At 46.6% G+C, this 61,141-nt stretch overlaps 1 pseudogene; it reads left to right on the forward strand.

Annotated features, from left to right (window-relative positions):
- Nucleotides 1–18,119: 18,119 nt before the first annotated feature.
- LOC133762083 (large ribosomal subunit protein eL29-like) lies at nt 18,120–55,665 on the forward strand (annotated as a pseudogene).
- Nucleotides 55,666–61,141: the final 5,476 nt, after the last annotated feature.

Genomic DNA, 61,141 nt, shown 5'->3' on the forward strand with positions numbered 1-61,141 from the left:
CAATTGCCAGATGCTGTGGAGCAGAGCAGCGGGTCCAGCTTCTGCAGATAAACGGACTGCCTGAAAGGAAATGAGCAGTGATTTCCCAGGGAGTCCCTTCTGCAGTGTCGTTATCATGTCAGCTTCTGACAGCACAGCGGTTTCAGTGGAAGATTCTGGAGCATCCCATCATTAAAATGATGTCAATGCATGCTACATTTCACATCTCACGTGCATGAAAACCCCACAGCGGGAAAACTCAGTCACTCAAACACTACCAAGATGCCTGAACCCTTATATGCACTTGGGTTGCAGTATCCCCCCATGATCCCACAGGCATTTGGGATGCAGAAGTGTCTTTGGCTTCAGCTTTGGACTCCCACGTTCATGTTTCTGTGATACTGTGCCTTTCATTCCCTCTTCATTCTTCTCCAGGCAACAGGCCTGGAGAAGGTGGTGCCTCTGAGCATGGTATATTCTATTAAAAAATCTTCCCTATGGCCTCTGCTATAAGCTTGGCACACATGACCTCATACTGTCCTCATGAGCAGCCCATGAGGTAGGTGCTAATATATATATATATATATATATATATATATATATATATATATATATATAATTGTAAGTGGGAGAACAGAAGCTCGAGGATATTGGGTGACAAACCATGGCCACACATCAGTGAAGAACTTGAACTGATACCTGTGCAACTGAAAAGTGCCTGCTCCTAACCATGATACCCTTAAAATCCCCACATCATGGTAGATGAACTGGAACCAACCATACGGGGCTAGAACCTATTTGCTGTCAGATGTAGGTAAGCTCAAGCCTACCTGTACGTTAGCCAGCTTCACAGTATCACCCAGATGATGACCAAAGGAAGGTCCCCTCAAACTTCTAGCCCAGTTACAGGAAGGCCATCTAGTAGCAGTGGGCTTGGACGCTGCAGGCTGCACGTCCACACCTGCCCACCTCTCATAGGGGCACCAGGGCAGTCAAAATCATGTGACTCCCAAAGCCAACAGCATCTGTTTGATCAATGAACCAAACAGAGTAGAACCAACTAAGCAAGCATAGGCTGTTCATCTGTCCTCTGTGTGTCAACATAGACTTCTCAGCATCCTAAGACTACAATGAGCAGCCCCAGCTGGCTGGGTCCTACCTGGGCTCTGCACTCCCATGTCACTGGCTCACATGTCCCTTCTCAGGGGCTGCCCAGGGTTGGGCACCTGTGCCTTCTGTCTTCAACTAGAAGAAAGAGAAGAAAACAGCATACAGTGACACCTTAAGACACCATCCTATCTAATCCTCACAGCAATGAAAGAGCCTATTATCATCCTCACTGAGGTGATGAGGAAACTGGGTCATAGTCAGGGGATCACTTACCCAAGATCTCTCACTGGACTGCGATGGAGCCAGAATCTGATCCTGGAGTCTATGCTCCAAAGTCTGAGCTCCCAGGCCCACACCCAATCTTCCCCATAGGCTTGCCAGAGAATACCACTCAGCTCAGAGGAATCTGCTTACCCTGCTGTAGACCTTAGTCCTCCAGGAAGTTTAGCTAGCCTGATTGGCTAATTTAGTGTCTGCACTAGTCAACAAGTGTTTTTTTAAGCACCTTCAAGGCACTGAGGGGAACCAAAAGGAAATAAGGGTTTATTACTCCCCTGTATGACAATGTGGGAGAAAGAAAGGTCCAAGGGAGACAAACTGGCACAAAACACAAAAGCACAGGCTGGTTCTGGCCCTGGGCAATGAAGCACAGGGCAGGCAACTGAGCCAGGCACTGGGGGATGTGGGAAGGCTGGCAGGGAGTAGGTGTGGACAGCCAGCAGTACTTGGATATACCGACAAGGCTAGGCAGGGCCACCGCTGCTCTCAGGGCTCAGTGAAGGCGGTGCCTCTCCTTCTGGGAGAAGAGATCAGAGAGGAAGCTGAGGGGGCAGAAAGACAGAGAGACAAAAGGCAAAGAGTGTAAAAATAAAAGAAAAAGGTTAAGGTGGAAGCAAAGAACAGCAAGGAAGGAAAGAGAAGAAAATAGAAAGTGAGGCCGGCGCCGCAGCTCAATAGGCTAATCCTCCACCTGCAGCGCCGGCACACCAGGTTCTAGTCCCGGTCGGGGCACTGGATTCTATCCTGGTTGCCCCTCTTCCAGGCCAGCTCTCTGCTATGGCCCGGGAAGGCAGTGGAGGATGGCCCAAGTCATTGGGCCCTGCACACACATGGGAGGCCAGGAGAAGCACCTGGCTCCTGGCTTCGGATCAGCACGGTGCGCCGGCCGCAGCGCGCCAGCCATTAGAGGGTGAACCAACAGCAAAGGAAGACCCTTCTCTCTGTCTCTCTCTCTGTCACTACCCACTCTGCCTGTCAAAAAAAAAAAAAAAAAAAGTGAGGGACACAGTGGAGAAAGAAAAGGCTGTCTCAAAAAAGGCACAGGGGACTCTACGGGAACTCTGGTCAGAAGACTGTGGGCTGGGCCCATGGCAGGAATAAAAGAGAATCTCCCTGGGAGCCTCTCTCCTAGTCTGCCCTTGCTGACTCTGCACTTGAAGCCAGAGGGCAGTCACAGAGGAGAATGTCTTGGGCAAGAGGTGGCGAGTGTGATCACTGCAGTGCCCAGCTGATGGCCTTCTCTGCAACCAGCTTCTAGAAGGTGGAGGCTGCCTGCTCATCAGTACCTTCCAGGCTAGGGTGGGGGCGGTGGGTAGGGCGCTGTGTACTGGGGCCTCCTGGGTGAGGCCCATGCAACAAGGCCAAGAGCACTCTGGTCACTCAGGAGATCTAGTGGGACTCCCAGAGGAAGCGAGCTCAGTTGTAGGATGCTCCTAGGCCAGTGTGGACAGAAGAGGAGCATGAGTCTGGGCTGACCCCACGGCTCCTTCCTCTCCAAGCTGTAGCTCCAAGGAGAGAATCCTGAAAACCTCCAACTCCACTCTCTTGATGCCCCTGGAAAAGTGCTGGCACAGAAGGGGAGCTCTAGATCCTGTTATGTGGAGGGCCAGCCTCTGCTGAAATAAGGGAAATCAAGACCTGAGACATGAATGGGAGGGATGAGGGATGGACAGCTTCATGGCTGACAGGATTCCAAAGTCCGTGGGCATGACTCCTAAGTTGGATTTAGGCTAGGCCTCCAGATTAAGTCTGACACGGAAGATATAAAAATGCAAATACATTTGTTTGAAACTTGCCTAAGCAAGTGGCCAAAATAAAGAGGGGGTACGGTAGAGCTATTTTCTTCAGTTGGTGGCATTTGTAGTTCTCCCCTTATCTCCATCTGAAGCAAATGCAGATGTCTAGGCCTCACTGCTTTGGAGATCATGAGATTTAGTGGTGAACACAGCCTGGGCACTGATCATTCAGAATAGAATATGGATCTAACAACCCTGTGCCCTTACTAGGGTGTGGCAGCTGAACCTCAGCCTGCTGGAATCTTGCTTTTACACATGCATGTCTACACACACACACATACACACACACATGTAACTCAAGCAAAAAAAATTTCCACAATGTGCTCCTTGCACAAATGTAGTTCCAGTCTAATTTAATGGGCCTTAGTGATTGTCTAAAATTAATGCTCCAAGCCAAAGTTCTTTAATCCTCTAGCTACAGTTTCTAGACACAGCTCCCCTGACCTTTTCAGATTCTTGCTATACAATTTTCCTCTTGTTCAAATAATTTGCAATTACCAGACAGCAACTCATTGCTGATAAAGGCTAAATTTAAAATACCAACTGTATCCAACTTCAAAGGGGGGCTTAAGATAAGCATGGTTACTAACAATAAGGGATCCAGAGGATGGGAGAAAAAAACCTGTGGGTTTAATGATATATTAGATTGTACCATCAAAGCTATAAAACAAATGCTGCAGTTCTCTGTGAGACAATCCATTACCTATCTGCTTCTAGGGTGGAAATTCAAATCCAGAGGACTGTACACAATACTAGTTTACTTTTAGAACCAGCTTGGCAGGCTGGTGTTGTGGCATAGTAGGCTAAGCATCCACCTGTGGTGCCGGCATCCCATATAGGTGCTGGTTCATTTCCTGTCCCTGATGCTCTTTTTCCATCCAGCTCTTTGCTTATAGCCTGGAAAAGCGCTAGAAGATGGGATAAGTCCTTGGGCCCCAGAAACAGCATGGGAGACCTGGAAGAGGCTTCTGGCTCCTGGCTTCAGATCAGCCCAACTCCGGCTGTTGCAGCCATTTGGGGAGTGAACCAGCAGATGGAAGAACTTTCTGTCTGTCTCTCCCTCTCTCTGTCTGTAACTCTGCCTCTCAAATAAATAAGTAAAAATCTTTAATAATTAAAAAATAAAGAACCAGCTTGGCAACTAGGTAACAGGCTAGTTGCAGAGAGCAGAAACCAGATCCCCAACCTGACATTTCTTCTTCCCTCTCCTGTCTTCCTCTCTCTTCACCTTCCTTCCCTCCTGCCTGCTTCTCTCTCAACATTTTTCACCCATCTTTGAGACATGCTTGACACTGTGGTAGAGATGTAAAATAAGAAAGATTACCACCATCCTCAGGAACTCACAACCCACTACAACGAGACACTCAGCATATTCAACCTCGGTGGAGGGCAGGGCCAGGCACTCCCGGAGCAACTGCTAGAGGGAACCCATCCCACAAGAGTTAAGATTCAGGGGCCACTGCCGTGGTACAGCGGGTTAAAGCCCTGGCCTGAAGCTCCGGCATCCCATGTGGGTACCGGTTCGAGACCCGGCTGCTCCTCTTCTGATCCAGCTCTCTGCTATGCCCTGGGAAAGTAGTAGAAGATGGCCCAAGTCCTTGGGCCCCTGTGCCCACATGGAAGACCCGGAAGAAGAAGCTCCTGGTTTCGGATCAGCACAGCTCTGGACGTTGTGGCCATCTGGGGAGTGAACTAGAGGATGGAAGACCTCTCTCTGTCTCTACCTCTCTCTGTGACTCTGTCTTTCAAATAAATAAAATAAATCTTTATAAAAATAAAAAAGAGTTAAGATCTAGCTCCAGCACACAGAAGAGCCTTAAGAAAGTGCCAGCCTGGGAGGACTCTGGAAGGGAAGGCCTGCTCTGAGTGCTCTGAGCAGAGGGACCCTGGGGCTAGGGAAGAACTGGGGAGCGGTGAGCAGGAGGCAGGGTTGCAACCAGGAGATGCCCAGGGCCCTCAGCCAACATTGGAGGCAAGACAGAAGGTGCGCCCAGACTAAGGCCATGGCCGACTTCCTTGCTATCCCTGCCAGGGCAGCCTCTCAGATAGTGCTAGGTACCAGGAAGCAACGGCCCTGTGCAGAAGGCGTGAGCAGGCTGCAGAAACTCTCCCCACAGCTCCGCTTTCACCTGAAGGGAGAGAGTATCTGGAATTCACCACTGCCATTCCATTCTTTACAGCCTAGCAGCCTGGCATCCTTATTAACATGCAGCGTTTCCTGGGAAGCTCTGCCCTCACGTTGAGAGGGTCCCGGTTGAAAAGCAGCTGAGGGCAGCTTCCTGTGAGGTGCCAGGGAGGGCAAAGACTCCTGGGAAGGGCTGCTGGAGGACAGCAGGGAAGGGGCAGAAAGAGGAGAGCAGGAGGGGAGCAAGAAATGTACGCTTTGAAGCCCAAATGAAAGAGACATTTTCCCCCCTTCTGTAATTTCAAGAGGAGTGGGTGGCACTATAGGCTGCCCCTTACCTCCACCTGGTGAGCAGCTCATTCTTTCATCCTGCAGACCGTCTGTAGGGAACACCCACTGTGTGCCAGGCTCTAGGCCAGGCTGGTGACTGGGGCATCTGGAGGGATCCCCTCCAATCTCCTGTCACTTTGTGCACTTGGAGCCTCTGGAGCTGGGGCCAGGGATCAAAGGTGCCACAGCAGTGGGCAGTGGTGCCCTGCAGAGAGGCTCCCTGAAGCTGGTCTTACCCGATGACCACGGCCAGAATACAGCAGAGGGGCAAGGACCACCATGGGATGCATCAGCACACAGCACCTCTCCAAGGCTTTCCTAAAACCCGGTGCCTGCAGGTTAAAAAATAAATAAATAAACCAACAGGTGAAGTGAACATTAGAGTAGCAACCTGCGGAGCCTCTTAATCTGTCACTTAAATCTAGGGCTTTTAGCTATAATTGAACGTCCTACTGTGACTATTATGAAGAGGGGGAGGAGGAGGTGTCAAAGTTGTGGTTTGGAGGGCGGAGGAAAATAAATTTTCCTTCAAAACTAGTCAACAACAATGCCTTTGTGTTAAAGGGACAGAGCGGAGGCCTTGTCACCGTGCAGGAAAACAATGCATCCAGGGCACTTACGGAGGCAGCTGAGTCACTGCCGAGGTGGTCATTATCCTGCGTGAGGCCAGAGGAACTGCTGTGAGGCCCGAAGACTGGAAAAGTACCACTGACTTTTTATAAATTGAAAGGCAGCTGCCTGGCAGACGACTATAAGCATATCATCCAAACTGCTCAACCTTACTAAGAGAATGAAGGAAAAGAAGGCATGGAGGGAGGCAGGAAGGAAGCAAGCAAAATTCTACATCAGATGGTAGCATGAAAAATTGCATTTACAAGCGCTGAGAAGATCACAAGATATGGTGATGATTTGGTGAGGAACAAATCCTTTCAGGCTAGTCATCAGGGGGCCTCTTGGGAGCTCAAGAGGGAACAGTGGCTCCTTGCCTTCTGGAACGAGAAAGGAACTTTAACGTGTTCTGTCCCTCTGGAGAGGCAATGTGATATAAATGCAGGAAGTGGTTATAGTCCCTGAATTACTATTATTATTGGACTGAATTGTCTTTGAGAGATTGTTCTCCTGACTAAGAGGGGGAAGCAGACTGAGGGACTGAATTGTTTCTCCAAATGTCTTCTTTTAAAAAATTGGGTTCCTGGGGTGTGAAGAGCCATACTGAGGGGTCCAAAGTTGACTCTCAGCAGGCAGACTCATTGCCTCCTAATCTTCACCAAGAACCGACTTGAACACTGGATGTGTGACCTTGCGGTTGCTCTCTTCACAAAGGATCAAACTGAATATTGTACTCTTCCCATCAAAGCTTTCCCTAAGAGCAACTGCATTTCTGTCCACCCAGGGTCTCTGCTTTTCCAGCAGTCAGAACAGATCCAGAAACCCTCTTTAAAGACTCATGATCTGGCCGGCTCACTAGGCTAATCCTCTGCCTGAGGCGCTGGCACACCGGGTTCTAGTCCCTGTCGGGGCGCCGGATTCTGTCCCGGTTGCCCCTCTTCCAGGCCAGCTCTCTGCTGTGGCCTGGGAGTGCAGTGGAGGATGGCCCAAGGCCTTGGGTCCTGTACCCGCATGGGAGACCAGGAGAAGCACCTGGCTCCTGGCTTTGGATCGGCGCAGTGCACCGGCCACAGCGGCCATTGGAGGGTGAACCAACGGCAAAAGGAGGACCTTTCTCTCTGTCTCTCTGTCTCTCACTGTTCACTCTGCCTGTCAAAAAAATAAAAATTAAAAAAAAAAGACTCATGATCACAACCAAGGCAAGAGGAGCACTAATTTCCTTCAGCCATCCTTTGAATGCATGTGGGTTGCTCAGAACACTCCCTTGAATTCATCATGCCAGAAACACAAGGGTCAGTGCCTTGTACACAATTTGCATCTTAATTCTTACCTACTATAAGGCCTCCTTGATCCCTTCATTGTCAAGGGATGAGGCATGCTGGAGGAGTGAATGTGCCATGTAATACAGGCTAACCCCTTAAAGCACTGAATCATAAAAAATAAATAAGCAGACTGGTTGTATCGCACAGTTGCCTTCTGAAATAAACAGAGGACATTTCATACTTGAGATTTTATGACCCAGGCCATCATCTTGAATGAGAATTATATTGTGTGATTGTAACTCACAGGTAGTAGGTAATAAAAGGTTAAAAGTAGTGGTGATTTCTGCCTCTCTGGCTGATGTCTTTAATGTAACCTGATTTCTGAAGCATTACATATTATTAAATACTTTCCTGTATGTCTGCTCCAGGTTTATCAGGGTTAATGAAGGAAGTGTTAAAAAGACACGGTTCGAGGTAAGAAGCTCCATTACAAAGATTAGAAAGAGTGCCAGTAATTAATTCCCAGCACAGTTGCGATGAAAGACCTGAATAAATGTTCTTCTGTGTAATCACGGTGGCAGCCAGGGTATGCAGAGGAAGCTTATCGGTCACGATTCTTTGGCGTCACCAATAGAAACCAACTAGGAGTAACTTAAGCCAGAAAAGATGTATTGGAAGCATTCTAAGTAGGTCCCAGCACCAAAGCAAGAGTTGAACAATCAGGCCCCAGGAAAGACTAAATGAGGGCTGCACCAATGAGCTCAGCGACAGAACTCATGACCCCCTCCCTAGAACACGGACATACCATGACTCTACTTCCAATGCCAGTCACTCTCAATGCCTGTGTGCCTCTGCTTGAGTCAGTTCCTGCGACAGAGATCACCTAATTGGCCCATTTGGGGTCAGGGATCTTATCCTTGTGGCCAAATGGATGAACTCCTGTAACAGAATCCACAAAACCCACAGAGAATGAAGAGGGGCATTTCTCCCAAATAAAGTCATTATTTGAGAAAAAAAAACAGCACAGGTCCTCGAGACTGCCATACTAACCCAAGCCCACACTTTATATTCCCTAAAGTGCTTCTAGTTCCACCTGAATGTTGCTTCTTATCTGGTTTGCCTCTGTCTGTTCTTCACTGAAAGACTATGGTAGGCAGAACATACCCCCTGAAATGTCCACGCCCTAATTCCTACAACCTGTGCATGAAGGGCTTTTTAAGATGTGATTAAGGTTATGGACTATAAAACAGAGAAATTAGCCTGTATTATACAGTGGGCCCAATACAATCGTATGAGTCAGAGAAATTCAGCAGAGGGAAAAGTTGGAGAAATTCTAATCAAGAAAGGAACTAGATCCTCTGTTGCTGAAAGGTAGGGGAGCACATGGAAAATATAAGAAGGAATTCAAACAGCCTCTAGGGGCAAGGATCGACCTCTAACTGACAGCCAGGAAGGAAACAAGGACCTCAGCCCTATATGCAACTTAACTTAGCCAACAACCTGAATGAGCCTAGAAGTAGGTTCATGCTCAGAGCTTCCAGAAAAAGACCAGGCCTTGTCCACATCCTACAGCATTACAAGACTTAAAGTGGAGGACCCAGTCATGCCACACTGTATCTGGACTTCTGACCTATGGAGCTAAGTTTAAGTCACTAAGTTTATAACTTCTTGCAGCAGCCACAGAAAACCAGCACAGGGGCCATGCAGAGGTCTCACCTGTTCTAGCATTTTTACTAGCATCGTATGATGTTCTTGGTGACCATGTGGGGAGATAGGCTCTCCGGCTCCATCAGCCTAGTCATAATTCCTTTTCTGCATCAGCAAAAACAACAAAATATTGGACACCTAAGGTACTCAATTTATAGCCATTATAATTTTTAATGCTCACCCCAACCCCCCCAAAAAGTCCTCACATCACTGCATCCTAGAACATGGAGATAATCATGCCTACTTCACTGGGCTTTTGAGTATTAAATAAGATACAGAGCAGTTACATAGCTCACCCAGATTCACTCAAATAGTAAGAGAAAGAACTGGGATTAAAACTTCATTCTGACAGACCCAAGCCCATGTCCTTTCTACTAAGCAACACTGCCTCAACATCACCACTACAGAAGTACCAAAAATAGTACGTAGCTAAACTGACATCCAGCACCACCACGGCCTTGGGATTTTCCTGTCAGACACACAGGGCAGTAGGAAGAGCATTGTACCAGGAATCTCCTGACGGAGCCTGGGTTGTGGCATAGCAGTAAAGCCACCTCCTGTGACACCAGCATTCCAAATGGGTATCAGTTCTTGCCCCCAGCTGCTTGACTTCCTATTCAGCTCCCTGCTATGGCCTGGGAAAAAGCAGTAGAAGGTGACCCAAGTGTCTGGGCTCCTGCCACCCATGTGAGAGACCAGATGAAGCTCTTGGCTCCTGACTTCCACCTGGACCAGTCCTGGCTGCTTCAGCCATCTAGGGAGTGAACTAGCAGATGGAAGATCTCTCTTTCTAACTCTCCCTCTCTCTCTGTAACTCTTTCAAATAAAGAAATCTGCTTTAAAAAGACTATTATAAAGATTAAATAAGACAATTCTTTAAAAATATGAAGGAAAGAAAAGGAAAAAAGTTGCAGCCAGTTCTCAATCGTCCTTGTTTTCTGTCTCAGCTAGGCTCTCTTGGGTCTGCCTCATGCATGCATAATTTGCTAGTCAGCCAGGAATAGGTAGGGAATTTATCTCAGTCCTTTTGTAGCACCATCTCGTTCCTTGTTTTGTTTTAAGATTTCTTTATTTATTTGAAAGGCAGAGCTAGAGAGCTGGGGGGGGGGGGGGAGTCTTGGGGTCTTCCATCCGCTGGTTCACTCCCCAGATGGCCAAAACGGCTGGAGCTGCGCCGATCTGAAGCCAGGAGCTTCTTCCGGGCCTCCCGTGCAAGTGCAGGGTCCCAAGGTCTTGGGCCATCCTCCACTGCTTTCCCAGGCCATAGCAGAGAGCTCTAGTGGAAGAGGAGCAGCCGGGACTCGAACCAGCGCCCTTATGGGAAGCCGGCACTGCAGGCGGTAGCCTTACCTGCTACACCACAGCAGCAGCTCCACCATCTCACTTCTGAGCTCTCAGACGTCCCTCCTCTCCATTAAATTTCTGGTTAGTCCATGGCTCACCCCAACTGAGAACACACGGTGGTCGGGCAAAGTGACAGGCTTTCTTCATTCTTTCCCAATTGAGTGTTCCATTTTCAGCCTGCAAAGCCGCCCCGGTACGCACGCGCACACACACACACACACCCCGAATGGAGTCGGCCCCTCTGGCAGCAGAGTTGCTCATGTTCGGGGCCAGCGCCCGCTTCTCAATCCACCATTCCGGCCTATGGGACTGGTAGGAGGGGACAGAAGCAGCTTCAGGCAAGAAGGCCGCAGACTCCTGGTGCTCTTACCCGAAGCTCCAGTTCTTCAAGAGTGGAACTTTGTTGTCTGCCTTTGGTCAATTTACAACACTTGGACATGATTTGCTGGACTTCCTTCTTCCGGTTTCCTACTTGTCCTGTGAGGATGAACCACTAACCCTGCCGGCAGCCCCCGCCGGAAGTCCCGCCCTCCGTCCGCCCACGAGACCGAAAGCCTCCCTGACTCCGGAACAGCCCCAGACAGGGGAACTCCTACTCTACTCATCTATTACGTTGTCCTGTTCCCTGGCCCAGACAGCTCTGAAACCATTTTTGTTTTAAGAGTTATTTTATTTATTTAAAATGTAGAGTTACAGAGAGAGATTTTTCTATGCTGGTTCACTCCCCCAGTGGCCACAACGGCCTGGCTGGGCCTGTTAAAGCCAGGAGCTTCTTCCAGGTCTCTCATATGAGTGCAGGGGCCCAAGCTCCTAGGTAGTCTTCTGCTTCTTTCCCAGGTGCATTAGCAGGGAGCTGGATCGGAAGTGGAGCAGCCAGGATTTGAACCATGGTCAATAAAGTATGCTGACGCTGCAGGCGGTGGCTTTACCCAGACACCACGATGCAGGTCCCTTCAAAACTGTTCTAAAGAGCCAGAGTTCTGGGGCCAGCACTGTGCCATAGCAGGTAAGGCTGCTGCCTGAACCAACGGCATCCCATATGGGCACCAGTTCAAGTCCCGGCTCCTCCATCTTCCGATCCAGCTCTCTGCTATGGCCTGGGAAAGCAGTGGAAGATGGCCCAAGTTCTTGTGCCCCTGCACCCATGTGGGAGACCGGAAGAAGCTCCTGGCTTTGGATCGGCCCCGCTCTGCCCGTTGTAGCCCTTTGGGGAGTGAACCAGGTTATGGAAAACCTTTCTCTCTCTCTCTGCCTCTCTATAACTCTGCCTTTCAAAATTAATTAATTAAAAAGAGAGAGAGGCAGAGGTCTTTGGCCTTCAGAACAATCTCCCAGAAACTTGGCTTGGCTTGTTTCCTAGCCCTTCCCCAGAATACACAAAATGGGTTTTGCAATTTAAATCTGTTTCTGTGATATGCATATTATCTAATATTAGAAAACATACAAGTCTGGCTGCAGGAGCTTCAGCACTATCACTCTTTTTCACCGCAGTTAATGAACCATAACTGCCCTTGAATACTTTGGCTTTCAGACTGTTGGGGCCAACATTCCAAAGTGGATATCAATTTATGGTTGCATTATGTGAAAGAACAAGAAAGAGCTTTGTTTGCTTTTTTGTTGTTGTTCAAGTCTCATTCTTTGAAGCTGACAGGCTAGCGCTGGACCGTTTTTGAGAGAGGGCCAAAATGATTTAACCTGCTGCACCTTTTTATTTTTGCGACATTTCCATCTTCTTTTTGGGGAACTCTCAGAAAGTCAAGAAAACCCACAGCCCCTCATGTCAATGTACATGAAAGTTACTCAGTGAGGTGGTGAAGTTATTGCTAGCTATTTATGAGTCTAAATTCCATCTGATCCTTGTCTGTACAATCTCTTTTCAAATGCATGTATGTCTTCACTGTAAAGCACGGGCAAGTTTACGGTAACTGGCATTATCATACTTTGATGTTGGATGTCAAGTCTGAAGCTATTATAACATTCTGAAAGGGGGGGAGGGTAATGAAATCTGTTACTATTAGAAACTAATCCTCATTCTCAGAAAGACTGGGTATTGCTGCTCCAGAGAAAGTGGACCTCTACCAAACAGCACCCCTTCCCTTTTTGGCCCAAGGAAGAGGAATTCTTACAGACAGTGTGTACCCCACCTCCCACCCCCTCACCACCTCTGGCATATGCAGAGCACATTGGCCAGCTGTCAGGTGTGGTACGCTTGTAGAATAAGGTAGACACTAGTCTGGGAATGCAAAGAGCCAACTTCTACTCTGAGGGCAGGCATTAACTTGCTTGAAAAGTTTAGGTCTTTCACTTAGTTTTCCGGGTCTCCATTTCTAAAACAAAATCACTTACTGATGTCAAAGACCCTTGCCTGCTCAGCCATTCTGTGACTCAATAAATAGGCACTCTCAGCTCCTTGCACACACACCTCAGAAAGGCCACATGTCTTCTACAGTTAATTGTATTTCCCAGCTAAGTGTTAATAGTCTCTTCACTCAGGCTGGCACCGTGGCTCACGTGGTTAATCCTCCTCCTGCAGCATCGGCATCCCATATGGGCGCCGGGTTCTAGTCCCGGCTGCTCCTCTTCCAGTCCAGCTCTCTGCTGTGGCCCGGGAGGAAAGTGGAGGATGGCCCAACTGCTTGGATGCCTGCACCTGCATGGGAGACCAGGAAGAAGCACCTGGCTCCTGGCCTTGGATCGGCGCAGCACCGGCCATAGCGGCCATTTAGGGAGTGAACCAACAGAAGGAAGACCTTTCTCTCTGTCTCTCTCCCTCACTATAACTCTGTCAAATAATAATAATTAAAAAAGTAGTCTCTTCACTTGGCTACTGCTGATACAAATGAAGTGAGGTTCAGGGTACAAGTGGCCGACAGCATCAGGGCTAAGGTGGGGGAACACACAGATCCTCACACCTGTCCTAATGGCCACCATTTACTGAGCCCTTCCACATGCCAGGAACAGATAAACACTTTTTTGTGTAGGAAATCATTTGATCTCCTCAGCAAGCTTTGAGGTATCATATTATTTATCCCCCTTTATGGGAAGGAGCCCCAAATCCTTCTGCGGCTGGCATCTGAACTGTCTTCACAGCTTCTAGTTCAGCTTCCTCTTACAGAGAAATGAAGTATTTATTTGTTCTTGGAATATAATTCATAAACATATAAGCCATCACCATGTGAGGCCCTGTCATGAAACACAGCAAGATTCAGGGAAGAAAATAAAAGGTTCATTTAGCTATTACCATTTAATATTTCCTTCTCTGAAGCAAATGTCAAATGTCTGTGTAATTATTCTTAACTCTCACTAGCAGCAGGAGAGAATTCAGTAATTCAAAGTTTCCCATTCCTTTTAGTTAATCTTAAGAGGAGAATACATAAAACAGCAGGGAAGGCTTAAACTGGACAAAGTTCTTGGCAGCTGAAAGCCTTCAATGATGAAAGAAATCATGACTTCTGCCACTGACTCAGTCAGCCCCATCTCTAATCCCTTTGATAACTTTCTCAACCAGAACCCAATCCAAAGAAAACTGTGCTCACCCTACATGCACTAAATTAGAACAAAAATAAGCAAATGATTATGCACAGGATTGGTAATGTTGTGAAGTCATCCTCTCTATATAATTCTTGAATACATAATACGTGTGTGGTTATAGACTTGGAAAGCAGCATGGCCAAACTAAGCAACCATAATTCTCAGCAATCCCACTCCTGAATGTCTATGCCTAGAAAATATAGCATCAAAAAAACAAAAAGAGGCCTATTTGAAAATGTCAATTTCAGCATTATCTATAATAGCAAAACACAAGAAACAACATAAACACAAACACACACAGTTTTTGCAATATTCACTGATTGCCTATTAGATGCCATGCAATGTTCACAGCCCCAAGATGAATATAATTCTCCTTGAGGAGTATGCTGAATATTGAGGCCTTTTTTGTTTTGTTTTGTTTTGGAATTTTTGTCTTTATTTTCAACACTCAGCATACACTCCTTTCTCCTGCATATCATAGGACTGCAAGACTGGGTCCCATACAGCATCAAGGATCTTGGATATGACTTTCACTCTGCCCAGGGGATGTGTTTGCAAGAGATTTGGAAGGCAGAAGGAAAGCAGAACCTGTTACTCTTCCTCCAGCAGCCATAGTGGGCACAGGGGCACATCAGATCCCAATGTTTGCAGAGACCAGCTAAAGCCTTGTGCCAGCCATCCACTTGGATGTTGTGGGGAGCTGGGATATCAACAACATTTGCTTGGAATTTTCTGACCCCTGCACTGAGCAGTAACTTCCAAACACTCTTTAAGCTAGTAGTCACCCTGAAAGCCAGAGAGATCTCTTCCACCTACTGATTTTTCTCCCACCTTCAGCCTTTTCAGTAGTTTCACAAACACCAAATTCCTTGTGTAAAATTCCTTTCTGATTAAAACCATATCTATTTTCCTTGATCCTTTTTGCTGACAGATAACAGTAGAAATATGATATAAGCCACATGTGTGAGTCAGCGGCATCATTGAAATTTTTATAGTAGCCATATTAAAAAAGTAAAAAGAAACAGATGAAATTTGTGTCAACAGTAGATTTATTTAACCTGATATATCCAGAATATTGCTATTTCAACAGGTAGTCAATATGAGAATATTAATTAGGTAATTTACTTTTTGTAACAGGTTTTCAAGATGAAGTATATAGTTTGTACATATAGCATGTCTCAATTCAGACAAGAACTTAATATCTGCAAGTGATTGGTGGCTCTTGTATTTCATAACATAAATCTATGCAGTAATACAATGGCAGATGACTGTGCTGCCATTTAAATGAACTTTTGGCCTTATTTCTGCTACTGTGGTTGGTTCATCTCTTCACTTGGTCCATGGGTATCTGTGAAATGAGACCTGGCTCTCACCCCAGTTGGATCAAAGACACCAACCTGTAGGCAGCCTTTCAGATGAAGAAGACTAGAATTTCTATAAGCATTCTCAGAACTACATGGAAATTCCGTCAGGCAAGAGGGGCAGGTTCAGTGTGGCTGGAAGAGATCTGCCTTGTGCCTGGGTGGCCTTAACTGTAGGACAGGAAGAAGGCAGCTCCCAAGGGTTGCAGCCTTATGCTGAGACATGGTCCTGAGCTCTTCCATCATGCCCACTGGGGAATGAATGGTCTGACAGAAGAGAATCAGCAAGACTTGTTTGGAGAGTTGCTAAGCTAGACACGTGGATCTAGAACAAGAGCTTCATTCCTAGGCATGTCAAACCACAGGAACAGAAGAAACCCTTCTCTGGCGATTATATCTTGCCAACAGTGGATCTGAATCAGAAAAAAAAAAAAAAGAATTAGACAAAGAGTAGCAGCTGCTAAAATCAGGTCAAGCCAAGATGGATGCAGAATGCAGGTAGACTGTAGGCTACAAAAGCAGGCATGAGAGCAACTGATACCCAGTAACCAGAAATAGGTAAGAAACCAGGGTAAGTGTAGAAGCAGCTGAGTATGCCAGCGCTATGGCTAGGATGCACTAATGCACATGGCTGCCCATCTTTGTGTCTACTGGCTGTCTTTTGTATCATTTTTTTTTTAAAGATTTATTCATTTATTTGAAAGTCAGAGTTACACAGAGAGAGAAGGAGAGGCAGAGGCACAGAAATAGAGAGAGGTCTTCCATCTGCTGGTTCACTCCCCAATTGGCCACAACAGCAGGAGCTGCGCCTATCCCAAACCAGGAGCCAGGAGCTTTTTCTGGGTCTCCCACATAGGTACAGGGGCCCAAGGACCTGGGCCATCTTCTACTGCTTTCCCAGGCCATAGCAGAGAGCTGGATTGGAAGTGGAGCAGCCAGGACTCGAACCAGCATCCACATGGGATGCTGGCACTACAGGTGGCAGCCTTACCTGCTATACCACAGCACCGGCCCCCTTTTGTATCATTTCCTGCTAACATAACTGCACACAGCGTCTGACACACAATAATGATAGCTAATAGCCTGTTCGTGAGTTTTTACCACGTGCCTAGTACCAAGTCAAGACCTTTACACACACAATCCTGACTTCATCCTCCCTGAGCTCTATGAGGCAAGTACTATGAGCCCCAGTTTTAAAAGTAGGCTGAGAGGCTAAACCCCTTCCCAGAAGCCATGTGCTCAGTGCACGTGGCCGCGGCGGATCACACTCAGAAATGCTTGTTCTGCAGTCCTGTGCTCGTGGCTGTGCTGCGCTGCTTCAGGAGAAGTTTGCTGACTTTCCTGGAACTGAGAAGGGAAAGCTGTGAAACACAGTGGGGCAAATTGCCAAAGCCCAACTTTGCCAAATTCACAGACACTGTGTGGGGTTGGGCCTGGGTGGGGGACAGTGGAAAGCAACAGGAATGGCACCATCAACAGGGCCAGTGGCATCCTCAACTGCCCCTGAGGTGACCACCCGAGCACACTGGGAGCTGCCCGCAGAGACCTAGGTTGGGTGTGGAGGTGCAGATGGCTGCCTTACCTCTGAGGAAAGAATCCTTCCCAGGTAGAAGGAGCAGTTGCCATGGCTACCACACATTCTTGGCCCAATCCTAGGGCAATGGCTTGAGTCCAAATCAGAGAGGTCTGGTTTTCAGGGAAAAAAAAAAAAGTGAAATAAAATTAAAAAGAATCACAGTTTCTTTCAGCCGCCACAGCCTTCCACAAAGGTGCAGTGTCTCCGCAGCTCGAAATCTAAACACAAGAACCGCAAATGCCCGGGGGCCACTGCGCAGTGCCTGCAGAAGATGAAGTACCCTTTCATAGCGGACAGCACCCCAGATGGGGCTTAGCACGGCTTCACCAAAGGATCTGCCAGAATCAATACAACCCGCCACTCCGACAGGATCCCCTTTCCTGCCGTGGGGCTCCAGCAGCAGTCTTCACTGGGGCACTCACAATGCTGGCTTTTTCCAAGCCGGTCAGCCCTCATTTTCCTAACCAAGCTGTGCCCTGGTGGCTTGGGGTGCTGCCTGTTCAGCTGCCCACAGCTCTGCCTGCAGCTCTGCGTGTTCCTGAAAGCCCCAGTTTAAACAGAAGCCGGTTGTAATTCCTCCCCACTGAAGACTTGCTTGTAAGAATTCAAGCCAAGTGTGAGGAGTCCTCAAGCGCCATACTGTCCCCTCAATGGAGCCTGTCCTGCTGCCCACACTGCCCTACGAAGCATACATCCATCCATGCACCAGCTACATACCTAGAAGGGCAACTCAAAGTCCCAGCACCAGAAAACTGATTGCAGGTGCTTACCTGCCCTCTCAGGTTGACCATGACCGCCATGCTGTTCCAGAAGACAACCACCAGCCAGGAATCATGCAAGCCTGGTCCTGCTTTTCTATCTTTTGCCTTGGCAATGAAGTGCCAACAAAATCACTCAGTGCCTAGAATGGTGGGGAAGAAAAATATCTGTCTAAATCCTAATGCTTCCTGGACGTCAAAAGGGGTCAAAAATATTGGAGCCAACTAATTAGAACTTGTTGACAATAGATTCCATAATCCTTTATTTGTGCATTTGCAGAAATTATTGAAGCATTAAACAGAATGCTAAAAATGTGAAAGAAAATGTTTATCCTGAGTTGCTTTGGGAGCTATGGGTTACAGTGCAGACTTGGCCAAGTCCAAGAGCCACATGACACACAACCAGTCCCCAAAATGGCACAGAAATGGCATCAAGAAACCCAATCACAAAAATATGAATTTCTTAAGGGAGTGGACCCCAAGTTCCTGAGGAACATGCATTTTGCCAAGAAGCACAAGAAGGACTTGAAGAAGAGGCAGGCCAACAACACCAAGGCTATGAGTACACGTGCTGAAGGCCCTTGTTGAGCCTAAGGAAGTCAAGCCCATGATCCCAAAGGGTGTCAGCCACAAGTCCGATAGACTTGCCTACATTGCCTACCCCAAGCTTGAGAAGCATGCTTGTGGGTTGTGCCTTCAATTGTCAAGGGTCTTAAGCTATTCCAGCCAAACACCAAGAGGCTAACACCAAGCCTCAAATCAAAGTCAAGGTCCAGACTCAATCCAAGGCTCAGGTCCAAGCCAAGGCCCAGGCCCAGGCTGCACCCACACTTGCAGCCTCAGTCTGGCTCAGGCTTTTAGGTGTCCATCCCCCCCCCAGGAAGGCTCTCTAGTAACAGCCTTTTCTGCCAACGCAAGGACAGGACTAGTGTGACTCCGGGGCTGCTGTCTGCATGGGGCTAGTGTCCTCCTATGCTGTTTGTACAAATAAACCTGATATAGGGTCTCTTAAAAGAGGAAGAAAGGAAGGAAGGAAGGAAGGAAGGAAGGAAGGAAGGAAGGAAGAGAAGGAAGGAAGGGACAGCACTGTGGCTTAGCAGGTAAAGCACCACCTGCAATGCTGGCATCCCATATGGGTGACGATTTGAGACCCAGCTGCTCCACTTCATATCCAGCTCTCTGCTATCGCCTGGGAAAGCAGGAGAAGATGAACCAAGTCCTTGGGCCTCTGCACCCATGTGGGTGACCCTTGGGATAGGCGCAGCTCCAGCTGTTGCGGCCTTCTGGGGAGTGAACCTGCAGATGGAAGACCTCTCTCTCTCTCTCTCTCTCTCTGCCTCTTCTCTCTGTGTGTGACTCTTTCAAATAAATAAATTAAAAATCTTAAAAAAAAAAAGAAGAAAATATTTAACCCACTCTTAGACCCCCATGGGGTAAACTGTTTTCACTTGTCTTCCTTCAACTGCTGTTTTCCAGGTAGTTCTTATTATTACATCTCATACAAAGTTTAGCAGACCACACGAGGACAGCAGGGAACTGGCTTTAATACCCCATTCTAAGGGTGAGGCAGCTGAAGCTGAAAAAGTCCCAGTGATCTACTCAAGTTTAGTGGCTCAGCTGCACTCTGACAGCAGGGCCAGAGCACATCTCTGTGAGCTTCCATCCAGGGCTCTCGCCAGCTTCTCCAGAATATCATAGGTACCTGCCAGACTCAACTCCTGGGCTGACCTGAGACCTGAGTGGATTAGGGAGATAGGCTTTCCTTTCATACACAGTGTCAGCAATTGTCTCGGGGAAGAGGAGCGGGGTGGCTGGAGCCTAGGGAAATGGGAAGACTTGCTTTTTATTACATATCCTCTTGTGCCTTCCAACAGCACATCATACGCATGAATCAACTGTTGAGAAAATAACCAATGCTTAATGTTAAAGACTTTCCTTTTACAAATCAATTTTCACCTATCCCCAAATTAATGGACTCGAAATGTATTTTGTGGTTATTGTGATTCTTAAGCCCACAATATGGGCTGTGAGCCCATATCATGAATGGGCCCACATCCAGACTCAAATGGAATGGACTGAGATGGAAGTTATAGACACAGGATTATGCCTCTACACCTGAAAAGTGCATAGTTCAGCGGATATAAAATAGCCAGCTCTCAATTCTCTGCATTAGCAAAGCAAAGTCATGGGGTCAGTAGTCTAAAATGTAAGTAAACATGAAAAGTTATATTTAATTTATATTCAGCTTTAGAATGTGTCTGTACATTTTGGAATATAGATCTGGTTTCCTTCATGAACCTCCAACACCACAAACTAAACCCCAAGGACTTGAATTTGGGGAAACTGTCCATATTTCCCCCTTTTATCTCTTACAATGTCTTTGGCTGCCAGAAATAAAAATTCTGATGGAAGCTGACTTAAGTAACAAGGCAATTGACTATCTCACAAAACCGAGAGCCTGCAGCTCAGGATCTGAGGGTGTGTTGACCCAGCAGCTCAGCAATGTCATCCAGGTCCCAGGTCCTTCTGTTCGTTTCATCTGCTGTCCTCAGGGAGGACTCCCCAAATGGCCACAACACCCAGATCTGGGCCAGGCCAAAGCCAGGAGCTTGAGACCTCATCCAGGTTCTCCACATAGGTGGCAGGGGCCAAGTAGTACTTGGGCCAACTTCTGCTGCTTTCCTTAGCGAATTAGTACAGAGCTAGATGGGAAGTAGACCAGCAGGGAATCAAACAGGTGCTTTACATGGGATGCTGGCATCACAGGTGGCAACTTAGCCCTCTCTACCACAATTCCGGCCCCTGATGCTCACGTTACTAAAAGGCAACTTAGACTGAGTAGCAGCTATGTTCAGTAAGCCATGAAAAGATTTTCCATAAGAGAACACAATAATCAGCCAGCCCCAAGTTCAAGGTGAATATGTCTATTAGGAGAGGTATCCTATTCCTTATCATCATTTTCAGAGATCCACCTGAGCCAAAGGTATTCTTCAAGGCTAATGATCAGTTGACATACGTAGGTGTCACTGATTCAAAGTGTTCTTGTGCTGAGAGGGCTGGGCAGGTCTTGACCTTGGCTACTGCACCTGCCCCAGGACACTCAGAAGAGGACACTCAGGGAGTGTTCTCATTACAGGCCCTCACTCCCACAGGAGAAGGGATGGATTGATGTCACTAACTTGCTGAGATAATAACCACCTCAGCTGCACAAAGCCCCAGCTGGAGGTTAAGAAGGGAATTGCCTACAAGCAATTTCCACCAAACAGCTAAGAAATAAAATATAGTGTCAGATGGGCCACGGAAAACCAGCGTGGGACTCTGTTCCTGGGTATTTTTTTTTTTTCTAGAAAGAAACAGAAGGTACAGCCACTGGCTACATTTATTTTTGGAGCTAAGAGAAGGGAAAAGAAGAAAAATAGAAAGAAAAAGATGTAGACATATGGATTAATCTGATTCAACCCTGGAGAAAAACATCCATCTCAGTATGTCAGGGTTAAGAAGAGCCACTGACACATGACCTGTGCCATCAGAACTGCACTGTTTGGTCTTGCTCTTTACCAGCAGAAAGGGCAAGAATTCTAGAATGGGATGATTCTAGAATCAAGAATTGAAAAAAGCAAATGCCTGTTTCATCTTACACAGCCACACAAGGCTCTTGAGCATCAGCGTCATATGAGTCACCCAGGGAGCTTTGTACACGTGCAGGCTGTGACTCAAGAGGTTGGGGGTGGGGCCCAAGAGTCTGCATTTCTAACAAGATCCCTGTGGATGCTGATGCTGCCACTCCAGGGATTAGAGTCTGACTAACTAGGTTGTAGGCCAGCTATGATTAAGCACGAGTGTTACTGAGTCAACGGTTGATATGGCCTTTAAGATGTGTGCCTTTTAAGATAGGAAAAAACCTTTAAAATCAGCTAACAGAGATTAATATCCACAGCATATATAGAACTCCTGTAACTCAACAACAACAAAAAAACCCAATATAAAAATGGGCAAAGGACTTGAGTAGACAATTCTTCAAAGAAGATGTACAGATGGCTAATAAGCACAGGAAAAGATGTTCAAAGTTACTGATCATTAGAGAGTACAAACCAAGACACAGTTACATGTCACTCCAAACCCATTTGGATGGCTATTATCAAAAACACAGAAATTAGCATGTATTAGATAGGGTGAGGAGAAATTAGAACCCTTGTGCATTGCTGATGGAAATTTAAAATGGTGCAACCACTACAGAAAACAGTATAGCAGGACCTCAAAAAATTAAACACAAAATTACTATCCTCCAGGAATTCCATGTCTAGGTATATATACAAAACAGAACTGAAAACAGGGACTCTCAGGGCCAGCGCTGTGGCTCAGTGGGTTAAAGCCCTGTCTGAAGCACCAGCATCCCATATGGGTGTCAGTTCTAGCCCCGGCTGCTCCTCTTCCGATCCAGCTCTCTGCTATGCCTGGGATAGCAGTAGAAGATGGGCCCCTGCACCTGCATAGGAGACCTGGAAGAAGTTCCTGGCTCCTGGCTTCAGATCAGCACAGCTCCAGCCATCGGGGGAGTGAACCAGCAGATGGAAGACCTCTCTCTGTCTCTACCTCTCTCAGTAACTCTGTCTTTCAAATAAATAAGTAAATCTTAAAAAAAGGGGGAGAGGGGTTCTGGCAGATTTTTGTGCACTAGAGTTCCAAGTAGCATTCATTCACAAAAGCCTAAAGGTATAAGTTACCCAAATGTTCACTGACAGATGATTAGATATACAAATGGATTAAATACATACAATGGAATATTATTTAGCCTTTAAAGGGGAATGTGATTCTGACACCTGCCACAGGCTGGATGAGCCTTGAAGACATTATAAGTGAAATAAGCTGACCACAAAAAGGCAACTACTACATGGTTCTGCCGACAGGAGGTACTTGGAACAGTCATATTTATGGAACAGAAGAGAGAAGGGTGGTTGCCAGGAGCAGGGGAGAAAGGAGAATGAGGCGTCATTGCTTCATCAAGTTTCAGTCTGGGAGGATGAATAAGTTCTCGAGATGGACTGCAGTTATGGTACTTAATCCCACGGAACTGCAAATGTAAAAAATCATTAAAGTGATTCATTTTATGTTATTTATATTCTTTAAAAAGATTTATTTATTTATTTATTTGAAAGGGAGAGTTACAAGGGAGAGAGAGGGAGAGACAAAGATCTTCCATCTGCTGGTTCACTTCCCAAATGGCCAGTCAGGAATCAGGAGCTTCCTCTGAGCCTCCTTGGGTGCAGGGTGTCCAAGAACTTGGGCCATCCTCTGCTGCTTTCCCAGGTGCATTAGCAGGGAGCTGGATTGGAAGTGTAGCAGCCAGGACTTGAACCAGTGCCCATATGGGATGCCAGCATTGTAGGAGGCGGCTTAACCTGCTATGCCACTGTGTCAGCCCCAGTTATATATTTTTTATCACAAGAAAAAAAGTCACCATGAACAGGAGTGTCAAATTGTTAAATCAGCAACAGGAGTCACTGTGTACTTACACCCCATGTGGGATCTGTCCCTAATGTGTCGTCTAAAGCGAAGTGATGCTATAACTAGTACTGAAACAGTGTTTTTATACTTTGCGTTTCTGTGTGGGCACAAACTGATGAGGTCTTTACTAATTATATACTGAAGTGATCTTCTGTACATAAAGAGAACTGGAAATGAAAAAAAAAAAAAACCTGGTGTTAAAATGGAAATAGCATAGAAAATTAATTAATTTGAAAAAAAATTATGTAGGTTCTCTGTCTTTAATGTGCTGTACATTGCTATTTAATGCTATAATTAGTAATCCAATGGTAGTTTTTTCACTTTATGTTGCTATATGGGCAAAATGTTGAAATCTTTACCTAATATATACTAAACTGATCTTCTGTATACAAAGAGAATTGAAAATGAATCTTTACATGAATGGAAGGGGAAAGGGAGCGGGAAAGGGGAGGGTTGCGGGCGGGAGGGAAGTTATGGGAGGGGGGAAGCCATTGTAACCCATAAGCTGTACTTTGGAAATTTATATTCATTAAATAAAAGTTTAATTAAAAAAAAAAAAGTCAGCCAACTTAACTCTCCAGTTTCAGACATGTAGAAGGGGAGACAAAGGATCCTGTGAGTGTCTGAGCAGAGAGGCACAGCTGGCTGATGAGGGAACCCAGGCAGCACCCTGAGCCTTGACTCCCAATGCCATGTTTTCTGACCTCAGAACCACGACACTGGTCCCTCTGGAAGGATGCACGGATGCAAAAGGGTGCAGTGAAAAGACTCAAGGAGCAGGCAGCAGGAAACAGGGATTCTTGTAGTTCTGCCAGACACAACTGTGACACTTTAGACAAATCCTTGACTTTCCTGGGATTAATCCTCTTGTCAGTGAAATGTAGAGCCTGACAACACTCTCATCAGTGAGATAAAGGGAATATCTCCCAAAATATTTTACTTGGAATTCTGCTCTCAGGAAGTTTTGCCTGTGGGCTGGTGTTGTGGTGTAGCAGGTTAAGCCACTACTTGCAAGGCTGGCATCCCATATCAGAGGGCTACTCTGCTTCTGAGCCAACTCCCTGCTCATGCACTGGGAAAAGCAGCAGATGATGGCCCAAATGCTTAGGCTCCTGACACCCATGTGGGAGACCAGGATGGAGTTTCTGGCTCCTGGCTTTTGCCTGGCCCAGCCACATCTGTTGTGGCCATTTGGGGAGTGAGCCAGCTGATAGAAGATTCTCTTTCTCTCTACGCCCCCCCCCCCCCTCTGCCTTTCAAGCAAAATAGCTTTTAAAAAGAAATACCCAGGGTGGAGGAGTAGCTGGTTTTGTAGTCATGTATTTGGGAAATACAAAAGGAACAGACTTAATGCCCCTTTTGGGTATTCTCAAAGCCCATTAGCACATTAAAGACTCTGGACGGTTCTACAGTAAAGAAATCTGTTCATGTTTCTTGATCCAGCCATCTTGCTTTGGGCTCCCAAAGCAGACACTGAGACAAGGATTTAGGTGGAAGGGAAGGAAACATGGTAAGTTTCTAGTTTTAGCATGGGAATAGCAAGACAAAAATTACCTATCCCAGCCTTCCCATTGGTTTTTGTTTCATAGGGAGCAGGCTGGCCAGGATGACAATTCCTGCCCTCTGGCGCGTTTGTCCCCGCCCTCTGACTGGCTGTTAGCTGTTATTCTGCTCCACCCAAACTGTGCACAGAAGACTCCACACTGGCAAGTTTCTTCAGGCATTCCTCCCTTGGAACCCCCTCCTGACTGCTGCACCAGGGGGTTCTCACTTAATAAATCTACTTTGCTCACTGTCCCTGTCCACATGGAAATAACTCTTCTACATAAGACAAGAACAGAGATTGCCTTCATTGTCCCCTAACACCATCAGCTGCAGTTTGTGGACTGCTCATGGTGGGCATCAGCCCCTGAAAGCTCCCATCATCCTGGAAGGACTGAACAGGTCTCCCTGGCTCCGGACTCCGGCTGCTGGAAGTCCGCCTCTTGTGCAGACGTGGTAAGGCCAAAGGGACATAGCAGGGCACTTGCAGTGTCTGCCACACCAGCATTTCCCAAACTTAGATGACCACAGAACACCTCCTCCTTATTGCAATGTTTTTAAAGATTTGCTTTATCTATTTGTAAGGGAGAAAGAGAAAGAGATATTCTAGCTGCTGGTTCACTCTCCAAATGACCACAACAACCAAGACTGGGTCAGGCTAAAGGCAGAGAAGCCTGGAACTCCAGCTAGGTCTCCTACGTGGGTGACAGGGATCCAAGCATTGAGCCATCGTCTGCCTTCCCAGATGCATTGGCTGGGAGCTAGTTTGGAAGCAAAGCAGCCAGAACTCAAACCCGCATTCCAATATGGGATGCAAGGGGCAACTTAACTTGCTGTGCCACAACACTGGCCCCTCCTCCTTATTTTTTAACCCTGAAAAATACTTTGCAGAACTTTGGGAAACTAGACAATCTCTACGGAGATTCCTCTTGGTATAATGTTTTAATTTCCTCTGATTTTGGTATTTAAAAATGACTTAGGATTCCTGTTCAAAGCTGAAATACCACTCTGTTTCTCAGCGTTGACCTCACCTGTCCCCATGTGCTGGCAAAGCGGATCGCCTGCAGGACTGGCAGAGGGATGGATTCTGCCCAGGCACAGCAGGGGGAGATTTCAGGGACCCACCCTCTGCTCCCATCACTCTTGTGACTCCTGTTTGTCTCCCAAAGGTGAATGTGCCACCTGGGAGGAGCTGGCACTCTCTTCTTCAAATACACACTTTCCTGTAAAAAGGAAAGTGCTTGTCTGGGTTCCCAAGTTTGCATATTTGACTTTTTTTTTCCCCAACAGCAAACTGGCCACCTGAAATATTTTCTTGTATTCAAAACAGGGAGCTCTTATCTGAGCCCACGGAAAATGTGAGACCAGCGATCACCCAAATGTAATATCACACTTGTTTGTGATGCAGAAAAGAATGAAGGGCAAATCCTTAAGCGAGAAACGTGGACAATCCCTCCAGACAAGCGGGCGTCTGTAAAGAAGTCACACGCGGACGAACAGTCAGCCCCATCCAACCCTGCCGTCAGCGTTCTCGCTGCGAGCCAGGCATTTTGAAGGCTGCCTTTGGTTGGAAAAAATTACATTGGCCTTGGTTCAAGCCTCCTCACTCTCTTTAGCTGACAAGTCTTAAAAAGAAATCAAGAACCAGAAAGAATTAAAGGTTTGCCTATTTTTCCTCGCAGTCAGAAGCGGTACTGCTTCTAGAATTCATCTTGAAGCCCCATTTTCAATCTCTTTCTCTCTGCACAAACATATCAATAATTGTCCCATTATACACACACCTGAAGTATATTTACAAAATGGGAGTATAAATTATCCTGCAAATCGTATTAACACTGTGAATAAATTTAAGGATGCTTGTAAGAGACAGCAAACCAGCCTATTTCTAAATACCAAATGCCAACGTGAAATCAATTCTAGTTGGTTCAGCCGGGAGCTTGGCACTGTGCTGAATGTGCAAGAGACAGCAGGCTGGACTTTACGTACACAACCACTGCTTTCATGGGCAGAAAACAGTCAGAAACAGCAATTTCATATGGTTCTTATACAAAAATGAGTCACATGGAGCCAATAAGTTAAGCCACTGCTCGCTACACTGGCATCCCATATCGAAGTGCTGGTTCGCGTCCTGGCTTTTCCACTTCCCATCCAACTCCTTGTTAATGTGCCTGAGAAGGCAGAGGAAGATGGCCCAAATGCTTGGGCTCCTGGCATCCACTTAGGAGACCCAAATGAAGTTCCTGGCTCCTGGCTTCATCCCAATTCAGTCCTAGCTGTTGTGACCATTTGGGAAGTGAACCGGCAGATGGAAAATTGACCTCTCTCTTTCTTCCTCTCTCTCTCTCATCCTCTCTCTAGGTCACTCTGCCTTTCAAATAAATAAATCTTTTTTAAAAATAAATCACACAAGACCTGGATTCCAGGAGTTTACAGGTCAAGAGGGGAGACTAGTATGAGAAGTCTTCAGAAAGTTCTTGGATAGTGGATTGTTACTAACAGAATAGGATTTGGCTCCCCCAACTCATGAGAACATTTAAACTCCGAAGTCTTGTATTCATGGTTAATAGATTAACGGTGGATGGATCACGGATGGAGGTTTGAGCCAACCATGGCACCTGAGAGCAGACCTTAGAGAAGTGATTGTTGCTGTGGTAGAGCCCATGATCAGATCATGACAACGTTATAAAGGAGAGACACCTGGACACAGAGACGAGTGCTCCTTGTATCTCTCTGCTTCCTGGCTCCTTATGTGCCCATCCTTCCTCCATCTTCTGGCCTCACCAATGCCGGAACCACTGGAGTTGCCAGGTCTTGGACTATGAGCCCTCAAGCTGTAAGCCAAAATAAACCTTCTTTCTTCCTAAGAGGTTTCTTTAAGGTGCTATGAAGTATCAGAAAGCTGACTAATACATGCACGTTATGAAAAATCAGCATGGATTTCCGAAACATTTTGTACCAAAATTCTATGTTTTCCACAAGCTATTTGAAGTAGCCTTGACTGTTAAACAAGCAAGACTTAAACAAGGACTGAGAAGGGTGCAAGCAAAGTGCCAACAGGGTAACCAGGGAAGAAGCTATAGAAAATAAAGATTTTGCTTTTTTAAAAAATTATGTATTTATTTGAGAGAGGTAGACAGAGTTTTCCTTCACTGGTTCACCTCTCAACTGCCTGCAATGAGTGGGGCTAGGAGGGCCCCAAAGCCAGGAGCCAGGAATGTAATCCAAGTCTCCTGTGTGGGTGGCAGGGACCCAGCTACAGAAGCCGTCATCATTGCCTCTCAAGGTCTGCATTAGCAGGAAGCCGGAACTGGGAGATAGAGTTGAGGATTGAACCCAGGTACTCCAGTGTGGGAGGGACACAGGCATCTGAGCCACTAGGCTTACTACCCACTCTGAGTTTTTGCTTTTTGCAAAATAAAATTAATAAAATATTACACAAGTATCTGACCAATGAAAAGTTTTCTCATTTTAAGGGTGGCTTTTTTTTTTATACTTTTGTTATTTATTTAAGAAAATGTGTTCCAGCAGTAAAAAAAAAAAAAAAGAAAAGAAAAGAAAGAAATCCTTTTGTTTGAAACAAAATGGATGCAACTGGAAACTATTATACTTAGTGAAATAAGCCAGTCCTGAAAAGACAAATACCATATGTTCTCCCTGATCTGTGGTAACCAATAGGGCACCTAAAAGGTAATCTATAGAAGTGAAATTGATACTTTGAGATACTATGATTTTGGTTGTTTTTTTTTTTTAAGATTTATTTATTTATTTGAAAGTCAGAGTTACACAGAGAGAGAAGAGGCAGAGAGAGAAAAAGAGAGAGAGAGAGGTCTTCCATCCGATGGTTCACTCTGCAATTGACCGCAACAGCTGGAGCTGTGCCAATCTAAGGCCAGGAGCCAGAGCTTCTTCTGGGTCTCCCATGCAGGTGCATGGGCCCAAGGACTTGAGCCATCTTCTGCTTTCCCAGGCCATAGCAGAGAGCTGGATCAAAAGTGGAGCTGCCGGGTCTCAAACCAGCGCCCATATGGGATGTCTGCGCTTCAGGCCAGGGCATTAATCCACTGCGCCATAGCACCAGCCCCAAGATACTGTGATTTTGAACAGCCTTTGTCTCAACTGTTGAGGAAAAGTTTTTTTTTTTTTTCATACTATTTGTTGAACTCTTTACTTAGTGTAGGGTTTATCTTATGAGTATAAAGTTAACTGAAAGCAGCTCTTTGTAAAAAAAAAAAATAAGGATGAAAATAGGAGAGGAAGGAGGAAGAAGGGTGGGAGGATGGGTGGGTAAGAGGGTAGGGTGGGAAGAATCACAATGTTCCTAAATTTGTATGTATGAAAGGCATAAAGTTTGTATTCCTTAAATAAAAGGTTTCTAGGTTTAAAAAAAAAAAAAAGAAACAGCAGCTGGTTAACCTGAATAATGTCTATAGGGATTAACAATTATTAAAAGTTGTAACTCCTGCTTAGTCAGTAGAATCAGGGAAAGTGACTTGCTCTTGAATGATGAAAATACTGATTGTTTTAATTTTCTTGGAAAATTAACCTCAAGGGTATCTACTAAAATCGAATAAAAGACAAAAATGTTATTGCTACATCTTTGTGTAACCAAAATATCTAAAAACACATTTTGCTGTGGACTATGATGGTATACATATATGCAAAATAAAAAAACGATTTAGATCTAAAAAAAGGAAAATGTGTTCATAAAGCCCATACTGTTTTTCAACCTGGTCTTTATTTTATGTATCTTGAACACCTTTCTTGGATATATCAATCTCTCTCTCTGTTTCTCTCTTTTGTTTCCCCCCAAACCACTGCATTGTATTGCATTGGGGAGGTATCATAATTTATTTTACCCTTCCCTCTAAATGACATTTGGGCTGTTTCTAGTTCTTGACATTTCAAGAAAAGGTACGGTAAACATCCTTAAATTTAGATACTTGCATCCATACTTTATTTTTCTCATTTAAAATCCTAAAAGCGAAATTGTTCAATCAAAAGATACAAACATCTGACATCTAACAAATGCTGTCAGATTACAGGAAACATTTTCAGCTAGGCCTCAAAGATCAGGAGGTTTAAAAGTGGGGACAAGATTTCAGAGAAAGAACATAGAGTTGTAAGATTAAGCAGCAAGCTGTTTTCTGGGATTTCTGACTTTATTTTAAAGATATTTTTATTTATTTGAAAGGCAGAGTTGCAGACACACACACAGAGAGAGAGAGAGAGAGAGAGAGAGAGAGATCTTCCATCTGCTGGTTCACTCCTCAGATGGCTGCAGCCACCAGGTCTTAGCCAGGCCAAAGCCAGGAGCCAGGAGCTTCCTCCAAGTCTCCCACATGGGTAGCAGGGGCCCATACACGTGGGCCATCTTCCTCTGCTTTCCCAGGCACATTAGCGGGAGCTGGATTAAAAGTGAAGCAGCCTGGATTCAAACTGGAGCCCATAGGGGATGCCAGTGTCAAAGGCAGCGGCTTAACCCGCTATGCCACAATGTGGGCCCTGAGATCCACAATTTAAGATAATGGCAGATCAAGTGAAAATGTAACTCAGGGGCCAGTGTGTTTGGAAGAACAAGATTGCCACAATGCCTCATCCCAACTCAATTTCCTTTCATCAAACTCACACTCACCAAGGTTGTCAGTGACTGAGCTATTATGGCTTCATCCCTCTGTGATGTAGCATCTCTACTTGTTGGCAACCCATGAGGAGGGGAGACTTCCCCACTCCCTCTACCTAATTACTAGCCACTATCCCCAGGGGACCTGCCCATGGCTATGTAGAATCAAATGACCAGGACCTGATTCCAACTCTGACACACGTTTCCAGTGTGACCTTGGGCAGACCTCCTCTGTACCTTGATGGATAAGTGAGTGTGTTGCTATCACACTCCATTGGGTTGCCCCTAAACAGCCTTCAGAAGAGAGCCTAGTGCGTATAATAGCCCCAGGCTTGTCAGTCAATGTGCTTATTGTTATTCTGTGGCAGGCCATCTTCAGTCCTCTCCCTTTCAATGACAGCGGTTGAACACCTCTCAGGAAAGCACGATTCAGAATTCTGGGCCCAATTGTAAAATGGATACACTACTATCTACTTTACAGGGTCATTGTGGTGATTCGAGGTGTGATATATAAGGGACCTGAGACTCACTAGTTGTTAGCTGCTAACATTATTACTGCAGAGGTTGTCATAAATGCCCCTTCACTCACACTTCACCACATGAGCACAATTGTCTCCTCTATATCTTAAAAGGGCATTAATGGCCGGCGCCATGGCTTAACAGGCTAATCCTCCACCTTGCGGCGCCGGCACACCGGGTTCTAGTCCCGGTTGGGGCACCAGATTCTATCCCGGTTGCCCCTCTTCCAGGCCAGCTCTCTGCTATGGCCCGGGAAGGCAGTGGAGGATGGCCCAAGTGCTTGGGCCCTGCACCCGCATGGGAGACCAGGAGAAGCACCTGGCTCCTGGCTTCGGATCAGCGAGATGCGCTGGCCGCGGCGGCCATTGGAGGGTGAACCAACGGCAAAAAGGAAGACCTGTCTCTCTCTCTCACTGTCCACTCTGCCTGTCAAAAAAGGGGGGGGGGGGGGCATTAATTCCCTGAGCATTTCTAAGTAGCAGACAGACCCATGGTGCAGCGCAGATAACCATTTATCAAGTAATAGAGCAAGAGGAGCTTAAGGTGGCTTCAGTTTGGAAATCAAGGAGCCCATGACAAGAATCAGAGTGGGGAATATTAGAGACGTAGGCAAGGGTGGTAAAATTTATAGGGACAGGCGGAGGCTTACCAAAGGCCCTTTCTTCTTGCTTGAGAGCTACGTGGAGGCTCTTCCCTCGAAAGGAGAGAAAGTGTTACAAGAGAAGGCAATGCCCTCAAAGAGTGTGTGGAGCCAAGAATAGCCAATCTTGGGAACCCAACCCAAGTAGGCAAAGGCCTCCCAAAGGCTCTGTGGGCATAGATGGTCCTGGGATGAGGTTCACATCATCCATTTCTAGGCCTTGATCTACCCCAGGATGTGTCTGTGGGGATTGGCTCACTCCACCAGCCCCTTCACCAATGCCCAACTCCTTCTGTTAGCTGTGATTGCTGCTATTGTTGTCGTTAACCGTTTCCTCAGTGTTTCTATGAGTAATGTCTATACTGGGACACAATTCTTCCCAGAGGTGAGTGTGGTAAGACTCCCATGGGGAGAACAAGGAAAAGATATGCTCTGTAAATGTCAAGAACCTGGGAGAGGTTTTCTGACATCCTGTGTGTGATGAGAGATAGCCAGAGCAGGGCTCTCATCACATGCTGTCTGATCAGTGTATCAGAAGGGGGTCCCACCATGCACTGGGCTGGATTCTGTAATCATTCATAAGTTGTCAAAAATGATTTCTTAAATGAATTGCTTAGACTAGAAAAATTGCTTGGACCTGAGAAAAAAATGGTCCTGTTTTCAGAAAAATCTCATATTTTTAGAGAGGCAATTTTAGTAGCTAAATATTTGAATGTGGTTAAATATTTATAGACTCACAACGTTAAATATTCAGGTTACCTCTGGTAGGCGGATGTTTCTTATCACCAGTCCTAGACTACAGATTCCTGTATCTCTCATTACCTGCTTCTTCAGTTATTCTTGTAAGTTCTCTCAAGTGATCTAATTGCTCTGGCAACCAGGACATTTTTATCAATTCCTATTCATTAAAAGGCTCATCTTCTAATGTGTCATGTCAGAGCCAAAATTAGTCTAGAACTGTAACCTTTCTTCAGCTTAGTCATTCACCTCCTTTCCCTCCTGCCCCCGCTGGCTTCCACCATCATAACTGGCCACCCGTAGCGGGTAAAGCCACCACCCACAGTGCCAGCATCCCATATGGACACCAGTTTGAGTCCTGGCTGCTCCTCTTCTGATCCAGCTCTCTACTGTGGCCTGGGAAAGCAGCAGAGGATGGCCCAAGTCTTTGGGCACCTGCACCCACATGGGAGACCTGGAAAAAACTCCTGGCTCCTGGCTTTGGATTGGCACAGTTCAGCTGCTGTGACCACCTGGGGAGTGAACCAGCAGATGGAAGACCCCTCTCTCTCTCACTCTCTCTCTCTGTAACTCTGTCTCTCAAATAAATAAATAAATCTTAAAAAAAAAAAAAGATAACTGGCCACCTCCAGCTCCAGCTCCAGTTCCAGCTGCAGCTCCAGCCCAGAGCTCTGCTACTTGTTCCTTCTGAGCCTCCTTGACTTAGTCTAGTCGCCTCCTAGAACAAGATTCCATAAACAGGGCAGCTTATGAGCACCTTCTTGCTGTGTGCTCACATGGTAGGAGAGGCAAGCTAGCTCTCTGGATCTTCTATGAGGCACTCATTGTTCATGAGGGCTCCACCCTCAAGGGCTACTCACCTTCAAAGGGCCCCATGTCCTAATACCATCACCCTGGGGGTGAACGCCACCATTTGAATTTAGGGGGGACACAAACATGGAGACCATAGCATGGCCACTCTCCTGTCCGTGAAAAAGGGACAGACAGGCTTCCCCTGTGGGTCTGCTTTCTCTGCAGGAGCCAGGGGACATAGTTAGGGACTCTGGAGGTTATCTGATAAAGCTCAGAGTTTGGGCAAAAAGCACTGCAACTGAGATTGGTCATCCACTGAACCACCTTATTTGATCACGTATGAGCCAGATGAGTTGTCCCATACTTCTGTATCCTTTCCCATCTCTCTCCCCAATCCTTACCTTAAAGTTAACTCCCAGAGAGAAATCAAGGTGAGATGAAAACAGTATCTCTGCAACACCCAGAGCTGTTGGTTCCAGGCCTTAAAGTTTTGCTGGGTCCTTCATGTTTTTCTTTAATTCTGAAAACTCATGTTCTTCCAAGAAATCCCTTTTTTAATAAAGCTTATTTTTCTTAATTTTATTCAAAAGAGAGAAATGAGAGATTGAGAATGAGAGATCTTCCATCCACTGGTTTACTCCCCAAATACCCACAACAGCGGCCATTGGAGGGTGAACCAACGACAAAAGGAAGACCTTTCTCTCTGTCTCTCTCTCTGTCCACTCTGCCTGTCAAAATAAATAAATAAATAACAAAAAACAAAAGCAACAACAACAACAAAAAAATACCCACAACAGCCAGGGTTGGGCCAAAGCAAAGCCAGAAGCCTAGAACTTCATCTGGGCCTCCCACATGGGTGGCAGGGACCCAAGTACTTGAGCAATCATCTGCTGCCTCCTAGAGTGCACATTAGCAGGAAGCAGGATCAGAAGAGGAGGCAGCACTCCATCCCAGGCACTCCAGCACGAGATGTGGGCATCCTAAGCAGTAGCTTAGCCATCTCTACCACAACATCCACCCAAGGTTCTTCTTGGAGTAAATTGGATTTCTGTTCACACAGTGCACACTATAATAATTGACAAACACATATGCAATGCATGGATTTCTACTGGCTTATCAGCACACTGGTAGATTACCTAAGGGATCTCAGTTCTCGTTTCCCACACAAGGTCCTCTGTTAAGTACTGATGCCAGGAATGCACAGCTGGGTGAGCTCATCACCAGAGTCAACAGACACGAGTGCCTGATGTAAGTCCCTGCCCTCATGAGCTTGTTATCCAAAGAGGCACTCAAGACTAATTATGACAACTGTCAGAAGAAAGGATCAAGAAACCTGCTATGGTGGCTCATGGTAGGGGTGATGATATCCCATTGTGAGGGTAGGGAAGGCTTTATGAATGAGGATGCGTTTCAGCTAGGTCCTGAGGGAGAGGTAGGACTCCATCCGATGAATATATCGAGAAAGGGCTTCCCAGCCAGAAGACCAAGAGAAGCAAAAGCAGAGAAGCAGCCAAACGTAGGGCAAGTTCTCAGAACAGCCACACCCGATCTGGATGAAGGGTCAAGGTGTGTGAATGTGAATGTGGGAAAAATACAGGGAGAGAAGTTGAGGCCACCTGGTGGAGTTGGGGAGGGCCCTATCTTGTGCCAGGCTAGAAGAGTGTTTTCTTAATTTCATAGACAGTGGGAAGAAATCACAAAATGTTTCTGAGGCAGGGAGTGACTGGATCTGAGCGATACTTTAAGAAGATTAATCCTGCAGCATTGTGTGGAATGATTTCAAAGGCAGCAAGAATAGGAGCAGAGAAACTAGTAAGAAAGCAGATGCAAGAATCTTAGGCAGGAGATAATGAAGGATTGAACTAGGACAGTAGAGATGGGAAGGAAGAAATTGATGGATGGGAGAGATATTGCAGAGGTAAAAAACTGACATGATGTGACAGCTCCAAGTATGAAATCCTTCACAAACAAGTGTATCATTCTTACTTGGTGTTACTTAGGGTAGTCAAGATTTGCGGACCATCTGTCATTGATGCTAATGAGTAAGTCGGATTTTATTCCCATTTAAAGCAGGCTGTCAGAAACCCCGAGACCCCATGCTCACAGTAAAGGAATAGCACAGAGCCAGGCATTACCAGGACCAGTCATCTACTTAGCGCAATACCCAGAGCAAGATCAGACTCCTGTCTCCCAGGACCCCCAAGAGTAAAACACTTCAGCAGGTACTTGAACCATCACTGTGCTCATGACGTGTCCCAGGATCACATAGGGCTATGCTATAGCCAGAGGCAAACCTGCTTCAGAGCTCCCCATAGGGAGCAGGTGTAGGATGCAGGGGAGGGATGACAGCAGCTGGAACTGCCCATTTTTCACCTGCATCCCTGGAACCCAGAGCAGGGCCTGGTATTTGGTGTTGGCACAGTAATTAAAAGAGTTGTAAGATGTTCGTATGTCCAAGCATTCTAAGGAGTGCACAGCAGCAGCTGCGCATCCTTTCCCACCAACACCACATTCCTGGTGTCTTTGAGACACCCCAGAAAAACTGAGTTCTCCAAGGATCCTGCTGCAGCCTGGGAAGAAACTGAGCCTGGCCCTAACTCCAGGACGGAGGAGAAGCAGGGCCAGGTGACAGGGATGGGACAGAAGGGCCTTGCTGAGATACAGCTGCAACCATGAGACACTCTTCTAAGGTGGAAGGCCATTGAGCTTGCTCTCTCAGAGGTCAGTGGAAGAACTGCACATATTAAATAATCATTTTTTAATTTAAGTTGGTAAAGCATATGGGAATATCAAGAGTGTGAACAACTCTCACAACCACAAAATATGCAAGGCGCCCACCAGTGACTGCTCATGTCTCAACACTTGTTTCCTTCCTTATCATCCCTCTATTGCTTCAAGCCACGATTTGATGAATCTCAGTGCCAGAAATAAAGCAAAACTTATTAAAATTATGCTGTCAAACTGTTGTAATTTTCCTTCATCGTGCTTTTAGCTGCTTAAAAACAATGCTCCCTCTCCAACCCTTGGGCCCTAAGCTTGGGAATGACACCTGCCTGAGGGCCTTCATTTCTTTCTTGCACAAACAGAAGTTTCTCATAAAATATCACAGTCTACAAAGGTCCACAAAGAAAGGTCTCCTTCTATTCCCTTTGACTAAACGTAGTAGGTGCCATTACCATATGTACCATATGTGAGGCATTTTGAGGTTTAAACATTACAGCAATCAGAATTCTGTCACACCATGCCCCAGGTGGAGCCCCTGGGAAATATGTGTGTGTGTGTGTGTGTGTGTGGTGTAGTCTTCAAAAAGTTCATGAAATGCATATTATGTAAAGACTATGCATAGATTTCAAATTTTTGCACCAAAATAAGCTTATCTTTTAATTCCATTCTCCATGAACTTTTTAAAGTATCCTTGTGTCCGTGTGTGTGTGTGTGTGTGTAGCAAAATGCCTTGATTGCCATTGGATTATGGTCATGTCAGTGAACTTGGCCCTGCAGAAGAACTCAGTGGAAGACGTACAGGGACTTGCCAAGTGATCCTATGCAATCCTAGATGGTGGAAGTTATGGGGGCCTCCCGGGGTACTCAGGGGATGGAGCACCATTATCAAGGGGTGATGGAGACCATGTGACCCCTGGTAAGCCCAGGACTTCAAGCTCAGGACTTAAATTAGACCTACCCCAAGGAGGGCCCAGCTTCAAGACAAGCTGGGGAGCACACATCTAGGGAACTATTCCAGGCAATGCTGGGAAAACAAAAAGATTTTCGGGCCTGGTGAGCAGCCAAACAAGCTGAGAGCAGAGCTTTCAGGAAGCTAAGACCAAGAATCAGCTCTCTATCACCAGATTCACTTCCTCCCTCCTGTATTCCTGTGTTGTTGGGTTTGAATCTGTTTTTCCAATGCATTTCCTAGTAAGATTCCTTTGGGGAAAAGCCAACTTTACTTCAGCTGGACTAAGGGCAGAAGGATGCAGACATCTGGACCAACATAACCAATAGAGATCAAGCACAGCCCCTCCCCAGGCACTTGGAGGTGGTAGTCATGGCAACATCTCAGGTGGAAACAGGGCAGCAGGTAGATGCAGGTGAGGTAGACAGAACAAAGAGCAAAATGTGGGAGCCAGAGGTTAGAGCCCCACTCCCAGTTTCTCTCCTCCCGGGATGTGCCTGCTCACCTCCTCTACTACCTTTAGTCTCTAGCCTGCAAAGAAAAATGTGGACCTCAGACTGGGGAAAAGAAGAGTATGTTTTTGAAGATTTACTTATTTATTTCAAAGGCAGAGTGACAGACAGCAGGGTGTGGGGTAGACAGAGACACACAGAGAGACATCTTCCATAATTGGTCTACTCCCCAAATGCCATAACAGCCAAAGCCCGGAGCCTGGAACTCCATTCCAGTCTCCCACATGGGATGCCAGCTTCGCATGTGCTAACAACCCACTATGCCACAACACTGACCCTGAGAGAAGGGTATTAAAAGTGTAGACTAGGCCGGCGCCGTGGCTCAATAGGCTAATCCTCCACTATGCGGCGCCAGCACACCGGGTTCTAGTCCTGGTCGGGGCACCGGATTCTGTTCCAGTTGCCCCTCTTCCAGGCCAGCTCTCTGCTGTGGCCAGGGAGTACAGTGGAGGATGGCCCAAGTGCTTGGGCCCTGCACCCCATGGGAGACCAGGAGAAGCACCTGGCTCCTGCCATCAGATCAGCGCGGTGCACCAGCTGCAGCGCACTGGCCGCGGCAGCCATTGGAGGGTGAACCAACGGCAAAGGAAGACCTTTCTCTCTCTCTCTCTCTCTCTCACTGTCCACTCTACCTGTCAAAAAAAAAAAAAAAAAGTGCAGACTAGGCCGGCGCCACGGCTCACTGGGCTAATCCTCCACCTGAGGCACCAGTACTCTGGGTTCTAGTCCCAGTTGCTTCTCTCCCAGTCCAGCTCTCTGCTGTGGCCCAGGAAGGCAGTGGAGGATGGCCCAAGTGCTTGGGCCCTGCACCCCATGGGAGACCAGGAGGAAGCACCTGGCTCCTGGCTTCAGATCAGCACAGCGTGCCGGCCATAGCAGCCATTTGAGGGGTGTACCAATGAAAGGAAGACCTTTCTCTGTCTCTCTCTCTCACTGTCTAACTCTGCCTGTCAAAAAAAAAATGCAGACTTTAGGGCCTGGCACTGTGGCATAGCAGGTAAAACTGCCACCTGCAGTGCCAGCATCCCATATGGGTGCTGGTTAGAGTCCTGGCGCTCCACCTCCAATCCAGCTCTCTGCTACAGCTTGGGAAAGCAGAAGAAGATGGCCCAAGTCCTTGGGCCCCTGCACCTGTGTGGGAGACCCGGAAGAAGTTCCTGGTTCCTAGCTTTGGATCGGCAGAGCTCCACTTGTTGTGACCATTTGGGGAGTGAACCAGCGGATGGAAATTCTCTTTCTCTCTCTGCCTCTCCTTCTCTCTGTGTGTAACTCTGAATTTCAAATAAACAAATAAATCTTTAAAAAAAAAAAAAAAGAGTGCAGACTTTATACTCAGACCAAATCAGGTTCTAGGACTCACTGCTACACTCGGCTGTGTGACCTTGGACACGACATAGACTCTCCCTAAGCCTGTATCTTCCGTATTAACAGGGAGGAAGAGTGATGCCCTTCTCATCAAAGGTTATTGCTGGAATTCACAGAGATGACAGCTGTAGAAGCTGAGTGGAGTTTCGCTGTTTGGCCAGCCCATCACTCTTCCTCTTCTGGGAAAGCCTCCTCCTTCCTTCAGAGAACTGCTCTTCCTCTCACTTCCACTGTGTCATCCACATGAGAGTCGCTACTTTTTTAAATACATATTTTATTTGAGAGGCAGAGAGAGAGAGAGAGAGAGAGAGAGAGAGAGGTAGAGAGAGAGAGAGAGAGAGAGAGAGAGAGAGAGAGAGAGATCTTCTAACTGCTGGTTTACTCTCCAAATGGTCACAACAGCCAGAGGTAGGCCAGGCTGAAGCCATGAGCCAGGATCTTCATCTGGGTCTCCCACATGGGTGCAGGGGCCCAAGCATTTGGGCCATCTCCTACTGCTTTCCCAGGCACGTTAGCAGGGAGCTGGATTGGAAGTAGAGCAGCCAGGGCTCAAACCCATGCCCATATGGGATGCCATAACTGCAGGTAGTGACTTAACCCACTGTGCCACAGTACTAGTCCCAGTGGGTTGCTAACTTTCTACACGACCTTGGCAACAATGACTGATCAAGAAGTAATCACCCATCCAAGTTAGGCCAAGCACAGTATATGTCCAACAACTACTGCCACTGGTCCAAGGGTGGCCATGTGTCCTCAGCATGTCACTGAAACCCTTCAAAAGGATCCAAGCATGCAGATGTTGAATCATTGCTCCAATCACCCAGCTGTGGTTTGGCTACCTGTTAATTTGAATTTGGGTTATGTCACATGCAACCAAAAGACCTTTAGACAGGGGCTGGCACTGTGGTGCAGCGGTTTAAAGCCCCGGCACCAGTATCCCATATGGGCACCAGTTCGAGTCCCAGCTGCTCCACTTCCCATCCAGCTCTCTGCTATGGCCTGGGAAAGCAGTAGGAGATGGCTTAAGTCCTTGAGCCTCTGTACCCTCAAGGGAGACCTGGAAGAGGCTCCTGACTCCTGGCTTTGCCTCAGCTCAGCTGTGGCTGTTGCCATCATTTGGAGAGTGAACCAGTGGATGGAAGACCTATCTCTCTCTCTCTCTCTCTCTCTCTCTCTTTCTCTCTCTCTTTCTCTGGCTCTGCCTCTCTGTAACTCTGTCTCTCAAATAAATAAAATAAATCTTTTTTAAAAAAAGATCTCTAGACAAGCCATAAGCAGGGGAAAGTGGGAGAACTTAAACATGAGGAACTGGCTGAGTTCAGATGGAGCAGTTTTAAACATATTTGAACATCCCATGGCACTCCTTCCATCAAGGGGTAGTATCTCTGTGCACTCCTCTTAAAGCTGGAGAGGCCCCTGTGACTGCCTGGATGGACACAATGCATTAGAAATGACACCATAGGATTTCTGAGCTTTGGGGGAGAAAGTCAGGGACCTTCTGCCGGTTTCTCTTGGGACACTCACTCTGAGAGCCTCAGTCTCCATATAAGACATTTGGAAACCTGCAGCTGACATATGGAGAAACCATGTGCATGGACTGCCCAAGGACCCCCTGCACCCCAGCTGCTGGGGTGTTCCCAGCCAAGGAAATCCTTAGACAAACAAAGCAGACCTGGGGGGGGGGGGACTCTGGCCTCAGCCTCCGAGGCCATGAGTGAGAACTGCCTCACTGAGTCCAGCCAATGCCTGGAATTATGAGCAAGACAGATGTGCTCATGTTCGCTGCTGGGTGCAATGGCTTGTTGTATAGCAACAGATCTCCAGAACAGCAAGTGGAGCCCTATACTCTGATGGCTGTTTGGTATGAATCAGTGAAGTTGTTTGCTAAACAATTACCTGCCACACCTGGGGACCCAGTCCACCGAGATTAGTGCTTTAGGGAGGTGGACAAGTTCAGAACAATTAAGTGTACCAGATTACCTGTAATCACAAGGAGTCGTTTTGGAACTGATGAGAAGGAATGGGCACCACCATAGTGTAGCAAGCAGTGGAACCCGACTTGGGAACATCTCAAAGTGCTGAGGAAGTAAGTGTGTCATTTTGCTAGGGGATAGTTGCATTAAGTTGGATGAGACGTTTCTAGAAATGCCCAGGAGAAATATGCAGGGTCTGGGTGACTGTCCTTTGTTAAAATCCATGCATCTGCATGCAGCACTGGGCAGCCCAGGGCCTGGACTGTAATGGATTTGTTCTTCTCTTTACCCAGCCCTCCTCTCTTCTGAAAATGACCCGTTCTCCCTCCTCCCTTGGGTTGTGCTTAGGAAAACTGTCCTCCACCAGAGGGCTGAGGCAGACATCATCTTATGCTTATCACGATTGGTCAAGAGGGAAAGCCTAGTTCAAGGAGGCCATGCAGGGTCTTCCCCAGCCTTGTCCAAACCTGAGCGGAGAAGCTACTAGTGGGCTTGAGGGGAGAGACCCTTGCATTCTAGACTAGAGTCGGTACAGGTGGAAGAGCAGACCGACGGTGGAAGCAGCTGTGGCCTCATAAAGAGTGAAGTCAACACACAGAGAAACAAATTGGTGGGAGCCCAGGAAAGCCTCTGCGGTGTTGGAGCCCCTGCCTTTGTCACCATTGATTTACATCAGCCAAAAACTCACAGCCAAGCTGTTAGATGCGATCATCTGCAATCCGAAGAATCATTTAGCATCATGCCAGGGACATAAAAAGCTCCCAATAAATGCTTTTCACATGGAACTGCTTTCTACCACTGTGCAAGAAGGAGGGCGTCAGCTGTGCCTGAGAGAAGGGTTCAAAGCCACACTCCCCTGGGGCTCAGTGGACTGCAAGGCCGCCCACCCCATCAGCCCAGTGCAAGCCCTTAAGATGGGAGAATGCCCTGACCCCACCACAGGCCCCCAAAACAGAATCTAGGATGGGATCTGTGCGCCTGCAGCCTGGATAGTGTTAAACTTCCGTGGGTGGACTTCTGATTAAATAAACACAGGTGTTTATCTCCACTTCCTCCTAAAATCCCATGAAATGACAGCAAAGGAATTAAGGAGCTAAAAATATACAAAAGCAGAAAGAATAGGAGACAAGCCAGCAGCAGATGAGAAACGTTAATAATATGCAACTGCATGGAAGCTTCAACAAAGGAGGCAGAATCTAGGCTCCTGCAGGGGAGGCAGCAAGAAGTGTTTGTGCTACTGGACCCTGGAAAGGCTCAGGAGTCAAGAGTACTCGATACCCTTGAAGGCAGAGGTGCAAGGCAGGGCTTACAATGGGAAGATCAGGGCAGTGTTGTGGGTTAAGCTGCAGCTTGCGACATCATGGGCATTTCATATCAGAGAGCCTGTTGGAGTCCTGGGTGTTCCACTTCCAATCCAGCTCCCTGCTAATGCACCTGGGAAAGCAGTAGAAAATGGTTCAAATCCTTGGGGCCCTGCCACCCACGTGAGAGACCCAGATGCAATCTCTGGATTCAGCTTGGCCAAGCCCTGGTTGTTGAAGCCATCTGGGAAATGAACCAGCAGATGGAAAAACCTCTCTCTCTATCACTCTGCCTTTCAGATAAATAGTAAAATAAATCTTCCAAAAGAAACAAATAAGAACAAGAGGATCCATCAAGAAAAAAATCTGTGGAAGAACCATTCCATGTTTCGATTAATGTTCCACCCACATGGCCAAGCCTCAACTCTTCCCCTGACAGACACGCCCAGTCTCTGGAGAGGATCAGCAAGCAGGGTGCTGGGTTTGGGGACTGAGGCAGAGATGAGAGCAAGATGAAATGCCTCTGAGAACAAGAGAATTAAAAGAAAGATTGCAGGCCAAGCGGAGAGAAAGCCCAGCCCTCCTCCGTTCTCACTCCCGGAGTGTTACACCCTGGAGACGCGAGTGGACAGAGGACTTCTCTTGGAGTCCAGTTAGAGACCTGTGGATGGACCCACCAGAAAGCTAACTCCTTTCCACTTAGTTCATAGTCCAACCATGCACACTGAGCTTCCCTTTAGCTTTCCAGGGCTCCCACTTAAACACAAATGACCCCCAGGGATCCTCAGCATGGGAGGGAAATCCTTCAGGAAGCCTGGAAGAAGAGAATACAATGCAGGTAGTAGAAGAAACTTCTTTAAAAATTGTAATTAATATCCTCACAGACATGAAAGATAGTCCATCAAAGAAACTAAAATAAAATACTATTTTAAGAACCAACTGAGAACAAGAAATATTACAGCGGAATAAAAGAAGGAGCAGAAGATAAAGCTGTGAAAAGCCCACAGAAATTAGAGTTTTTAAAATGGAAAATAAAAAAGAAAAGATGAATGGCCCTTCAAAGACTATTCCAAAAAATGAAAGCATTGGGAAGGAAATGGACACAAAATAGTGTAAGGAAGAATTTTAGAACTAAGGACATGCATTTTCTTTTTATGATGGTAGGAGGTAGAAACCTCAATATAAAAGCCCAAAACCACTGGGTAATTGTTCATTTTGTCTTCATAATACTCGCATTCAGAGGTGCTATGTGGGCATAATAGTAATTACGGGATTACTTGCTGAGGGCTTGCTCTATGTCAGGAACTTGCTGTGCTTTATAAACCTTATATCTCATTTAATCTTTATGACAAGCCTATGAAGTAGGTACTATTCTTTTTCCTACTTGCAGATGTAAAAGCCATGTCTCAAAGAAGTCCCCGAATTTGGAACCCTGTGATGCATCCCAAGACTACCTGTTCTCCTAACTGTGGAACTCTTCTGCCTCTTATTCACACAAACTGTGTGTGTGTGTGTGTCTCTCTCTTTCTCTCTCTCTCTTTCTCTCTCTCTCTCTCTCTCACACACACACACACACAAATACACACACTATCCATATGTTCCTTGTTTTTACTTCTTAGGCAGCTGCTACCAACTTCTGTTATTTGCTGTTGCTATTGCTGTTATTTTACAACTCTTTGTGTCCCTTCACATTCTCAATTTTTAACTAAATTGACTATGTTCTGCTTTTTGTTTGGGAACTCTGAACACAGAAATGTGGAAAATAGATCAGTCCTTGGGTTTGTCATGCCAGCTCATGTGACCTTTAACCTCCCAGTCATTCTTTTTGAAAGCCAAAATCCTCTGGAGAAGAAAAATCTTCTTTTTGTCCCTATTTGACTAGTCAGAGCCTGCTAAGGAAAGACTTTGCAGAAACAGGAAGAGTTCACCTCCCCTGTGAAAAGCAAAGGCCAACTGGGAGCCAGATCTGAGGGTAGAAATAAGACTACCTTTCACCAAGCAATGTTTCATTTGAAATCATGAAGAGAATATCAATGGTGGCTGTCTTTGGGCTTCCCTCTAAAGAAAGGCTATGTATTCAGCGGGGCTGGCCAAATCTCCCTGAACAAAGGCAACTACAGGAACTTTCAAGATATATCAGCTCTTACGTGAGTGCTATGGGAACATACATATACCTCAAAGGCTACACTATTTCTGAGCCACAAGAAGAAGCTTTCTTCAAGAATCTACATTTATGTTAATTTCCTGAGTTCTAGCTTTCTACCCAGGTATTCTTTCTTTTTTTAAGATTTATTTATTTATTTGAAAGTCAGAGTTACACATACACACACACAGAGAGAGAGAGAGAGAGAGAGAGAGAGAGAGAGAGAGAAACAGATCTTCTATCTGCTGGTTCACTCCCCAGATAACTACATCTGCTGTGGCTGGGCCAGGCCAAAGCCAGGAGCCAAGAGCTTTTTCTGGTTCTCCCATGTGGATGGCAGGGGCCCAAGGACTTGGGTCATCTTCAGCTGCTTTCCTAGCCCATTAGCAGGGAGCTGGATCAGAAGGTAGCAGCCAGTACATGATCATATGGGGCCGGCGCCATGGCTTAACAGGCTAATCCTCCGCCTTGCGGCGCCGGCACACTGGGTTCTAGTCCCGATTGGGGTGCCAGATTCTGTCCCGGTTGCCCCTCTTCCAGGCCAGCTCTCTGCTGTGGCCCGGGAAGGCAGTGGAGGATGGCCCAAGTCCTTGGGCCCTGCACCCGCATGGGAGACCAGGAGAAGCACCTGGCTCCTGGCTTCGGATCAGCGAGATGCGCCGGCCGCAGCGGCCATTGGAGGGTGAACCAACAGAAAAAGGAAGACCTTTCTCTCTGTCTCTCTCTCTCTCACTATCCACTCTGCCTGTCAAAAAAAAAAAAAAATGATCATATGGGATGCTGGCATAGCCGGCTGCAGCTTTACCCATTACACCATAACACCAGCCCCTACCAACAAGCCAGTTTCCCTCATATGTCTGAGTCTCCCCTTCTTTTCAGAGTGTATGCTCAACTTGAAGCAGAGACCAATCCTTCCAGACTTCCAAAGGGTGAAAGGGGCAGCAAAGAAACTAGGGTCGACTTTGGGCCAGTGTATCAGATGTGTATCACTGAAGCAGATAATGGGAAGATTAGAAAACAGAACATGACAACCAACAAAAGGAGAAAAGGAGACACAGTGATGGACCAGATTTCTTTTTTGTTTTCATTTTATTTGAAAGGGAGGTGAAGTGGGGGAGGAGCAAGAGAGAGCTAGAAGAGAGGGAGTGGGGGAGGAAAGGATGGGAGCAGAAAAGGGAGCTGGGGGGCTGGCGCTGTGGTGTAGCGGGTAAGGCTGCCATCTGCAGTGCTGGCATCCCATATGGGCGCCAGTTCAAGTCCTGGCTGCTCCACTTCTGATCCAACTCTCTGCTGTGGCCTAGGAAAGCAGTAGAAGATGGCCCAAGTCCTTGGGCCCCTGCACCCACCTGGGAGACCCAGAAGAAGCTCCTGTCTCCTGGCTTCGATCGGTGCAGCTCTAGCTGTTGTGGTCATCTGGGGAGTGAACCAGCAGATAGAAGACATATATCTATCTATCTATCTATCTATCTGCCTCTGCCTCTCTGTAACTCTGCCTTTCAAATAAGTAAATAAATAAATCTTTAAAAAAGAAAGAAAGAAAAGGGAGATGGGGAGGGGAGAGGGGAAAGGTTTCCCATCTACTGGTTCACTCCCTGAATGCCCACAACTGCCAGACCTGGAACAGGCCAAAGCTAGGAAACCAAACCTCCATCTGGGTCCCCCATGTGGGTGGCAGGGACCCAAGTACTTGGAACATCATCTGCTGCTTCCCAGGGAGTACATTAGCAGGCATCTAGGTCAGAAGCTAGGATTCAAATCAGGCGCTCCAATATGGATGCAGGCATCCCAGGCAGTGGCAACTTAACCACTGTGCCAAACCGCTGCCCTGGGCCAACTCTCAAGAGAGGGTTGTCCTGTGAAGTAGTTTAAAACGACTCCGTGTCAACATTTGAGCATTATTTTCTTTAGCCACACAGTTGTAATTATGCCTTTGACCACTGAAGGAATTATTGAAATCTTGGATTAAACAAATGGCAGGATTCAACAAGGTATAGAAATCATGAAACCATCTTCATATGGATAATGTACAAAGCATTCCACTTGAATATTTTTAAGTTAATTTGAAACAGTTGCTAAAGTAATAAAATATTTTGCAGCTTAACCATTTTTTCCCACAGCACTTGATAAGTCTGCCATTACTCTCCCCATTCTACAAATCAGGCAACTAAGGTCCAAGAAGGCCAAGAGAGGAGCCGGCACCATGGCACACTAGGCTAATCCTCCGTCTGCAGTGCCAGCATCCCATATGGGCGCCAGGTTCTAGTTCCGGTTGCTCCTCTTCTAGTCTAGCTCTCTTCTGTGGCCTGGAAAAGCAGTGAAAGATGGCCCAGGTGCTTGAGCCCCTGCACCTGCATGGGAGACCAGGAAGAAGCACCTGGCTCCTGGCTCCTGGCTTCAGATAAGCGTTGCTCCTGCCATTGTGGCCATTTGAGGAGTGAACCAACGGAGGCAAGACCTTTCTCCCTCTTTCTCTCTCTCTCTCTCTCTATAACTCTGCCTGTCAAATAAAAAAAAATCTTAAGAAGGCTAAGACATTGGTCATAGAATTAGTAAAACCAATGGCTAACTTAGAATAGTACCTTATAAGATGCAAAGCACTTTCAAATATATCACATCCCAAAATTGCATTGGGGCTGGTGCTGTGGCATAGCGGGTAAAGCCACCACCTGCAGCACCAGCATCCCATGTGGGCAGCGGTTCTAGTCTCGGCTGCTCCACTTCTGATCCAGCTCTCTGCTATGGCCTGGGATAGCAGTAGAAGATGGCCCAAGTCCTTGGGCCCCTGCACCCGTGTGGGAAGACTCGGAGGAGGCTCCTGGCTCCTGGCTTCAGATCAGTGCAGCTACAGCTGTTGAGGCCGATTAGGGACTGAACTAGCAGATGGAAGACCTCTCTCTCTCTCTCTCTCTCTCTCTTTCTCTCTCTCTCTCTCTCTCTCTCTGCCTTGCCTTCTCTCTCTGTGTAACTCTGACTTTCAAATAAATAAATGAATTTTTTTAAAAAATTGATAACTCATCTTTAAAAAAATGCATTGAATATGCCTAACCTATTGGACATCATAGCTTAGCCACACAGCACACTGTAGGTTTCAGCTTCATTTGTGATCTCTTGGCTGATTGGGAACTTCTGCCATTGCCACTGCCTAGCATCACAAGACAGGATGGTGCCACATATGGCTAGCCTGGAAAAAGACCCAAGTTCAAAGCTGAAAGTACAATTCTAGGGCCGGCACTGTGGCACAACATGTTAAGGCCCCAGTCTGCAGCACCGGCATCCCATATGGGCACTGGTTCAAGTCCCGGCTGCTCCACTTCCAATCTAGCTCTCTATGGCCTGGGAAAGCAGTGGAAGATGGCCCAGGTCCTTGGGTCATTGCTCCTGAATAGGAGACCGGGAAGAAGCTCCTGGTTCCTGGCTTCACATCAGCTCAGGTCTGGCCATTGCAGTCATTTGGGGAGTGAACCAGCGGATGGAAGACCTTTCTCTCTCTCTCTCTCTCTCTCTCTCTCTCTCTCTCTCTCTGGTTCTGTCTCTCTCTGTGACTCTGTCTTTCAAATAAATAAAATAAATCCTTAAAAAAAAGTTGAAAGTACAATTCCTGTGACCTGCACATCACCTTCTCCCTGCCGTAGTTAAAAAAGCATGAAGGCAAACATTGTAAGTTGGGAACCATATTTAGTCTCAAAGGTCAACTTACACTGATGCACAAATAGAAGATGCCTTAGAAACGCAACAAGTCTTAACACGTCCGCATTTAGCACAGTATTGAAAATTTAGGAGCCAGCGTTGAGGCATAATGAGTTAAACCAGGACCTGCAGTGCTAGCATCTTATACACATGCCAGTTCGAGTCCCAGTCATTCCACTTCCTAGCCAGCCCCCTGCTAATGTGCCTGGGAAAGCAGCAGAAGATGGCCCAAGTCCTTGGGCCCCTGTACCCATGCAGGAGACCCTGAAGATGCTTCTGGCTCCTGGCCCAGCCCTGGCCATTGTGGCCATTTGGGAAGTGAACCAGCAGATGAGAGATTCTCTCTCTCTCTCTCTCTTTGTAACTCTGCCTTTCAAATAAATAAAATAAATGTTTTAAAAATTATCTTATGTTTAAAATATATAGAGATAGTCAGACAGACAGACAAACATAGAAAATTTAAAGCCAACCAACTAAGGCAGTGGTTTCAGAAGATCTAAGTGTATCATGGTGTGACCACACTAAGCACCCCCACAGGTCAATGTACCAAATTAAAAATTGTAGTTAAGAGATTATTGAGCAATATGATACTCAAGTGATCATCTGCAAAATACCCAGTTCTCCTGGGTATGGTAAGCACACCCCTTAAAAGGATCTCCATCAGGATCCAATGTGGGAGGCAAGAAAGTATCTACTAACAAAGCCCAAAGGTTATTGGTCTTAAGTTCTCATTCTGGGACTTTATTTTTTTAATTCAAAGTTAACTTTATTTTGGCATTGATTTGGGTGTCTAGTATAATTTCGTTTTTCAAGCAAAATTTAAAGACTGTCATTTCCACACACTTGCACCCAATGAGAAACAGCTTTAGTGACAACTTTTTTATTAAAGCTCCTCATGAGCAAACAATAGTGCTTCATTCATCTGAATTGAAAGGCAAGGTTGTCAGAAAATCTGTAAGCTGTTTCCGCACAAATCCCCCAAGCGGTGAATAGTGCCTCTGTCCAATGCGTCTCTCAGATCTGGCTTCAGCACAACACTTGGCTCAGGAGGTTTCATAAAACCAATCTTCAGATGCCATAAATGCCCAGTGAATTTTCTGTTGACTCTGAAAATACCATACCCTGTATTTAATCTTTTCAGACACACTCATTAGTTTAGTTTCCACAGTCCTGAAATATCAGAAGGTTCTTATGTGCTCAGGGTATGCTTGGGAGAAATCAAAATGGCTTATTGCTTTTTAAATTGTGTGCGATATAATAAGTATCACTTTTTCTTTCTAACATTTTCACTTTACTAAACAAAGTAAAGGCAGGGATGAAGGGGAAAAAATGTAATAGATTACCAGGTCCAAAGTTCTGTTTTGGTTTATCTAATTCCTAAGGAACTATGAAGATAGTCTTCAAATTAATACTGAATGTCAATGTCAATGGATATGCTGGTCCCAAGAGAACTGCCAGGTTTCAAAAACAGAAACTAGCTCCCGTGGTACGTGCGGCTGGCATCGATCTGAGAAGCCAGTTTACTACGGAGGCTTCCCTCTGAAATGCAGTGTGAAAGGCTCATCCGGTCGTGGCTGACAAGATCTTAACCGGGAGAGAGAGAAGCTAGAGCAGGTGGCCATGGTGATTCTCAGATTATGCATTTGATTTTTTTGGTAATTAAATAAAAAGTCAGGAGCCTCTTGATTGCTCACATTTGTTTTGTTACAGCTGCTCCCAGGAGGAACCGTGTTTCCACCATCTGTAGATTGGCAGTAACTCCCAGCCTTTCCTTTATCTCACGGCATATGTCATCAGCAGTTTTCTGCTTCTCATGCACTTGGTGTGCTCCTCTAAATTCCTACTTAGAACTCACTTCTCTGTGCTTCCATGTGTTAAGGCCTATCTGTTTGTTTCAGTCTGTCACTGTGGTGTGTCTCCATCTACCTCACACCTACTACACACCTGCCACTCTAAGCGGGCTTCTCTGCCTATCAGCGTATTTCCTACCAGCACAGAGATGTAAAGGGACTGGGAGTAAGGACAGGCACAGCAGTGTCAGTGCAAAGGGCACGTGGACAATGAGTTAAACGCAGGTCTTCAAGGTCATCAAGTTCAAACTTCCACTCCAATAAGCAATTCCCTCTACACCATTCCAAGTAAATGGTTTCCTCAGCCTATGCTCGGCTTGTTTTTAAATGGAAAAAAAAAAAAAAAAGCAATTGGCTGTGAATATGGTCACAGTTATATATAACTATTCATTCTGTGGGTGAGTCTCTGCCGCAACATTCTACTTGGGAATAATTGTGTAAAAAGCCATGCTCAGATTGGATCAGAGAATTCCCACCAGCAGTGCCGGGTACCCAGGAGAGACCTGGCGTTGAGGTATAATCAGGAATTGAAGTCCTTGTGGCTGTTTCTGTGCTTTCCTAGGGCTGACAGTCTCAAAGCAGTCCCCAGAAGGGCTGAACAGCACTCCTTTCAAGCTGTACAAACAACATGGGAAACGTAACACAAATCCAGAAAGAGGAAGACTCCTGCACAATCCCACCAGCTAAGCTAATCATCTGTTTTCATTCTTCTTGCTAGTCCTTGGCCACATGTAAACATGATTTTTGGAGTTGTAATCAAGAATATGTGCAATTTGCTATTCCGCTTTGCACGCTTAACATTATATCATAAGCATTTTATGTTGTTACACAGTCTGCATAATTATAATTTTTAGTGACTGTATGATAGTCCATCAAACTGACACAATGTAATTTACTTAACTACTGACTCTTAAGTTGTTTCTGGTTTTTCTTTAGTATAAATTACTCCGTGATGATTACTTTCATTTTTATTGATTTTTTCCCCTTCCTTTGGATTATTTCCTTGGAGCCACTAGGCCTTTAGCCTCGTGGTTGAGATGCCAGTTAGGATGCCTGCATGTCAGATCAGAGTACCTGGGTTTGACTCCCAGCTCCAGCTGCTGACTCCAGTTTCCTGTGAGTGCGGACCCTGGGAGGCAGCAGTGACGGCAGCAGTAACTGGATTTCAGCCATGCATATGGGACACCCGGATTGAGTTCATGGCTCCCAACTTTGATCCTGGCCCTGGCCATTGTGGGCATTTGGAAAGTGAACTAGTAAATGAGACATCTCTCTCTCTCTCTCTCTGCCTCTCTCTCTCTTTCGGCCTTCAAATAAATGTTCTTAAAAATTTTTAATTGGTGGGGCCTGCGCCGTGGCTCACTTGGTTAATCCTCTGCCTGTGGCGCCGGCATCCCATATGGGCACCAGGTTCTAGTCCTGGTTGCCCCTCTTCCAGTCCAGCTCTCTGCTGTGGCCCAGGAGGGCAGTGGAGGATGGTCCAGGTGCTTGGGCTCCTACACCCGCATGGGAGACCAGGAAGAGGCACCTGGCTCTTGGTTTCAGATCGGCACAGCGCCGGCTGTGGCGGCCATCTGGGGAGTGAACCAATGGAAGGAAGACTTTTCTCTGTCTATAACTCTACCTGTCAAATTAAAAAAAAAGTTTTAATTGGTATCATCTTTAATAAGTAAGTGCAAATGGATTGTTTTAAATGTTGCAACATACAAAAGATCCAAGGCCTTAGTAGAACACGAAGTATGGTTATTCTTTCACATTTTATTCAGTTTTAGGTACCTAATAAATTTGTGTCCTAAAGAAATAAAATTGCTCTCATTGAACTTGTTTCAAAAACAAAAGTGAAAAGAGAATTTTTTTTAAAGGAATAAAAAAATTTGTGGCTGGTGCCACGGCTCACTAGGCTAATCCTCCGCCTGTGGCAACGACACCCTGGGTTCTAGTTCCGGTTGGGGCGCCAGAGTCTGTCCCAGTTGCTCCTCTTCCAGTCCAGCTCTCTGCTGTGGCCCAGGAAGGCAGTGGAGGATGGCCCAAGTGCTTGGGCCCCTGCACCCGCATGGGAGACCAGGAGGAAGCACCTGGCTCCTGATTGGTGCAGCGCGCTGGCCATAGCGGCCATTTGGGGGGTGAACCAATGGAAGGAAGACCTTTCTCTCTGTCTTTCTCTCTCACTGTCTAACTCTGCCTGTCAAAAAAAAAAATTGCAAGCTGTCTCCCCTAAAAAACTTTATAAAGTCTGCACATTTGCCTCTTCAAGCATGAATTTTTAGGTGGGAGATTGGTGGCACTGATTTGTTACCAGGCAGATCACTTTGGCCGAGACAGGGGAGAGCTATGGTCAGGGTCCCCTTAGGAGAGCCCAGCAGTAGTCCAAGCAGACAGGATGAGGCTCTCAGTATGTGTGGAAGAGGGCATGGGATGGGCAGAAGGAGGCAATGCAGGCGACATTTCTTAGTCTGGTCAGGGGTTGAAGTTCAATTGGTCCAATGTACAGATTGGAACAGTACACTTGTTTGCAGCTCTTCAAGGTTTTCAGAAGAATGATCATTTCCCAGGCTTATGTGTAGGAAGTCAGATTCACTTGAGTTACTCTTCAAATCTCTGGGCCTTGTTGGTTTAAGTTGACATCCACCTCCCCATCAGCCTCCAGTTACAATGCAATCCACTCTTAAATGAGTGGCATGGTACATTATCCACGACGTAGTACTGAGAAAGAGGTACTGGCAAGGGAATCAGTGAACCTGAGTCCTAGTCCTGGCTGCGTGGTCATGGTAAGTCCTACCTGTAAAATGGGGATAATAATGACTGTTCTGCCTGCTTTGCAAGCTGTGTTAAACCGATCATCCTTGTAAACTCTGATGTACCACATGTTAGAGGGTCAGGGAAGCAGAAAGCTGATCTCACCAGCAACTGTTGGTACATGGCAGGAAGGGCCCTCTCTTCATGGGATACAAGGCAGATAAATGATGATGAGTGAACTGGAAGAGTTGTCTTAGCTTGGGCCACATACTGGCATCTGAAACAACAGGTATTTCTTTCACAGGTCTGGAACCTGGAGAATCCGATATGAGGATGTCAGCAGGTTCAGTTCCCAGCGAGGGCTCTCTTCCTGGCCTACATGCAGCTGCCTTCTCGTTGTGTCCTCACATGGTGGAGGGCATCCTCTGGCCTCTTCTTCTTGAAAGGACAAGAATCCCATCACAGGAGGCCTCATTCTCATGACCTCGTCCACCCCTAATCACTTCCCAAAGGCCATCACAGAGCTTCAACATCAGAATGTTCAGGGGACACAAACCTTAGTCCCTAACAAGGGTTAATTTTGGAGGACAGAAACAGACCTCCATGGGAGGCAGAAGGGCTGTGAGCACTGGAGCAAGAGGATGTCTGAGGCTGGTGACCGAGTCTGCCTGCGGAAGCACTGTGTTCTTGAGCTGGGCAACCTGGACAGATTTGCAACTGGGCCACACCTCCTTGTCTGTAATGGAGACTCAGTTATCCGTTCATCTAGTGTTTCACTGTGCAGCCACTGTGTGCCTAGAATGTTCTAGATGCTGAGGAGGAAAGGCCAAACAGAACAGACCGAGTGCCTGCCCTTGTGATGCGTACATCCTTGTGGGATAACAGTGCCTCATGGGCTCCCTCTAACAGTGCACGGTGTCCTCTACATGGCTAGTGGCTGTGCATAATTAGTGCTCTAGAATTCTTTGCTGCTATTATCATCTGTTTCACCATTTTTCCGGGCTGGTCCTCCTAAGACACTATGGAAATGGAACAAATGAATAGAAATCAGGGCATTAACCCAGAGGTCCATTCACACATCACATCTGTTTGTATTTGCTCTGTGGATGGAACTTCCAGGGTCACCCCCACACTGCTCGTCTCACTGGGTAGCCAATATCACTGCTTTTTAACCATTCTCTGGGCTCCTTTCCCCAATGAGTCCAAAAGGGCATTGCTTATTTAGGAAACGGCATGTTCCAAGTTATTAATACATTCCAAATATTAAAATTTCAGTGGAAGCACTGGGAAAATCATGACTGGATCGTAATTTAGGGAGGCCAGGTGGCTAATGAATGCTTGGTGCCCAGGAATATCTTGATTCCTCTAACCCCTCTCTCCCAATTAACAAAAGCATTGATGATCTCAGGGCTCTTTCTGGCCAGCTGGGATAAATCAGCCCTCTGGCAGCTGCCCAAATGATGTATTTTAAGGGCACAGGCCATGTGCCTCTCTATCACAAAGCAATTGGGGTCACTATGCTTGCATATGGATTAACTTGCTGTGCAGGGATCCTACCCACTTATTGCACCCACTATGGGTTGACACTCAATAGCTATTCAACAATGATAAAGAGGAGGCTGGCCTAATGACCCTTCAGAATGTTCCCCATATTCATTTCTCTCTCTTCCTATTTTTATTACTTGCAGCAAAGAGAATTCAATTGGCTCTCCCTATCTATTTTCACAGCCCCTATTTTTCTTGGGAGAAATTTCCCACAATTAACAGAAAAAGGTATCTGGGTGAACAGAGTTGGAGTAGACCATAATGGTCTGTACAAATGGGAACTTATCAGTGTGACCCTCTCTCCTTAATGATTCCAAGGCAAGATACATCAACCCTAGACTCATATAGAATAAACTATTAATTGGATGTGCTGTTCTCTGGGGAAACCCAGGGTAAGTCCCAGTGAATGGGCTCAGTTGGTAACTGCTCTGTTGTGAACAGTGTCTAGAAGTTCCTGAGTGTTCTGTCTCCACTCCCCTGAGCAATCACCTAAGGCACAGAGGAGGTAACTGACTTAGTCCCTATTGAGCCATTCAATAAATATTTACCAGTGGCCTACCATGTTCAACACATTCTATTAAACACAGGTAGGGTCCAAAGATATCCAGGACAGAGCAAGACAGGAGCTTGCTATCTGGTAAAATGGATTGGAAATTCACAAAATAAATGTTATGTAAGCACAGTTATTTGCCAACTATTTTTGTGATCATGGTGGTCTGGGATCTCAGGGTCCAGATTTTCTGGGCTCACTCTTTTTTTAAAAAAGTTTATTTATTTTCTTTGAAAGTCATAATTACAGAGAGAGAGGGAGAAATAGAAAGAGAGATCTTCCACCTACTGGTTCTCTCCCCAAATGGCCACAACAGCCAGGGATGGGCCAGGCCAAAGCCAGGAGCCAGGAGCCAGGAGCTTCTTCAGGGTCTCCTACATGAATATAGGAGCCTAAGCACTTGAGCTATCCTCCACTACTTTCCTAAGCACATTAGCAGGCAGCTGAATTGGAACTGGAACATCCAGGACTCAAGCCAGTGCCCACATAGAATACTAGCACTGCAGGTGTTGGCTTAACCCCCTACAGCACAGCACCAGCACCAGCCCCAGCCTCATGGATTTTCTGGGTTCATTCTAACACTTCATTTTCTATGCCATGGTCTTCATCAATCATGAACATAGTCCAAAGATCACAGTGAAGAAGCCAAGCTACATTTCTCAGATGACCTCTTCTACCCAGAAGACAAAAATCCTCCATCAGATCCTGTGGTGATTGTTAGCCAGAAACAACGGCCACTGACCATGTGGTGACTCATGTCATAAGGTTACTGGCCATGTGTAACTGTACAATGGCAATGAACATGGAACACAAGCCTTTGCAGCTAGGTTTCCTGTCCTATGACCCAGCGTGTGTTGTCAGCGTCCCTTGTGCTTTTTTATTTTTAATGTATTAGTTTGCTATGCACCTGCCCAGTGAATAGCTATGAATAAAGCACTGTCTTGGCCACGCAGAAGCTTACCTGACAGTCTGGTGGGGAAATAAATAGGCAGAGGAGAGCGGGGAAGTGTCCAGAGCCTCCGTGCTTCAGAGGAGTCTGGGCTTTACCCGGATGACCCTGGGAGCCTCAGCAGGGTCTTGCACAGAGAAGCGAGGGGTGAGTGACACTTCAGGAAAGACGGTGGTGCTACAGTATGAACAGATGGACGAGGACGAGACAAAGGAAGGCAGGCCGGCTTGTGTTATCCCGAGCTTTACGGCCACTTAGAGCTCCAGCGGGAGGGATTGGAGTCCTCAAGAAGGGAGAGGTGAGCGAGAGCACACACGCCAAGGTGCAGCCAGCTGGAGGTGTGCAGGGCAGGGCAGGGCACGGCAGGGCAGGGCTCCAGTTGTTTACGCCCAGGTTTAGACAAGGTGCTCCGTACACGTTCTGAACACCAGGGCATTTGCATTAGCAGGAGACAGTTTAGGGACAAGTGACTAAAAATAACTTGAAAATTCATCTATCTAAAATGGTTCAAAATTGGCTAAGCTGAAGGGAAGAAATCTGCTTTGATGATCCAAAAGGTAGATAATAAATGAATTCCTGGGACAATATCCCTCCTTATCCTCAGGGGACACTTTCCAAGGCCCTCAGTGGATGCCTGAAACTGTGGATAGTACCAAACTCTTTCATCTTAATTAAGATGACTTTTCCATCTTAGCTCAGCACTTAGCTCGCATTAAAGCTATAATTGTGCAGTTTGAGGTGCAACAACAAAATTAGCATGAATTTCTTTGTCCTTCTTCACAATGTCACAAATTGATCTGTTCTTAACAGGAACCTTAGCAACCTCAACATCCAGTTTTTTCTCCTTTCTTTATTGTCAAGAACTTTTACATTTTCACTTAAAAGGACTTTTCAGCTTCTTGCTTCTAATTTTTTTTTAATATTTATTTACTTAAAAGGCAGAGTTACAGGGAGACAGAAGGAGAGACAGTGGAGAGAGAGAGAGGTCTTCCATCCAATGGTTCACTCCCCAATTTGCTGCAACGGCCGGAGCCAGGAGCCAGGAGCTTCCTTTGGGTCTCCCACGCAAGTACAGGGGCCCACGGACTTGGGCCACCTTCCACTGCTTTCCCAGGCCACAGCAGAAAGCTGGATCAGAAGTGGAGCAGTCAGGTCTCAAACAGGCGCCCATATAGGATGCCAGCACTTCAGGCCAGGGCATTAACCCACTGCGCCACAGTGCCGGCCCACTATTTGTTTTCATTTTATTTGAAAGGCACACAGAGAGATCTCCCATCCACTGGTTCACTCTCCAAAAGCCCACAACAGCCAAGGTTGGACTAGATCAAGGCCATGAGCCTGGAACTCAATCCAGGTCTCCCACGTGGATGGCAGGGAACCAAGAACTTGAGCCATTCCCTGCTGCCTCCTAGGGTGCACATTCACAGGAAGCCTAAATGAAGAGCAGAGCCAGGACTTGAACCCAGGTACTGTGAATGGGAGGTGGGCATCCCAAGTGGTGATTTAACTGCTGTGCCAAATGTCTGCTCCAACTTCACAGCTTGTATTTGGCACATCTAAATTGCTAGTGTCACTATTCTCGCACTTTGGTACCATTAATAAATAATTAAGAGTTACTTGAACACAAGTGCTACAAAATTCCAGTGGTCCATCTGATAACCCAGAAGCCTGCTAAGTGAATAATGGTGGGTAGAGTAAGCAGTATGGATAAACCAGACAAAGGGACCAGGCACATTCAGGGTGGGAGGGATTAGGACTACAGATTTCATCACGCTACTCAGAATAGTGCACAGTTTACAATGTTTGAATTGTTTATTTCTGGAATTTTCCGTTTACTATTTCTGGACTGAAGTTGACCTCAGGTAACTGAACCTGCAGAAAATGAAACCTCAGGTAAGGAGGACTACTGTACTTAGCTTTGGAATTCAACCATTTTCCTGAAGGGTAACTGCTATTGATACAATGTTTGTTTTTATTTTGCCAATGTTAAAAATAGTCCTTCAACAAACTCTAAACTGGCTGACAACAGGAAGTGGGAATGGAAAAGTAAATAGAATTCATGCACCAGTTCATGAGCAATGTAGGGACCCTGGGGTAACACACAGAAAGTTCATTGTCTCTGACAGCCATACATCAATGCCTTCTGAGTCTCTCTGGGTTGTGGATATCAGTATTGCCATCAGAAAATTCTAGACACTGCAACTGCTTGAGAAGAGTGATTGTGAGTTAGTGATGCCATATAATACCCTCAGAAGCTCTCCAGTATCTTAACCACTTGTCCCAGTGCTGCCCTCTTTTCCTCATGTAAATGCCAAAGTATAGAGAAAGCAGAAGTGATAGAAAACTGCATAAAAGTAGCTGCTATCATAGTCCCAAAGATTGGAGCTCTCCTCTGCACCCACCCTCACCTGCTCTGGAAGATGGAATCTGTGCATGGATTCCCTGGAGCCAGGTGACTATTTCTGGTTCTTCACTCTCCACTCCAGCACTTTAACCCATTGCCCTCTCTATCTCAGCAAAAGCTCTCTTTTGAAGTCCACACACGTGTTCACACAACCTTCTTCTCTCCCTCACCTCCAACCAGGGAGCTGTGGGCAGAACATTCTCCTACTCTCCTTAGTCTCTGCAACCCCCACACAACTTTTCTTTCCATACCATCTATCCCTACCATGCCATGACAAGTTCTGTGTTCTGAATATTTGCGCCCGCCCCCAATCCGAATTCATACATTGAGACCTAATCCTCAATGTGGTGGTTTTGAGAGGTGGGGCTATGGTTAGATGGTTAGGTCATGAGGGCAGAGGCCTGTGGGAGCAGGGGAGAGCTCCCACACATGAAGATGCTGGGAAAGGTGCCATCTATAGAGCAGGGAGCGAAGCCTCCCCGGATGCAGGATCTGTTGCCATCTTGATCTTGGACTCCCCGGCCTCCAGAACTCTAAGAATACATTTCTGTCCCTTATGAGTTACCCAGGTCAGGTGCTTTCCTACAACTGCCTGAACGGACTGACACTGCCACTCCAAAACTCCCAATGATTCTACCACCCTGATCTCAATGTCCTCAACTCCTAGAAGTGTCATTATCTCCAATCCCTTTCATCAGTAGGTCCACACTTTAGATTGTTTCTGCACAGAACCAGTCCCCTCTTGGATTGCCAAATCTGAATTTTTCCCTCTCTGATTGCATTTTCCCCTCTTTTGTGTCCTAATAGGCCACCGTCATCACATCAACCCTTCCCTATTCTTCTGCTTCTCCTTAGCCCCTCCTCACTTTCTGGACCACTCTTCCTAGCACATACCCCAGAATTCTCCAGCCCTTGTCTTTTTGCCCTTCTCAAGACTATCTTCAATACCCAATGACACTCAATATCATCCTGTGTCCTGGGACCTGCTGTAACCTGTCTAGTGCTAATAGGGAGTCTTGGTCCCTTCCTGTTCTCCAGTTCCAAATGGTCACTACTTTTGTAAATTCCATATTGTATCCTCATACAACTGTTACCAACGTCTCCTGCATCCCATAAGTCCCACTCCATCCCTTAGACTCTCCTTCTCAGCAGATGGTTGCCTCTGCTTCTTTACTGACACTATCAAGCACCACATCTCCACCTGACTTGTCACTGCTCTTCAACTTAACAGGCCCCAAGCTCAGCCAATGTCCCCAACGTCTACCCAGTTGTTTGTGCTTGCTACACAGGGGTCCTCCTGACTGCTCCCTCTCTCACATACCTTGTACTCAATCAATCCCCAGGGCTTGTTGATTTTACCTCCAGCATTCTACCTCTTAAATCATTCTCTTCCTTCACCATCATTTACAACCATCCTAGCTCTGACCATCGTCTCTTGCCAGGATCACTGCAGGAGCCTCTTGAACAACCTACCCTTTTCACTTTGCCCTCCTCCAATTGATCATTCTACCCATGGTGATCAAATTGATGCTTTCAAAATGCAAAGCTGATCGTGCCATTCCACTGTTTCAAACCTCTTTGTGACTTCTCACAGTGACAGGACAAATTTCAAAATTCTTTTTTTTTTTTTGTTTTTTGTTTTGTTTTGTTTCGTTTTGACAGGCAGAGTGGACAGTGAGAGAGAGAGACAGACAGAAAGGTCTTCCTTTGCCGTTGGTTCACCCTCCAATGGCCGCCGCGGCCGGTGCGCTGCGGCTGGCGCACCACGCTGATCCGAAGGCAGGAGCCAGGTGCTTCTCCTGGTCTCCCACGCGGGTGCAGAGCCCAAGGACTTGGGCCATCCTCCACTGCACTCCCGGGCCACAGCAGAGAGCTGGCCTGGAAGAGGGGCAACCGGGACAGGATCGGTGCCCCGACCAGGACGAGAACCCGGTGTGCCGGCGCCCCAAGATGGAGGATTAGCCTGTTGAGCCACGGCGCCGGCCCAGCCCCATATTCTTCTAAGGCCCAACCTCCATCACCAGCCTCAAGGTGGCCTTACAGAGAGCACATACATAGAGACATTTGGGAAGAGGGCTTGCAAATAGAGGCATTTATGTGCATTTTCTTCCCTTTGCTTTTTTTCACTTAAGATATCATAGAGGATGTTTTATATCAGTCGATCCAAAGCTGCCTCATTCCTGCAAACAGCTGCCAAGATGCCACCGTGAGGCTGGACTATAAATTCTCTACTCTGAACATTATTTTTCCAGTCCTTTGTTCCAACAAACGGGCTGCAGTGAGCATCCTTGCACACGCAGGATTTTTTCCACCCTTGTGAGTGCATCTGTGGGATAAATCCACAGAAATATAATTGCATTTTGCATTCTGGAATTAAATTGCTCTGCATAGAAGTCATAGCAATTCACCCACCCGCAGCAGGATGTGGGAGGGCCTCGCTTTCCCTCACGCTCCCCAACAGATTGCTGTAACACGTGTTTTTATTTTGGCCCGCATGATAGGTAAACAAGTATGTGTTTAATTTGCATTTCTTTTTATAAATGCTGTCAGGCATTCTTTTTCAAGAGACATTTGTATTCCTTGCAAGAATTGTGCGTTCCTCTCTTTGCTTGTATTTTTCTATTACATTTTTTTGTTCTTTTGGTTTTCTAGGAAACTTTACACAAGGAAATGAGCTCTATCTGTGATAGGAGTTGCTAGCATTTGAGGCCTTCTGAAATCCCTGGCATTGCATCCATTGTACCCACTAAAGCAAACGGGAGCTGTGATCTCTCAGGGTGCCCGTGCCCTCCTAACTGCAAACCTCTGAGTGTCTGGTTTTTGCTTTTCAGCGTTTGACACTGCTGGCCCGTCTTTCTGGAACCCTGCATTTTTAAACTGCATGTGCTGCTTCGTGTTGGATCATCTCCCACTTCTGTTATCACCCTCATTCTGACAGCAAATGCCCTTGGGAAGGGAGCTCTGTGCACGTGCCTGAGCAGTACCCCAGCGATGCGCAGGGCTAGGGACCCGGCTGGAGGCTTCCTCAGCACCTGCATCCTAGTGGGACCGGTGGACAAGTAGCACCACAGCTGAAGCCATGGCAGGCTCAGGTTTCCTCCAGCTCTTGTTTAATTCCCACCTCAAGCTCAACAGGTCTAAAACCTGCCCTGCTCAACTTCCTACCTCCTCAGCCACCCCAACCTCCCCCAGCCCAGGGGTTGCTGTGTCCTGTGCTTCTCTCCTCCTTCCCAATCCCAGCTCATCCTGCCTCTCGTCCCACCCCCACTCAGCACGGCGCCTCACCGTGTTTCCCATGATCCTTCAGCGCTGTCTCCTGCTACAGCCCTG

The sequence above is a fragment of the Lepus europaeus genome, chromosome 6 (genome assembly GCF_033115175.1).
Source record: "Lepus europaeus isolate LE1 chromosome 6, mLepTim1.pri, whole genome shotgun sequence".
NCBI lineage: Eukaryota > Metazoa > Chordata > Mammalia > Lagomorpha > Leporidae > Lepus > Lepus europaeus.